General features: G+C 39.9%; 1 protein-coding gene across 1 annotated transcript; it reads right to left on the reverse strand.

Annotated features, from left to right (window-relative positions):
• Positions 1-17743: 17743 nt before the first annotated feature.
• Positions 17744-50257, reverse strand: LY86 (lymphocyte antigen 86). The gene is made up of 5 exons (XM_089682197.1): positions 49949-50257; positions 29834-29920; positions 25705-25833; positions 23726-23778; positions 17744-21714 (listed from the first exon to the last, which is right to left on the reverse strand). Exons 1-5 carry the CDS (start codon positions 50064-50066, stop codon positions 21631-21633), a joined length of 471 nt encoding a protein of 156 aa, XP_089538323.1. The 5' UTR covers positions 50067-50257; the 3' UTR covers positions 17744-21630.
• Positions 50258-72089: the final 21832 nt, after the last annotated feature.

Raw genomic sequence — 72089 nt, forward strand, 5'->3', positions numbered from 1 at the left:
AAACACCGATCATCGGACGGGACCTCTGTACGAGGTCCCGATCATGTGATCACTGATTGGCCAATCAGTGATCACATGCAAAGTAGTAAGCAAGATGTCACTTGTGACATCATTGCTTACTATGTGTGAAATCTGTGAATGATCACAGAGGTCACATGGTACAAGGCTATTCACAAAAGCCTTGTACCATGTGACAAGCTGTGACCAATCACAGCTCACTCTGTATTTCTCAATGAGTGCAGGAATGCACACAGAGAGAAAGAGAAATGATTGCTTTTACATCCTATATGGGTGTAAAAGCAATCAGTGTAAAAAAAAAAAAAAAAAATCTTTATCACACCTCACAAGTAGTACAGTGTCACCATGGTGACACTGTACTGCTAGGGTGACAGTATGTAAAAAAAAAAAAAAATAAATAAAAAATAATAATATAAAAAAATAAAATAAAAATGTAAAAAAAAAGTTAAAAATTATAATTTTTGCTTATAAACTAATTTGGATTTTTTTTTCTTTTTACTAAAAAGATAACGGAATAAATTTTGGCTAAGATTTATGATGAAATATTATTTATTTGCAAATTTTTATAAAAAAAACACTTTTTTTAAAAATTTTTGGACATTTCATTTACATAGCAAAAAAAATACAAATCCCAGTGGTGAATAAATACCACCAAAATAAAGCTTTATCTATCTAAAAAAAATGGTAAAAATTCATTTGGGTACAGTGTTGCATGACCGCGCAATTGTCATTCAAAGTGTGATAGCGCTAAAAGCTGAAAATTGCCCTGGTCAGGAAGGGGGTAAACGTGTCCGGTCTGGAAGTGGTTAATTAACTAATTATGATCAGTAGAACAATATACACTGGGTAACTTCTATGTTATATTTAGACTAACACAAATTTCCACAGATTATTTTATGGTACAACTTGACTACATTTCCATAACTTCAGTATTAAAAACCTAAACACTTCAGAACCTGAAATGATCCAGTAAATCTTTCCATTATTTATAGACTTGCTCTGGGCTGTATCATAACTTGTTTAGAACTAAACGTGCGTTTTGTTTCTTTACTATGAGTTTTTGTTGACACTTGTTACAGATGTACTGTATATGAATCTCTGAATGGACATACTGTTAGTAACAAATGTCAATGAATGTCAACAAACCCCCCCAAAAATATAATGAAATTATTGAATATATTTGTTTAATTCAGAATTTGTCACATGATATGATAGTAATTCGGTCCATGGGGAAATCAATTACATTTTCAAATTTGTTCGATATTTCAGATTTGGATAAAGAATGGATCCGAATTTCATTCCATTTGTTAATTTGGATGCACATGATGCCAATCGATATTGTCCAATCGGCTCATGCCATTTCTCTTGGTAGGTTGGACTAGTATCCAAAAATATAGAATCCGTCCAATTCAAATCCATCCAATTCAATTAATGTGTTGAATATATAGCAATCTTCTGGAGAAACTGCAACATTTTTCGAATCCACCCGGACCAACGAATATACGAAACGAATGCTGAAGATACAAAACGAATTTCGAAAACAAATCAGTTCAACCTAACAAATATGATAAAACAACATTTTTCATTGAACTATTCAATGAACAAAATGAAAACGTCCAGAATACACATGTCTGTTCAGACCTTACAAACAACAATCTTTACATTTACTAGCAACTGTATACAAGGTAGTGTAAGAGCCCACCAACACAATTGCAAATTTCTGGGAAAAAATTCACACTATGGTTTTTATTGTTGTTTCCCCATTGTGGAAATGTCCTCTTTCATTTATCACAGTGACACTGGGTATCACTCAAGCAGAGAATAATAGGAAATCCATCCCATAGAGTCACAGACAGCAGAAAAAACGGATACAGGATCTAGCCCTTGCCCAATATATCCAAAACAAAAAAGAAAAAATATATCTGGTATTCCACTTAATACATTACCAGTATAATGACCTGCATTTTGTGTTTCTAGGTTCTTGAACTTTTCATAAGCCCCATCATACCATAATTTAGGTTGGGGCTGGTAGTAGCAATACAACAAGCCACAAAGACTCAAATGCATCATGAAGTAATGTTATCCCAGCTTATTCAGGCACTTGGTTGGAAGAAAGAAGTGTCTATGCAGACTTATTGGAGAGGAGAGCACAACACATCATTATTTTGTATTTTGACAGATTTGACATATCAATTCAAAATAGGTGTACACTGGTGACCACAAGTGGAACAGGTCTCCATGGGACAAAAAATGGCCAATATCAGTGGTCAGTTGGCTGCCATCAGCCATCATCTGTAGGAAAACGATAATCAATATTAAACCTTCACACCAATCCTGCTTTCTCAAGGCATATATTTATACACAAATACAAAAATCAGAAATTTTTTTTTTTTACCAAAATCCGTGATATACTGTGAATGTGTGGAGAGCTTCAAATAAATATTTCTGTAGGAAGAAGAATGCCTTGATGTCAGTGGCTAGCAGTGGAAAAACCCATTGGTGATAGTTAAATGTGAAAAAAATGCATTATTATTGTTAAATATCGCGACACTTATATTATTTAAGTGTCTGCCTTAGGCATTTGAGGTAAAGTGTTCTAGTGCCAGGCTGATTTAAAACAGTGTGACTTTTATTTAATTCACACTTGGCATCAACATAAAATTAATACAAAAGATAAAATACAGAGTAAAATATAACAAAAGTTGTAGATTATGGAAAAAAGAAATTAGCTTTAAAATATCTGATCTCTTGCCTGTTCTGTGACAAGTGTTTCAGTCTTGGCAGGGAAGACAACATGTGTATCAAGGCTTTTTAGGCCTTAAGAAAACAAAAATGTCAGTGCGTGTCAGCTGTATAATGTATGGATGTGTGTCTGTGAGTGTGTGTCCCTCTATCTCTAAGGCACATCTTATATATATTTTACCAGACCAACCCACTAAACAGTTATTTCCTAATTCAGTGTGAGCTAAATAAGTAAATCCTTTTTTGTACATCTTCTATACTTATAACTCTTAGGGGTTTATTTACTAAAGCTGGAGAGTCCAATATCAGACTCACTTCTGCATAGAAACCAATCAGCTTCCAGGTTTCATTGCCAAAGCTTCATTGAACAAGCTGAGGTTAGAAGCTGATTGGTTTCTATGCAGAAGGGAGTCTGATTTTGGACTCTCCAGCTTTAGTAAATAAACCCCTTAGTGTCCATATTTGTAAACCTTCTATACTTACAACTCTTAGTGTGACATTATCTTCAAACCTCTTAGATGACAGAAATATATGATACTGTTACGTGATATACAATAGCTTCACATATCTTTAGAAAGGACAATGATCACATAAATGCATAGATATAACCAACAATAATTGATACTAAACTTATCACACACTATTCCTAACTAATAAATTAATTATATGAGATAATTATCCAACTAACTATATTATAGATTAGACATGATTTTCCTTATAAAAGACATATTCTTTCTTTTCTCCTTTTGCATATCTTATTACATTCCAATTGCTTATTCTTAAAAGAAGCTTATGACCTGCTGACCTCTTAGACATGAATATACCATGGTTCATCTTTAACACCTGTTTTTCAAAGCCTTCATACACACGCAAAGTTAAAATTGTACTAGCTCAATGACTTTAGTTGTCATTTAGAGGAGACACTGATATGAAAAGATACAGACGTCTGTTTTATACTGAATTAATTTCCTACAATTATTATTATTATATAGGATTTATATAGCGCCAACAGTTTTCTTTGTGGTTTACAATATAACGGGAGACAATACCGTAACAATACAGTTCAATACAAGAGGGTTAGGAAGGCCCTGCTCCTTGGAGCCTACAATCTAAGAGATTTAGGCCCTGTTTACAATATCACAAGGTATTTGTGTTACCCACTTTGATGCAATGTGGTGCCCCAATGCACCTTGCCCGTGGACATTTGTTGCAGAATACCATAACACGTGGTAGCTTACTAATGTGTATTGTAGTATGCCACATTACAAAAAAAATAGTGCTTATGTCTTTTTTGGTGCATTAGGCAGCTGGTTTAAATAAATGGGCTGCCTTAATACAATGTGTGCTAACACAGTGAAACAGTGTGAACCTAATCTTAATGAAGGGGGGTGAAAAAAAAATTAAAAATGCATTGCTATCAGTGGAATAAAAAAAAAAGATCCAGAGAAAGTCCTGCTGAATCTGAGATGGTTGGGGTGTAAGCATTATATAAGAGTAGCTGCTGTCTAATTGTTAGTTTAGGTAGAAAGACACAAAAATGTAAATTGTACAATCAAAATGTATGGAGTCATGGCATTGACAATCATAGAATTCCTTTATTTATAACACACAAGTCTATTTGTTAAGGGAACATGAGATTAGCATTGTCTATCAACATTGACATCGACTAATCAGAAGTCATACTGCACAAATAATTTGAACACAAACTCTGTTTAGGTCTCTTTTATTCTTTTGATATAACAGTTTAACTAAAGTCCCCTATGCCTCCAATATATCAACAAAATACAAATATCAAGAGGTGGAGACGCTGGTGCAAATTGCTGCACAGATTGAAAAATAATAAAAACTTGGCTGAGACCCCACTACTCAAAAATAATCTGAAAGAGAAGAAAAAATGGGTTTTTATTATTTTGGAGTGTGTGCATTAGTTAAACGGTTAGTATATTTTAATCAATCAGGAGACAGTATTTCCTAAATCCATGGATTTACCAAATATTTCCTCAAATTACTATTCTGCTGATACTATGTCAAAGTCCAGAGATCTATTTATTATAGTTTAAAGTTTAACTTCATTTGTGTAAACAAGTTAACAAAAATCAATCCTTCCCAGGTCAGTTATAATGCAAGGATTACAGCACACCTAACTGCAGAGTGCTACCCACTGATGGTCGTATTGAAACTCACAAAAGGATTCCACCAATTTTCTATTTACTGTAGCCATGGCATAACTGTGAATGACCCCAGTGTTGTCATAGGAGAAAAAGACTGCTAGAAACATACTGTACATGGGCCAATAGCATGAGAAGTAAATAATATTTTTTGAGAGAATGTACACAAGGTAACCATGTTTTAATTTTAGATTAAACAAGACTGGCAATATGTATGCACTAAATTCTGGAAAAAATTGTGTACCATTTAATCTTTAACCTGATCCCCGAAAACATACCAGTTAACTAAACCCCCCCTACCCTTATCAATATTTCTTAACCCTGATGTTAATAATCCTTACCCTTACCCATTAATCTGTTTAACATAACCATTTGTTACCCATTTACATTAGATTTACTGTGACCAGGCGGCAGCTGCAGGCTCAACTAAGAAAATAAACGTTGCAGGCTTGCTTCTAGGTTTGGGTAGCACATATGCACGGGCCCCCTGCTGACCCACACATTGTCGGCAACTGTCAGCCAATGAATTATGGATGGGACCTGCTGATCGCCTGTGTCTAATCACAGTACAGTCCTGTGTTTACAAACTTCCTCCCCAGCCTGTTCCCCCCTTAGTAAAAGCAGCACATATTGCACACATTACACTTGTTAGGCACACAGTTAGCCCCTTGATTGACCTCGATGTTAACCCCTTGTCAGTCAGTCTCATTAATATAGTGACAGTATACAGTATTATATCTGATCACTGTATTAGTGTCACTATTGATGTCAGTGTCAGTTAGTGTATCTCCCAGCAAGTGTGTGTTAGTGCCAGATTGCCCACCACACCATCTCAATCCCACTATAAGTCGTTGATCACCGCCATTATCAGTATAGTGTCATAGATGTTTAAATTACAGTATATACTGTATACCATAGTTTGTAGATACTATAGCTTTCACACAAACCAATTAGTATACACTTATTGGGATTTTTTTTTTTACCAAAGATGTGTAGCAGAATACATGTTGGCCTAAATTTATGAAGAAATTTAACGCTTTTTATTTTTTTATTGGATATGTTTTATACAGTAAGAGAAAGCATGAAATATATTTGTTTGCTAAATTTCCAGTCTTTTTTCATTTATATAATAAAAAAATAAAAAACCCAGCAGTGAACAAATACCACCAAAAGAAAGCTCTATTTGCATGAACTAAAATTATATATATTTTATTTGGGTACAGTGTTGTATGACTGAGCAATTGCCAGTTAAAGTAGCGCAGTACTGAATTGCAAAACAAATACCCTGGTCGTAAAGGAGGTAAAACCTTCCAGAGGTCAAGTGGTTAACCTAATACTTCATCTTAACAAGCCACTAAATCCTAGTCTTCACCTACAACCTTAACCCCTTACTCATGACTCCTAACTTAACATTAACACTCACCCTAAATCTTAGCTTAAGTCATAACCTGAACCATGCTACGTACTACAAATTTTAACTTTAACTAACCCCTAAACCCCAAGCTTAACTATAACTTTTACATTAACCCCAAAAACCTAGAAATTTAACTTATATAATGCTAACTAACCCCCAAATCCAAGTTTTATCCCAAAATATTAAAAACAAAACTCTTATCTTTAATGTTACTCTTACTCTTTACTTAAAGTTATGATATTAGGGGCTAAAATATGCTCGCATCATCCACTGTTCCTCCTTCAGCTGAGAGAAGGAATGACAAGTTTCCCTGGGACCCCCCGGAAGTGATGACACAAAGTTCATATTGGGTTTGAATTTAATGGTAGTAAGGAGCACTGCTGCTGGAGGAGAAGGAGATACAAGATTCTAAGTCTGCTGCGGGGGAAAAGGAGTTTCACCAGGGGAATCCTAATTCTATTTGTCCCATTTAGAGGACACAAGCGTGGTGTGACCAAAGCATTGTATAATGTGAGGTCAAAAAGCTCCAGGTGAGAGCACAACCTGGGTGTTGGTGGAGGAACACTGGTTTATGCTTCATGAAGATATAAAGTGGTGAAAGAGTAAAGGAGTATCAAGGTATATGGGACACTATTTTGCACATGATTTTTTTCCCAATTCATGTATATTTATGAATTTTTAGGTTTGTTATTAGGATTGTAAGAGGTGTCTATTATTAGGAATGTGCTGCACTAATTTGTTTGTTTTGATTTTGAGACACATTGATGAGTGTGTGAAGGGTGTACTTTAATTGAAGAGTTGGTTTTTTCACATTGTTTTACTATATTCCAATAGCTTTTTTACTGAATAATTTTTCAGATAACAAGTAATATAAATGAACAATGTCCTGTCAAAATATGTAGATTATAGAACACTGCAAATAACAAATTTTGTCAGACATAAAATATTTAACAGAAGACTAAGAACTCTGAAGCATAGCTATTGGATAATCCAGACCAGGGTCCACAACCTTTATCTGCCATATATAGGGGACTGACACAGTAGTAGAGAAAGGGAAGAGGAAGGGAACTGGGAAGGGAACCAGGAGGGGGGAAGTTAGGAAGTGTAGTGGCAGGGAAAGGGAAAGAACCATTGTTCAAGGACCTGAAATTACACACAGAGTAATTGTCATTTGAGGCAGGACCAATGTTGCAACACAAATAGGGATTGGGCATAATCCACCCAAGCAGACAGAAGAGAGAATGATGAAGAGTAGAAAAAAGAGAATAAAGAAAGCGAAGGAGAGAGCAAAGGAGAGGGTCAAAATGAGGGACATTAAGGCACAGAAATATATTGAATCCATGGGTCCCATGTTTTGTCAAATTTTCTAGTATTACTGTGTAGAATACAGGTGAGCTTGTCATTAATCATAATCCAGTTAATTTTATTCCTTACATAGTCAAGCAGGATAACTCGACTGAAGAGGGTAAGTGGATCCCTAAAAAAGGGGAATAATTACTAATTACTTGCCCATTGAAAGTCATAAGTAGTTCTGAGCTGCTGTTCCACAGAAATGGATAAGGAAACATTGAGGGCTCTGATTTTTTGGGAGTTTAGGAAAAGCCCGGAAAGAGCAGAGAATTGGCACAGCAGAGACAGTAAGTTAGGTACGGTTATCAAAGGGGAGGTAATATACATAAGAACGTCATCAGCAAATAGGGCACATTTATGTTCCTGTTGTTCACAACGGATGCCATGGATTTTGGTATGGGAGCGGATTGCCATAGCTAAGGTTTCGATCACGAATGCAAAAAGAAATGGGGAAAGTGGACAACCCTGTCTAGTGCCACGTCGAATTGGGAACATAGAGGATCTGTAACCTCTAATGGAAACTTGAGCCAAGGGAGTATCATATAATGAGTGCAATAAGGCAAGAAATGTAGGACCAAATCCAAAGGCTCGTAAGGTAATAAACAAATATTCCCGTGTTAGGCTATCAAAAGCCTTATGAAGGTCCAAAGAGAGAAGCAAAAGTTCCCTTAAAAGTGGCGCATCCCAATTAGAGCAAACAACTGAGATCAGAGTAACAGACTGGCAAATCTGGTTCAGTGTTTGAGGACCAGTGATGAAACCCTTATGGATATATTGTGCCAAAAACGAGTTAAGGCGCAAAACCAGAGGTTTCATTAGGATTTTCAGGTCACAATTAATTAACGAAATAGGGTAATAATTGTGAACATCAGTAGAGTCTTTATTGGGTTTGGGAATGACACTAATATATGCTTAGTTCTCATCTAAAGGAACCACTCCCTCTTCTCTTAAACAATTAAAATAAAGAGTCATATAGAGGAGAAGATGTTCAGAAAAACTTGTTCCATTAGCTCTCTATGGGATTCAGTGAGGGATGGAAGAAGCAAAGTCTCCAGAAAGGATCAAATTGAGGAAGGCTCAACTGACCATATAGGGTAGCATAAAAGTCATTAAATTCTCGAAGGATCTTCTGAGGATCTTGTGTGATATGACCCCCCGTGAGCCGAAGTTTGGGAAGCTCCGAGTGAGTATATTTAGGGGTAAGCTTATGCGCTAAAAGGGAACCTGGTTTGTCCCGCCACGTGAAGAATTTATGATTCATTCAACGCAGTTGCTTTTCTGCTTTTGTGGTGAGACAGCGGTTAGTTCTAAACGGGCTTGCTCTACGTTAAATAACAGGTCGGAGTTTGGGGCAGTTTTATGTTGCGTGACTAAGGACTTGTATTCTTTAGATTTGGCAGAGATCAACTCTTCGCAAGATTTTTTAATTCTGGAGGACAATTGGATAAAGAGACCTCTAACAGAGGCTTTATGGGCTGCGCATTTAATAGCAGGAGTCATATCTTTTGCTTTATTAATTGTAAAGTAAGACTTCAAATGTTCCCTCACTTCCAAACAGTAGGACTCGTTGCTAAGTAGGGACTCATTTAGTTGCCAGTGTGGCTTGGCCAGTTTGACTGTCAATTTAGAAAGCGTCACTATCACAGGATAGTGGTCTGACCAGGGCGTCGATATAATTTTGGCTGAGTGTAGTTTAGATAGCATTTCCGAGGGGAGAAAAATATGGTCTATATGAGAAAAATGATTATGAGCTCTAGAGAAATGGGAGTAATCTCTAGAGGTGGGGTTGGCTTCCCTCCACACGTCAATTGAATCATGGCGATAAAAAAGTTGTGCGAACTCGCGACTTTGTTTGGGAAGGGATTTAAGTTTGACTACATGAGATTAATCGAGCATATGATCTAATGCTAGATTTTAATCCCCCGCCAAAATAACATGGCCTTCCAAATCAGCAAATAGAGATTTAAATCTGGCTTGGGAAAAAGGCCACCTCATTCGTGTTAGGGGCATAGTAAATAAGAAAAGTTACTAGATTACCCCCTAATTGTCCCTTAACTGAAAGGAATCACCCTCCCTTGTTCCTTATCACTTTAGTTTCGGTGAATGATAGCCGTCTGAAAAGACAAAGCACTACCCCTCGTTTTTTTTTAGCGGCGTTAGTGAAAAAAGAAACCGGAAAATCTCTATGGATATACCTAGTTGTGAAAGAAGGAGCAAAATGTGTTTCCTGTAAAAAAACAATATCAGCTCCCAGGGACTTATAGTGAGAAAATATTTTGAGTCGCTTAGAAGGGGAGCCTTCTAAGCGACTCAAGCAATTGGACCTTGTCAGTATGGTGTCTTAAGGTAGACATGGAAAGCAAGTGATATGGATATGATATGGAATTAGACAAACTCATGCACCAGTACGGGATATCGAGTATCCAAGAGCTTCTCGGGAATCCTGGGTTGACCCTCAAATGAAGATAGTAAAGGAGATTAGGAGCGTAAAGGAAGCAGAAAAAGAGAAGCAAGAGACGCCGAGGCCGGGGGATGGCCCGCATCCAACTAATTGGCTAAACAGTAATATGTAACGTAAGATAATAAAATAACAAATATCCTAGAGACAAGGTCAATAGACAGAAGAATCTCCACAAGGCGAAACAATGGGGAAAATCTTTCCAGTACGGAGAGTGCATAGTGTTGGGACCACTGAGAGGCCTCAAGGCACCCGATGTGGGGTTGCAGATTTCGTCCTGGGGGCGGAGGACCAACAGGGTGAGAGCAGAGGGGGCGGTCCATTAGCTTTGGACTGGTTCCATGAGGAGGGGCTAAGGGAAATAAAGCCCAAGTTCAGCAAAATTTTTTGCCCATCAAGACATGTGGAAAAGGAATAGGATTTGTCGTTACAGATGAATTGTAGGCAAAACGAGTAGTTCCATCCGTAGTTGATGTCCCTCTGGATTAGGGGCGAAATTAGTGGTTTGAAGGCCCTCTGTATTTGGATGGTTGCTTGAGAGATGTCTGCAAAGGCTTAAATTTCGTAACCATCAACCGCCAAATCTGGATGCTCTCTAGTGTATTGCATCACTGCCTCCTTAACCCTGAAGAAGTGGGGCTTTACAATTACATCCCAAGGAGGTCCATCCGGCTTTAAAGGGACTAAAGCCCTATGGATACGATTTTTTTCCAGATGGATTTCGTCAATAGCCAGCACCGCAGTTTGTATAAGGGAACGGGCAATGGAGGCAATATCTTTTACCGCTTCAGGTAGCCCTCTAATACGGAAGTTTTTACCACCTAGCACAATTCTCAAGATCATCTATTTTGTTGTAAGCTTCATCTAGGAGATCTTGCAGGTAAGAAATCATGTTAGAATTTTGAGTCACTCTGTGAACTGTATCATCAGCTTTAGATTCAATATACTCAAGTTGATTTCCCAGCTCCCTGAAATGGTGGTAGCTTTATCTAGTTCCCTCCATAATAAATCAGCAAAACGGGCGAGGAGTATAGAATCCCCTTAATAATGCGGGGGCGCAGGTGGGAAAACAGGACAGTCCGCTGGACCATCATGTGCTGGATCCTGGCTACTGGTTTGGCTAATGAAAATGTCCGCCATTTGTCTATCCAGCAGGGAAGAAGCCTGAGAATCATGGTCTGGGGATAGGGTTGTGGCTTGTGAAGGGGATCTGGCAGGGCTAGGGAGGGAGCCAAGGGGTGCAGGATGAACCAGGGAGCTGTCACTCTGAGTGCCAGGGCTGGAGGAAGAGGGCTTGGCCTTCTGTGGCTGTTGTTGTGTTCCCTCCATAGCTGGGGAGGCCCAGGAGCCGTCGCTGGACGCCATCTTGCCTCCCCTTCCTGCTCCCCTTGCAGCAGCACAGGATCCACCTGTGGACTTTCCGGCCAGTTGGGTGGGCAAGAGAGGAACCTCCGCCCTCTCAGCAGTTGGCCCATGCTTTTTCCATAAAACACCAAAAAAATCTATTCTGTCACTTCCATATTTTGTGCAGTAATACTTTTTATTTCTTTTCATTTTTTTTGTTTCACAAATTCTATATTTCTTCTGGCCACTTTTTTGGATTGGGAGGAAGTAGGGCAAGTTATTGCCTATTGGGTCTGGAATGCACTCTTTCCATTTCTTCACTCTGGAGTAGGTCTGTGCTGTAAGGGTATAACCTGACTGGTATACTGTATGATGGATGTAATAAACTTCTTCCAATAGTTTATGATTCTTGTTGCCTGCCTTTTTGTAAATGACATAAGAATTAGACAGTCACTTGTAAAAGGTATGTTCTCACTCTTTTGTATAGGGCCCGTATTTTTTCTTACAGTTATGGGGCAAACATTTAATAAGAAAAATGAACAGCCTTCATGTATTTTGTCTACTGTGCAATTGCTACAAGTTTTTCTGTGACTTCTTTCCCATGATCCCTTACTGAAACACTATGTGAATTGTACTTAAAGTGGAGCTTTGGGTTCCCCCAAAAAAAATTTAAAGTCAGTAGGCACAAAGATTGTAGCTGCTGACTTTTAACATACGGGAACTTAGCTGTCCCAGACCAGTGATGTTGTCACCTGAGCTAAAACTTCAATCAGCTTTGGTGCTGGCGTCGGCATCTTCATTAAGGGAAACCGGAAATGAACCCTCTAGATCCCCCCTTTAGAAAGAGGTATCTGTTGTTTTGGTCAAGTTGCTGGGCAAAATGTTTCCATGCCACTGTCCTGGAAAGTAGGATACTTACCCCCTTTTAATCTTAGACTGAGAGTTTGTGTTGTGGTACACCAAGGGGAATAAATAATTCGAGAACCTTGCACAGTTATTAGTCTGAAAGTGTATTTTCTATAAGAAGGCAATCTGAGACCTGAGGCACCAAAGTTCTCTCAGGACCATGGAGCATTTTTCAGGACTATTAAGCCCATGCAAGTGACAAATTTGCAAGAAGGCATCTGAAAGAAACCAGTGAGAGCAGCTAGTAGAAAGAGCCATAAGGCAAAGCTAGCCTTCAGAGGTTAAACAGGGCAGGGTGCACCAGGATTGGTGGAAGGAGGTGAGAAAATAGATGAAAAAACAGGCAACTGAGGGGATGGCAAGGAGACATCCTTACTAATTATTTACAAAAATCCCACTAACTTGGGGCTCTAAACAAGTTCGTCAGCCTTTCCAAAACCCCTACTCTAACGCAATGAGGCCTCAGAGGAGACCAAAGGCCTAAGTGGGGGAGTGTTAAGCAGGTGCATAGGGAAGTGTTTCCCCCCATTAGGTAGGTTAGAACAGTGAACATCTGTGAAAAAAACTATTCAAACAGTAAGGTTTGAACTATGCCCTGTGCAAGAGCAGAAAGGATCAAACACCCTAATAACAAAGACCTTAAAATTGTCAATTAAGGTGAGCGTAGGCTACCCGAAGGAGCTGGCGAACAGGGTCCATGGGTCCCTGCCAAACAACCATCGAACCGGGGGTCCCATCCTCACCCCCAATGTCATGCAATGTCATGGAGGACGTTGGGCGATGAAACGCGTAGGGATGGGCTTTTGAAGGTGACGTCCCTACGTGTTATGGGTGAGCTTCTGCAATTGGAGTGACCGGAGTCTACCCGTTTTTTACACATGCTGATTATACTAGTGTCGGTGATGTCACTGAGAAATGTGAGTGTGATGTGAAGTTTTTAAATGGAATAAAGTGTTTTAAATGATTTTACGCTATAGAGTTCCCTCTTTCTTTCCTTCCATATGGTTTCATGTATATGAATGAAGAACGCTCAGCCAAATAGGAGTTATAGGAGTTATACTGACATCTCTGCAGATCATTGCTCCCAGAGCCAATGCGCTGTAGGTGGTTTATGATTGGCCAGCCTGGAGCTCTGGTGAGTTTATTCAATTCATTTGGTGGTGGAGGAGCACAGTGTGGTGGTGAACACTTTAGGAAACACAAGAATCAAATATATGAATTGCAGGACCTTTTTTTATCACAAATTGTTTATGGAGTATTAAAATAAATATATATAGTTTTTTGCACATATATTTTCTGCACACTATTATGTGATATATATATATATATATCTTTTCCACAAATTTACACATCAACGATATATGTTTTTTGATGGAGGTGTTCTATAATTTGTTCTAATAATTAGAATATGTGTACTTTTTGATATATATAACAATTGTTTAGTGGTTGTTTGCATTTAGCACTTTTTTTTGCACTTTAGCATTTTTTTTACGGTTTGCATACCTATATAAGCTTGGTATATTGAGAAAAGTATACTATCAGGGTGTTAGGGAGCGTTGTTTAATTCCTTTTATTCAGTTATATTGCTTTGGGTTTCCAGAGAGAAAACAGCTGCTTCCCCCTTTTTTTCCTTTATTTTGGGGTTAGCATCATATATATGTCCAGTGGTGCAGTCTATAGAAGTAATTTTTGAAAAAATTAAAATTACAAAATGTCAAGGCAGGGCAAAATAACACACAGCAGGATGACAAGGGTCTGTCACCGGACCATCAACATGCTCATAGCCCCCACTTCAATGATTCGTGGTGCACAGGATGGACAGCCTCTAGGAAAGCTAGAGTCACTGGAATAGCCATGGGACAGTGGGCAGCCACCATGCCCGGGCAGTGCGCCACCAAGAAGGTCAAGGTTAAACCATGTCAACACCCAGTACAAGGTCCTGGGGTTCCGGGGGAGGGGGGACCAGAGGTATGGTAGCGATACAGCCAGCTTCAAACTGAAGAGGCAGCTCAGCGCTCAGGGTAAATGCCCGGATTCCCACTCAGAATGGGTGGAGCCTTAGATCATGACCACCCTCAGCCATTTCCCCCACCCCAGGAGCGCATCCCTGAAAGAAGGTGCCCAGTCCTAGTGGTGAGGTCTAGTATAGGGACATCAAACTCCCAGGATCTGGAAAAGAGCAGAGCATCTTACTGACCTGGAGAACAACATACACTCATCTGGAGACGCACAAAATACGATATTTCCACTTAACCATAGTGTAACTTGGAAACTTATTCAGTTTACTCAGGAGTACACAAGGGTAAGAAAGGGAATATTTGAAGTATAATAGGGGGTTAATAGTTAAAAATCCTAGCTATGGAGAGGACAAGAAGGAATGAGTTAATTAGGGCTTCTTTGGGAAAAAATAAAATGAAGTATGGTAAAATAAGGTTTGGTTATGGGATTGATAAAAAAAACTATTGTATCAATTTTGTGACGCTCTTGCTCATTTACAACTCTTCTGCATACAGATTGCAGTTTGTGAGGGAGATGACGTGATTTGCACAGTATGTATCCTTTGTAAATAGTTACACAGGTTGTTTTAATTATATGTTCCTTCCAGATTATCTTCTATATGTCAATTTCTGTCTGTTTTTGATTAATTTATATACACCTTTTTTCAAATTAACTAATATATTTTGGCTCGGGTCCAGGAGAACTCTCTGCTCATGAGGGGGATCTCTGATCACGCCCCTATGTTGCTTTGCTTACATCTCTCTACCTTCCCATAGGCTTTGGAGGTTATCCCCTTTTTGGATTACTAATTCTGATGTAGAGACTCCTATGGGCAAAGCAATTGTTCAATATTGGCTATTTAACTTGATTCTGCCTCAGTTGCAACAGTCTAGGATGCCTTCTGGGCCTTCTCCAGCGGCCAGTATAGTGGTCTCATAAAAAGCTTGCAAACTCTACAGAGGTTGAAGTTGAGTAATGCTGAGCAAGCTGCCCAGGAGCTAGAAACCCAATATGCATCCAGTTATGACCTTCAAGTGTATTATGACCTGCAGTTGGCCACTAAAGAGTTTCTCTTGTTGCGCACCACTAGATCAAGGAAAATTATGTTAGCTCAGAAACAGTGTATATTTGAGCAGGGTGAGCTGAAGGGGAGACTTTTAGTGTGGTTGTCCAGGGAGCAGACTCTTATGACCAACATAGCCTGCATAAAGAATCTGAACAGTACAGTACTACATGACCCGACCCTGTTTGAGTCAATCAGTGTTTCTCTGAATACTACTGCACTCTGTACCAGGGACGGACTGCCGGGCAGTGCCCGAGTTTCCAAATGGTCAGTCTGCCCCTGCTCTGTACTCCACCAGATCCATGCCAGCTTGACCATGACCGTATCAACGTGCTTCAATATTTGGATGCAATTGATGTCCCTGTGCTTTCTGAAGCTTAGAGAGATGATTTGGAGAGACCGATAGCCCTGGATGAAGTCCAGTATTGCATAGTGGAGCGCAGTCTGGAAAGATTTCTGGTCCCGATGGCCTCCCAGTGGAGTTCTATGAAATGTATGTCAAATCCCTGGCCCCACATCTTCACTACACCTTGACTGAGACTTTGGAGATTGATTCCCCCTCTGCCTCTATGTCAAAAGCTTTTATTGTAGTCATCCATAAGCCAGGAAAAAACCCAACCTTATGCACCTCATACCACCCATATCCCTTCTTAACTCTGAAGCAGGGGCGGACTGACAACTCATGGGGCCCCCGGGCAATAGGGGATCATGGGGCCCCTGTGTCCTGGCCCAAACTCAAAAAAAGCCTATTAAAAAGGTGCCAGGGGCATCTCATGGGGCCCTCTACTGACCCCAGGCCCTTGGGCAGTGCCCGAGTTTCCAAATGGTCAGTCCGCCCCTGCTCTGAAGCAAACATTTTGCCAAAATCCTAGCAAGACAACTAGGGGATATCATTTCTCTGGCAAAGGCACTGACAGTAGTCCTAAGTCTCTCCTGCTGTATTCCGTACTCTGGCCATACACTGAGCGAATTTCAACAGGATCCTGATGAACCAATCAAAATTTGCTTGATGGGTGTCTCTGTCCGCACCCACCCAACATTCATCGATTCAAAAATTGAAGGACTTGAGAAAAAAAATTGGCAATGAATGGCAGCTAAATCCAGTTACAGCCATTGTTTGGATATTGGTTATTGGAACACAATAGCCAGCATTGCAGATGTGTCAATCCGTGCCGCAAAGCGTAGATAGAGGAATCTGATTTTTTTCATTGAGCCTGCAGTCTGAATGAAAAAAAATCTATCAGTGTATGGCATGTGGTATTTTCCTATATTCCAATTGCCTTTAGTATTTAAAGTGATTCTAAAGGCATTTTTTTTAAAATAACCAACATGTAATACTTACCTGGTCTGTGCAATGGTTTTGCACAGAACAGCCCCGATCCTCTTCTTCTGGGGTCCCCCCACTGGTGCTCCTGGCCCCTCCCTCCTGCTGAGTGGCAATAAAACCTGGAAGCTGACTGGCACCAGATTTTGCATTCTCCAGCTTTAGTAAATAACCCCCATAGTGTACCCAGCTTTACTCTACTTGCTAGGGAGCCTGACTGCAAACAAGGAACAAATGCGTTTAGTGGGGTTGTAGTGGACTATTATCTACTTTGTAAAGTATAATAAACATGAAAGAACTCAAGTAAAAAAGTAATTCCAAGTAATTTTTTCACCTGTGGAGAAATACAACTCTTTTGTTGAAAACTACTCTTTCAAAGTAAAGTTATACAACAGAATATTTTTTATCAAGTTTTCCATTTTGTATGTAATGACAATCAAATTCAGATTTTTTTACTGAGAAAGAGTGACAAAACAGCAGCACGAACATGATTTTTCTAAGAAAATCAGAAATAGAAAAGGTAAAATTTATACCAGTGCCAGTCCATTGTGTTTGAGTCACTCTTTCCTAGTGAACGTTACTTTTCCCCTAAGAGATACCACAGCTTCTGGCAGTTTTAGCAATTTACCACCATGAGAAAACTGATCATTTGCTCTATATTTTTAATACAGCTACTCAGGCGTCAATATATAAAACATTTAATTGCATCAGACGCTGGCTATGTGACTAAATGAGACGCTAACATATTTGTTTACCAAAGAAAATATTTATTACATTATTGAAAATAAATCAAGAGGTGTGCTTTATATACGGGCGGCTGTTTAACCCTTATGCTGCCATTTTGTGCACAAATATTAAATGCACATTTATATGTGAAAACGTACTAAAACACCAAAACTTTATACATGTTTTTTGAAAGCAGAGGATCCATAGAATAAAATGAGGATAATAACACAACTGTTTGTCAACTCTTTATTTTCAGTAAAAAAGATATTTAAATTATTTTATTGCACACATGCACAATAAAATCTCAATATAAAAGATGAGACTGAGTTGAGTAAATAGATATAAAAGATGTCAAGACTTAACCTCCCTGGCGGTATGATTATTTCCGATTTTTGGTGCTGAAAGTGGTACCATTTTTTTTTGCATGGAAATATGTAGTTTTTTTATTGTAGGCTGTAATTTTTAGGAATAACTCACTGAAATCTGTCCGAACAAGAGTCTAGTAAACATTCCGGATATGATAAAACACGAAATCATAAATTATAATTTAATTAATAATCATAAAAAATAATAATATAATAATAATAAATTTAATTCAATAATATAATCAAACCAAAAACACTGAAATTTGAAATACAGAGGCAAATTCGCACATCAATGAGCAAAGTCGCAAAATTGTTTTTAGTGTCTGATGACGAATTTCCCCACAAATCATTATCGCTCAATTTTGCAAGTGGTTCTAATTTACTATCGCTGTTCTCTAGCTGGTCTAAAACTGCTTTTGACATAAAGGGACACTTTTTGGACGCCATGGACTTTTCTAAGTTTCCAGGCAGAAAGAACAGTCAGAATGTAGGCAGGGCACAGGACAAAGCAGTAGGGATAAAAATATATGTGAAATGCATTGAAACAGCAATGTTTTACTATATAATAATCATTTTTAAAAAAATGAAATTTTTTAAAAATGTCAAATTTTCCCGACGTCACAGGGACCGGAACACGGAAGCCGGATGCCGACATCGGCCCGGAGGAGATAGCCGGGGATGCTGCAGGGGACATATCGCGGGAGCGAAGGACAAGGTAAGCGCCGCAGGGACTCCCTGAGCAACGCCGCATGGTAAGCCCGAGTGTAGCTCGGGGTTACCGCTTGTGGTACTGAAATTTTACCCCGAGCTACACTCGGGAATACCGCCAGGGAGGTTACATTTGCGTGCGGCCACGAAAAAGTGACAAACCAAGATACCCCAACTTTCCCCAAAGGTGACCCTAGAATTATTCCTTTCACTCTGGCATGCATGGAATCACCTAGTATAGATACAGTAATTTAAAGTGCTTCTAAAGGCTCAAGCTTTTTTACCTTTATGCATTCTATGCATGAATTTAAAAAGCCTTCTCTGTGCAGCAGCCCCCCCTAATACTCATTTAAGTCTCCTTTCAATCCAGTGATGTGCTCCTCACTGGCTCCCACTGTTGTCAATCACAGCCAGTGAGCCAATGAGAAGAGAGAGGGGGTGGGCCGAACCCCTGTTCCGTGTGTGAATGGACACACAGAGCAGCGGTTGCCCCCATAGCATGCTGCTTGCTGTGTGGGCACCTGACTGGAGTGAGGGGCCAGGAGTGCCGGTGGGGGAACCAGGAAGAGGAGGATTTGGGCTGCTCTGTGCAAAACCACTGCACACAGCAGGTAAGTATAGACATGCTTGTTATTTAAAAAGAAGCCTTTAGAATCACTTTAATTGTTTCTTTGCACACATCACAATGTTATATTTCCTACACTTCTTACATCTAACTGTACTTATTATGTGGAGTGATAAATTATGGACTCATGAGAGCAAGTACCAGCAATATAGCCACAGCAATTCTGACGTATGCAAAATCATTCAAGTAATTTATTATCGTGACTTGCAACGTGGTCATATCTGATTATCATAAATAGGAATTATAAAAAGTCTTGAATTCCAGGTTTATGTAATCATCAAGGTTATTTACCAGTATCACTTGTGACATATTTTGCTATTTATTTATTATGTATTGCATTGTCAGGATGAATTTTTGCAACATTCATGAATTCTCCGCTTTATGCATTTGATTGTAAGTTTTTTATTCGACTTTGTAAGTAAAGTAGAATAAAATGTATGGTTGTAAGTTTTTTTTTCTAGGTAAATAGAATAAAATGTACTGGAATATTTGGAATACTGTCACAGTTACCAACGTGTTGTCTTCCAACTTGTGGGAGGCATAGCACTTTTCAGAATGGGTGCTTGGTGCCGAATGACGGGTAGAGTGCTCAGACTCCAGACTCCAAAAACAATGGAAGGAAGGGCGCACCAGCCTAGTGCATTACCTGAGTATAAAACTTTAATAGAAACAACAAAATATACTCACAAACAATTATGTAACAAAAACATTATAAACTCAAAGCGACCAGGTCAACTCCAAAACCTTGAGAAGTCCCTCAGATGGCTGACGAGTTTCAAGGGACAGTTCCCTCTTCCTCAGAGCCATTGTTTTTGCAGTTTACATTTTGGTTCCCCCAGATCTTAGAGGGCAGCAAGGCCTGTGCGGGAGATGGATGCCTAAAGATCTGTATAGTTCACATCATCCCACAACTCATGAGCGCAGGGGACTTTCTCTGTATTTTCCTTCTACAGAGGCACCTCATGTACCTGTGATGTCACAAGCAGGACTGCAGGAGAACTATGAACACTTTTTCGTTCCTTACTCCGTGACTAGCACCAGTTTTGAAGGAGAAGCTATACTGTAAGTCTACTTTCTTGCTCTACACTCAACATTGCCACCACTAGTAGCGATGGAGGGATCACCGCAGTTGGCTTTGCAGTGATCACACAAACTGATGTTGGAACCTCTATACCAGAAATATAAATTTAAACTAATAATGGAGAATAAAAACAATAATGGAATATAATTTTGGTAACTACTGGAGTTGTTGTACTAAATCATGAAAATGCTCACTTTAGGCCCAGTGAAGTTTTGTTCTCTTCTAATCATGTACAGGGGAATTTAATAAATCAGAAATTTTACTTGCACATACATTTATGATTGCATTGTTTAGAACTTCACTGATGTAAGTGAACATTTTTCATCTTTAGGAAATCAACCTAATATTTCCTTTCAGACCAAATATAAAATGTAGACCCATCTTCCACCCCTCCTCTGCTTTTTCACCCATAGTGGCTGCCTTGAACAGCTCGCGCACCTCATTATAAGGCAAGCATACCCCCAGATCAGCACTCAATAAACTGAATTTTGGTTGGCTGCTCTGGGATATTGAATCAAGGACAAAAAGCACGTAATATTCTTTGAGTGGTTTTGTCCTACAATTGATTTTCTTGGTGCAGTTGTTTAGCAAGGATGCTGATCCATCTGTCAGACATACAAATATCAGCTGCAAGGAAAACCTACAAATTTGAACTAAATAGAACAGTTAATTCACACTAAAGAAAGCCTTTACCGTGAAAATTTGGAGGCTGTCATTGCCATAATGACTAGTTTTATTGTCATTATGCTAATCCATCAATTTCAATCCTTTCTATACCACTGACTCACAATAAAACATTAGTTTCATGAATGTCAGAAGCATTTGTGCAAGTTGAACGAAACTTCCCTATATTTTTCTAATAGAATATTTCCTGTATCTAAGCTCCAATCCAGTGATTATGCATTATAATTTTCTGAAATACTGTACCTCATTGAGAAAATATACCAGATTTTGGCCACTAGATGGGGCTGATGATACAGGAATGAATGTATTAGAAAAAATATGGGGAAATTTTGCTCAGCTTGCATGAATGCTTATGGCGTTCGTCCAACTAAAGTTTTATAAAATAAAACCCTATGCAATAACCCAAAAAATGTATGTAGATCTGGAGTTCTGACTTCACTTTGACTTTGCTTTGCGCATTCTTGTACCTAGTCAGTGATTCAAGTACTGAGGTCAGAGAAAACCAGGCGACAAGCCTTTTTTCAGAAAGTAAGAAAAGGTATCCCCTGAATTTTCTGAGTACAGTTTTCCCGTGAGAAGGTGCCATGCATTATTATTTTTTTAACACTAATAAGAGTGAATAAAACAAGTAAGATGCTAATATTATGCGAAATCCATTACATTATATTTATTGCAAAATCTGCACATGCCATTATGAAGTTATCTTCATTGACCATCATTATGGATATGTTGAAATGCCCCTAAGGAATAAAAACAATAGATGTAACTATCAAACACATAAAACACAAATGGTTTACATTTCAGCTTTTTATTTTTGACATATAGTGACATGTTAAAGTGCAGATTACTTGATTACTGAGTGGTTTTAAACCCTTACATATGCCCAGTGAAGTGACTTTCCTCAGGTGACACACAGATAAAAAAAAAACCTCCTGCATAAGTTTTACCTGTCTATCTGCAGTCTTCTCTTCCCCTACTCAAAGTCCAGAATTTATAAAGCTTATCTGAGCTTTAGGAAAGCAGGGGGCAGGGACCTGAAGTTAAACTCTACAGAGCTCAGTGAGGAGAGTCCTGAGATCTAAATGGAGGGAAGAGACACCCCCCCACTACACAGAACACAGGAACACAGATGAGGCTGTCAATCTGCTGGAGGTCTCTCCCCAATCACCATTTTTCTCTTGGTGTCAGGAAGTGATTCATGCTGACAGCAGAGGAACAAAGCAGCAGACAGAAATGACACTTAGTGCTCTTAATGTAGACAAGTTCATGCTATAGAGGGATACAGTATGCTTTGTTCATATTTCATGCCTGAGGTTTACAATCACTTTAAAGTGTATGTCAAGCCAAAATCTATTTTCCTAATTTTGATTATGACATGGAAGGGCTAGAACCCCGTACATTCTTACTGCTATCCTGGGCTTTATTAGAGAGAAACAGGACGGGGAGGGAAGTGAGGGAAAATCTGCAACAGGGACACAGACATAAATAAAAACTGACAGTGGCTCTAACCTTCCACTACTTTATTAAATAAAAGCATTTTCATTTCTGTCAGGTAAGGTAATGTGCAACACTTTTTATATAATAAAAATAATAAATGCAAGTGAAGCTCTGTTTTGCTCTAGAAGTCAGAATTGGAGACTCGGCTTTAGTTAAAAGTGTTAAACCCATTTAAATCTTCTGCAACATAAGGCTGTAAATATACTGTATATAAGAAATATGTATTGTATGCTCTTGTGTATCTGGGTATATTGAAAATGTATTCTTTCTTGTTTACCTCAGAGCTGTTTTTTTTAATTTAATTAAATCTACTTTTTTTTGCATTTCCAGTAGCTATGCTTATTCTTATCTTGTATGTTTTGAAATTGACTAAATTCTTGATGGGGAAATGTCATATTTCCTCATTAAAATTTGTTCACAATATCTAAGAATGGATTCTAAGCCTGGTTACCTTGGCTGACTTCATACCAAAGGAATGTCATTATAAACGGACCAAGTCCTTAAAAGGTCATGTTGCTTTCAAGGAGGGGGGGGGTCATTTCCCAACACACTAGTCTGGTATATAATAGCCAAAACCTGCAATAATCAGTCTTGTCTCAGGGCTGCCTAAAAGCACATGCCTGATTCTGATCATCTGTGCCGAGCTGCAATCAAAGCTGGCGGGACTCCTATACAAAAAGGCATCTATAGCTATGTGTTCTTTTTTATTTGTGTGATCGGTCTTTGCACATCTCAAATAAAATCCCAAAAGCATAAATTATCACTTAAGCATGATAAAACAATTCTATTCACCTGATTTAGTGGTGATAAAAAAAATATTTATTTGGTAAACATTCATTTGATTACAAGGCCCCCTATAGGGAGCATGGCTGAGGTCCAGTACTTACCAATAACCTTCAGCCTCTAAAAAGATTGATGATTACCAATCATTTGCTTGGGGACCAGGCCCTTCTTTCCTTTTTAGCTGTTATAGGGCAAACAGAGAGACTGACGCTTGTAGTTTGAGTCTTTCTCTCTTTCCCTCACTGTGGTCACTGACAGTAAGCTCAAAAAGGAAAGGAGGTGCTGCAGGGTGGGCAGGTTTGCAACTTTTTGTGATAGGGACAGTTGAAAAAACCATCAGAGGATCCCCTTTCCCATCTCCAAAGCATTGAAAAGCACCTTGTATAATTTGCCTGTATGTCATGGCCATGTTTGTAAGGTTTGCCACTGAATGGCAGGACTGACTATCGGGTGATTACATGAAAGACTTACTTTTAGTATTGTTGGAACGTCAAACCTCGCTGGATGATGATACGATATAAAATCTATAAAGACAATAAAAAAGAAAATTTAGTGTATGAAGTTTGGTATGTTAAAATTATACAAATAGATGCCTAAAAGAATGCTCAAAGTGACAGACTCCCTAAACGACTGACCTTCTTGGATCCCCTGCTCAGTTGCTTAATTGGAACCGCCATAAAATATTTCTCACTTCCAAGTATAGGAGAACATGGGATCTCCTTCCATAGTGCAATACCTGTAATTCCTGAATAAGCAATTGTTAGGCCTGAATACTGTCACATGAAGGAGGGAGTGACATAATCAATCCTATGCATGCGCCCACACCATCTGAGATAGAGCTTACAAAGAGTATTTGTGGCAGTGGTGAGTAAGGAGTGGTGAGGGAGCAGTGCAAAGCTGAACATAAGTGGGTCAAGGGTGGGCATTTAAAATACTCTGTCACTTTGCTCTGAATGGAGTCCTTTTAGATCTCCTTTATTTCTTTCATCAACATTTTATTTAGAATGACATAATAATAGATGTATCAGATAAATCAGATGAATGTCCTGTCTCATTTCGTTTTTTTTCCTTCTTTGTGCTAACTACCTCCTTTAATACCTCATCGTTTTTCAAACATTTTTTTGTAATTCACTAAAAAAAATTTGTAAAATACGGCATGCGTTATTTCATCGAAATTTGCAGCGTTTAGCTCATGAAACCAGTCGGTATTTTATCACATGATATCATATGCACTGGGATGGGTACAGCGGAGAAGGATTAGAACTCCTGTCAGTTTTTATTGCTGTCTGTGCTCCTGTTAGAGAGGTTCACTCTCTCTTTTTCTAATGTTTCTCCTTATCATTGAATTTAATTCAGCTTGTTAAATGAAGCTTTGACAATACGCCCTGGTTCACACTGGATTCAACTTTGAAAGTGTGCGACTTCACTTGACATCACACGATTTCAAAGCCGCATGTTAGGGTGATTTCAGGTGTGACTTGGATGACATCTGTCCAACTTCATGCACAGATGTCTATGCAAGTCACAGCTGAAGTCACAAAAAAATAGTGTAGGAACCTTTTCCAATTTGACTTGGGAATTATAAAATCAAATGATGGGGCGTTCATTTGTGAAAGGTGGCACTCTGGCTATGGCCTTGTGGAAAAAGATGAAGACACAAACTGCTGAACCTGCATTTAATTAGGTATCTGAGAATTTAAAAAACATCATTAGATGAAATATAGCTTTCCCTTGATGCTTTTATTTTTAAGATAGACACTTAGGGGCAGCATTATTTTATTATTTATTTATTATTGGTACTTATATAGCACCCTCACTTTACACAGTGCTTTACATACACACACATATATATATATATATATATATATATATGTAGTATATTCACAAATGTTTTCATACAAGATTCACACTACTTTCTTCAAAGATTCAATGTACTAAAAAAGGTGAATCTTGGCTAAAAGCTGTGATAAATAGACCCCCTTAGTTCCAGGCAGGGGCGGACTGACCATTTGGAAAGTCGGGCACTGCCTGAGGGCCCGGGGTCAGTAGGGGGCCCCATGAGATGCCCCTGGTACCTTTTTCATAGACTTTTTTGAGTTTGGGCAAGGACACAGGGGCCCCATGATCCCCTATTGCTCGGGGGCCCCATGAGTTGCCAGTCCGCCCCTGGTTCCAGGTGTATGCTTTTCAATGATAAATTAGGATACCTGATACAGTTAACTATCCCTTGGATATACCGTATATCAAGTGGTACATTAACATTACAGGTATGAGGTGTTATGGAAGGGGAATAGTTGTGTAAGGAACCGTTGAACCATCAGGGCAGGAATTGGTGAAAAAGTTGCCTATCCTAGTTGCTTTTATTTTGACAATTATTAGTTACGCTGTCCTCAAGCATGCCTGAAGCTCTAAGATAAGTCCCAGTCCAAAGGCAGACTGTTACATCTTACCTCCTTTTTTCTTCCCACAGAAAGAATATGCTTGGAAAGTTCTCTCACAAACTATTATTTCTTGAGATAGAAGTTTGTGTCCATTGTAAAAAGCCATTAAACGAAAGAGAAGGAAATTGATATCATGCCCTGAAAATAAAAACATCAGATGTAACGTTTGCATCATAAATTACTTTACTAAAAGATTTTATTGGAAACACAGAACTATAGTACGAGCCCAAAAGCTCCAAACGATTTATATTACATTAGATCAAGTGGCATGTAGACAGCAAGAGATCAAATATCATAGCCAGGAATGCATAATAGATGCTCACAGCACCACAAACTGCAAGAATGGAGTTACAATGCTTATAAAAGAACAAAGATAGTCCATTTAGTATACATTCAAGGGGGAAGGGGGGGGGGTACGCCACAAAATAGTTGCTATTAGGTAATATAGATTGAAAGCACAATGAGGGGCACTACCCACATAGCTTCCAAACACAGGAATATGTGTTAAAAAAAAGGAAAGAAAAGAAAGTAAAGGGGATAGGATAAAGAGAGGGGAAGGAAAAAAGGGGCAAAAGAATAGGAAAAAAGGGGGGAAGACAGAAAAGACAGTTACAGGTCAGGGTGGAAAAAAAAGGCTAGAAACAGGGAATAGGGGGAAGTAAAGAAAAAGCATAGAAACAAAGGAAAAGGGGGATTGGGGCAACCTTGTGGCTGCCAAGGTTGGCTAGTGGGGATGTGTTGATAAAAAAGAGAATAGGACTTCTCTAAAGGCATGGTGTGTGCCACAGAGCCTCAATGTTGGAGGAGGTTTGATGTAAGTTGTGAAGGCGGGGAATAAGTGAGCCATGGCCAATAGTTCAAGAGAAATTTGTCTTCAGTATCATTCAGTTTAAGAGTCAATTTTTCATTATTGAAAGTGCCCTGTAGGCAACTCTTGACTTCTTCGAAAATTAAAGGATGGGGATGCCCATGCCATGGTGATAGCTTGATGGGCTATAGCTAAAATATACAGTATGTGATATGACTGTGACAAGAGATATTATAAATAGGTTTATGAAGGAAAGCCTTTACAATGTTCACTATTAAAATGGTTGTTTTGCAAGCATTCTCTTCTCCGACAACAGGGAAAAACAGCAATTACAAAAGAAGGTTCTAAGCCTTTCCCACTCTATCCATAAGCATAAAGTGATTTTGGGCTGGAGCTACTTGAAATCGAATCTATCTGTATTAATTGTAAATCTGCATATACATGCAAGCATGGTCTATCTGAAAATTAAAATACACCTCTGCTACTGTGGGTAAAGAACTTCTGTGAATATACATAGGGGCCACTAAAGGACCACAAATAATGTTTAGTAATGCAACAGGAAACAGTCAGAGGCTGGAGGCATGATACAGATGATGGTCAGAGGTCACCAACATGCTACAGTCATGGTTGGAAACCAGGAACATGCTGAAGGAGACTGTCAGAGACTGAGGACATGATAGAGAACACTACCATTACAGTCTCTGTAAGAGACAACACATTTTGTAGCCCTCCTAAAAGTTGCTGGGACCATATTAGCTATTCCTTTCAGCAAAATCTATTGTAAAAGGTCAGAGAAAAATACACAAAACAGAAAAAAAAAATGGACAGCAAAAACAGATGGACAGAAAAAAAAGTAGGAAAGTGTGAAGAAATAAATCAAATTATTTAATGATAAACCAGTTTAATAAATATTTTCTGTCATTGTCCCTCTGAAGGAACATAGGCAAAAAACACTTGGGTTGATTTACTAAAAATGGAGAGTGAAAAATTCAGTGCAGCTCTGCATGGTAGCCAATCGGCTTCTAACTTCAGCTTGTTCAATTAAGCTTTCAGAAAAAAAAAACTGGAAGCTGATTGGTTTCTATACAGAGCTGCACCAGATTTTTCACTCTCCAGTTTTAGTAAATCAACCCCACTGACTACTGGCTGCGAGGGCTGCACACTAATAGCTGCCAAATGGCTGAAGTTTGGGTGCCAGGGCTGTTGACCATGAAATGATTTGTCCAATAATAAAGGGGTGAACTATCCCAGATTATTTTCATACATGTAAGAGTTAGACCATCTGCCATCTGTTTATTGCTGTCTGTGACTTCACTTGTCAGATTTCTCTTGAATGTTTATCGCTTTGACACTAGGACATGAAGTGAGGGGAACAGATGACACTGGGACACGAAGGTGCAGACAGCAATACAAATTTCAAAGTGCACCATCTCCAACTCCTGATAAACTAGGCACTGGTATTATATAGGTATTATGAACATGCCAGCCAACATAGACGCCCTATTTCCCACATGCAGGATTGAGTATTGACAGTTCTCTAAAAGCACCCACACAGACCATTTACTAGTTTTGCAGTTAGTATAACAATCCAGGAACAAAAGTTTACAGTACAGGACAAGAAAATAGAAAATTGACAGCAGAAAAAGACAGAGTGGTCCATCAAATCTGCCTTTTTTTTTTTTTTTTTTGTTAACTTTTCTATCTGAGTATAGATCTGAGTATAGATCTTGCCATCTGAATACATGTACATATGAATTCTGTACTCTGAATTTAAAATTCATGTTTTCAGTCCCACAAATCATAGCAGACTGGGGCAAGGTTTAAATGTCTACTGAACCTCCCTTGTCCTGCTCTAACCAACTATTGTAGTATTACATTACTATTGAAGGCACTACATAGCAGTGTGACTTCCCTTACAGTTGTTTTGCAAATCGTTGCTCTTTTTGCAACAAAATCTGATTGTGTTTGCCCAGCTTGTCCCTAATTGCTGATGAAGAGATCATTGAAAGATGGAATTGTATTGTGTTTGATTGCTAGTTTTTTTTTTTATCCATACTTAACAAAGGCAGGACATTGCATTATTACAGGCTGAACATCATAAAAGTTAACTTCTAAACATCAAAAATCAGAAACAGGTAAACTGCTACAGAGTTTGTACACTTATGAGTCTTCTTTAACGTGCAAATGCATAATTCCTAAGAATGCAAGAAATACCTGTTATACTATAAAAATGCATGTTTATTTAAATATATATATATATATATATATATATATATATATATATACAGTATATATAAATCTAAAATGGCAATTAGATTTAAACTGCTGTGTGTGTCCCCACTGGAAAGATATACCTTCTCCATTTGTCCAAGTGTCACTTAACAGAAAATGAAAATACACATTTTTACATTATGTCACCAGAACAGAGGTGAGGAGAAATCTTCAAGTCACCTGTTCCAAAGACAAATGTCTAAGAGGGGAATTTCCTTCACTTTGGTGAGATTTCCTTTTACTCCCTACTGTGCTTTCAGTACAGGAAGTAAAGGGAATACTACCCAATGGGAGTACTCAGCAGCCAGACTCCTCCACCTTACCAACCGCTCCGCTTCTGCCACCCCCCTCTGTCATTCCCTCCACGGGCTCCCGATTGCCCAATGCATTAAATTCAAACTACAAACACAGACATACAAAGCCATTCATAATGCTGCCCCAAACTACCTCACTGACCTGATACCCAAATACCACCCAACCCGTAATCTTCGCTCCTCACAAGACATCCTACTTTCTAGCTCCCTGGTCTCCTCCTCCCACACCCGACTGCAGGACTTCTCCAGGACTTCTCCCATCCTCTGGAACTCACTACCCCAATCCATCAGACTGTCACCTACCCTCCTCACCTTTAGGCGCACCCTGAAAACCCATCTCTTCAGGGAAGCCTACCCCACCCTCACTTAACAGCCGATCTCCTCCACTCCTCCTACCACTACATCCCCCACAGCCACTTCCTCCTGTAACACTATCCCCTCCCTCCTAGATTGTAAGCTCCAAGGATCAGGGCCCTCGAACCCCTTGTGTATTGTTTTGTTACTGTATTGTCTCATGTTCTGTCCCCCATTTTAATGTACAGTGCTGAGCAAACATTTTTGGTGCTATACAAATACTGTATAATAATAATATTTATAATAATGGGAGAAAGACAGCAAAAAGAGGAAAAAAACGCCTGAGGTTTTAACCTCTACTTACTTTATCCAAAACTAAACAAGTTTTGTCTTTATATATTTTTTAATTATTATGATACGGGATAGTGAATATATAACCTGATATACTTACTTAAAATCACTGCAACCGTTATGTTCATGTGCTCATGCAGATTTCTAGTACACGGATTAATGCTGAGTCCTGCATCTTGCAAGGGATCTGTTTAAAGATAAATAATAGCTTGATTATACAACACAATGAGCTTCAAGTACCAAATGAAATTGATATAAGATTTGTCTTTTTTGGTATCAACCACCAATTAAGTTCAATTTCTTCTGGATAATGACAGTGATATTTTGCAAGATCTGAATCAGATTGGTGGTTGTGGTGAAATAATGACAATGTTTATTGCTGGCACTTTGATAAGTGAGGCCCAATATAATTAAGGAGATCATTCTTTCAACATTTTTTTAGGCACTCTGGAAGGAGGTTGCAATCACTGTACTTCGACAAAGGTCCCTTTTGAGAGTCAACCATACAGCAATATCATAAAAGTGATAAGTAACAAAGTTATTGTGATAATAAAAGAAGCAAGAGTTGACAAGCATAAATGTTTCACATTAAGCCACTATGCCTTTTCGTCTGAAATCTTTAATAAGCTATAGTATTACACACAAACCCAGTGAGCTTTGCACCAAGATCCTATGAGCCCCAGATTCTTTCACAGAAAATAGTAGAAAAAAAGTAGAAGAATTAAAAAAAAATAAAGGTAAAAGGTAAGTAAGAAGAAGCATTTTAGTATATGGACAAAGCTGATATGTTTTCTTTTTATAATTAACTGTATTACTGACTTTTGTTAATAACTGCTCAGAAATTTTGCTTAAAAGCAAAATCAATTACAAATCTTAAAGCACAACCAAATGGCTTTAGAACAATCAAGAACATCCAGTCTAGCCGGCATGTAAATAATCCAGAATTAAATGGCAAGCTCGAGAGAGATGTGTAATGTTTTTGGAAATGTCTTTTCATGTATTAATGAAACATTAATCAAATCATGAAACTCAGTCAGGATGATTTTTGAAAAAAAATCAGTACCAGGATATTAGTGTCCATTGTTTCCCAATATTGAGATTTTGGTGTACTTCTCACTTTGCCCCCCACTTATCTTTTGTAAGCATGCGCCAAACTGACCAAGGTTTGGCAAACTTCAAAGAAGTTTGGAAGCCAAACCCGAACCCTATTGCAATCAATGGGAGCCGAATCTGTCAAATAAAAAAAAAACAGAAACATTTTGCTGTTAAAAAAAATGCCAGTTTGGGTTAATAGGCCAGGGTGTTGAGAAAAAAAACATGGGGTGAGCTATCCTGGTGAATAGGTGGGTGGGGGGGCTTATCAGAATTTTAAAGCGACTTTAATAATAAGGGGGCCCTAGATACTGCCCCCCAACGTGAATGAGTTTGGGGTACATAAAACTCCTATTCATTTACAAAAAAAAAAAGAACTACAACCTAGAAATAAAAGACACCAAAACAACCCAAGTCTTTTATTGAGAAATAAAAATCCCCAAAAAAGTCTTTTGTTGTTAATCCATTGTCGATCATTATGCCTTACATGCACTGACTTACTGGAAAAAAATAATAATGTGCACATGACTGATCCCAATGGTACCCATAGCCGAATGACTACCATGGCCATATATGGTCAATGTCATTGTCCAAATATGGCCGGTGTCACTGCTATCCTTGCACCTTTGCTTAAGTGGCAGGAGTTCCTGGTGACATCAATGGTTCCTAGGGATGCAAAAACCCAAGACTTCCTTAGATACCACTGACAGCGGGAAGCTGTCATATATAGAACAGGTAGAATTATTGCTTCTTTATATGATTTTTAGCTCCCCATAAACAGGGGATAGAACAAATGTTTAGACAAATGCCTGAACAGGCAAACTTCAGTATGAAACACTTGCTCATCCCTAGTCTTTAGTCCCCTAATTGGAATAGTTTTTCAGGGGAACTGGTTTTCTTTTGTTTTTACAAGGAAGAGCTAGGGTCTGATTGAGTTCTCTTGAGATTTGGACATCCACCTTTGAGATAGTGAAGTTATATATACTGTATAGTGTCAATGTGGGACAGCTGTGTGGGAAGTTTAAGGTAGAGACTGCCTGGAGTTTGCATGTACTCCCTGTGCTTGTGTGGTTTTCCTCCGGGTACTCCGGTTTCTTCCCACATTCCAAAGACATGCTGGTATGTTAATTGGCCCTAATATGTCTGTGTATGAATGTGAGTTAGGGATCTTAGATTGTAAGCTCCTTGAGGGTTAGGGACTGATGTGAATGTATAATATACTGCATATGCGTAATGCTCTGTGTAAATTATGGGCACAATATAAGTACCTGTAATAAATAAAAATAAAATAAAATAGAGACCCATTTGTGAGGGAAAATAGGTTTAGCAATAGAGACAAAATGAGGAGGGACAGTTTAGGGACCCTACTGGATATTCTTGGAGACCACCTATTGTCCAGGGTAAGTACACTTGCCAGTGTTCCAACTAATTGGTCATTTCTTTGCACTGGTCTGTTAGGACAGCATTTCTTTGGGAAGGTCACCTCATAGAAGTTTTACTGGTACACGTTTAAGGAAGCACTTCTTCACAGACTTCGGTATCTAACACCTGTGTTTACTGATCTGCCTTGCAAAAGTATGGGATTAAAAAAAAAAAATAAGCAATCATACTCACCTAGGTGGATGTAGTATCGGTCCGATGCTGCATCTGTCCCCCACCTCCTGTAAGACTGAGAACTGAATGATCAAAGACGACCATTCATCGCTCCATTCTCGGTCTTCAGTGAGCAGAGAACAATGACTATTAGTCTCCAGTTCTTTGCTCTGCCCCTCCAGCACTCACTGGAGCGCTGGGCTGTGCAGGGGGTGGGAACGCCTGGCTCAGGATTTCAATGGTGCACCCAGGCATCTGGGTGGATCCCGATATTCACCAACAGATGAATATGAGTAGCAGGAGTGCAGAACTAAGTGCACTCCTGTTACCCACAAGAGAAGTACAGCCAAAAGAGCGTTGTCCCTACTGTACAGTTTTTGAGTAAATCTGTGAATTTCTTACTATGTTTGGGTAAATTGTTTAGGAAATAAGGAAAAAACTGGATAAAAAAAAAAATCAGAGGTCAGATCTGCAACAGGCTCAGACCAGTATAGCCTCACCCTGAGTTGTCATTGCAAATAAACTCTTTAAGATTTCAGTTACATTAAATTTAGGCTAGAAAATGTTCCCTTGAGCTGAGGTATAAAGCTTTTTACATCTCCTTATTTATGTCTATTGACACCTTTCAGACTGAAGGTTTGCTAAGAATGAAACATGTCCAAAGGATAGTTTATATTTCTGTCGAATTCACTAAAATACAAACACTACTGAAGGTATAGAAATCAAAATCAAAATCAATATTATGCAAAATCTGTAAAGTGTCTCATACTTACTTGCCAAATAATATCCCTTGTGCATTCCTCTCAGGAAGTAGTACTTTTATCTATATGTTCAGAATAACGGATAATAGGAAGGAGGGTGGAGGGAGCACTTGACACTTGCAGGTTTCTACTGAAAACATACACTATATTGTCAAAAGCATTTTGACACCCCTAGAAATCTCTGGATTCAGGTGTTCCAATCACCTCCATGGCCACAGGTGTAAAAAATCAAGCACCTAGATTGCTTCTACAAACATTTGTGAAAGAATGGGTCACTCTCAGGAGTTCAGTGAATTCAAGCATGGTACTGTGATAGGTTGCCATCTGTGCAATAAGTCCATTCATGAAATTTCCTTGCTACTAAATATTCCACAGTCAACTGTTAGTGGTATTATAATAAAGTGGTAGGAACTGGGAACAACAGCAAGTCAGCTACAAAGTGGTAGGCCACGTAAAATGACAGAGCAGGGTCAGCGCATGCTGAAGCGCACAGTGAGCAGAAGTCACCAGCTGTCTGCAGAGTCAATAGCTAAAGAAATCCAAACTTCATGTGGTCTTTAGATTAGCACAACAACATTGCATAGAGAGCTTCATGGAATGGGTTTCCATGGCCGAGCAGCTGCACCCAAGCCTTACATCACCACGTGCAATTCAAAGAGTCTCAACGCTTCTCTGCCTGGCAATCCGATGGACGTGGCTGGGTTTGGCAGAACATTACTTGCCTGACTGCTTTGTGCCAAGTGTAAAGTTTGGTGGAGGGGGGATTATGGTGTGGGGTTTTTTTTTTACAGGGCTTGGGCTTAGCCCCTTAGTTCCAGTGAAGGGAACTCTTAGGGAATCAGCATATAAAGTTCATGTGTGTGTAAAGGCAGGCATCCCATTACTTTTGGAAATATAGTGTAGTCCTAAACTTGTGTATGTCTTTCTAAACCTTCGCGGTTGCAGGTTATCAGATTTTCAAAGTCACCCTACTGACCATGCTTTGGGTCAAGAGTGTGTAACATGGAGAGTAGAGGTCCGGAGTAAGTAACATAGAATACTGAATTTATTAATATGTAACACAGAGTGTGGAGGTCATTAGTACAGCCTTTCACAACATTATTACCATGGAGGAACCCTGAAAGAATTTTCAGATCTCAGGGAACTCCTACCTCAGTCAAATATAAATTTAATAATAAATAACAAAAAAAATAGGATGCAAAGCAATAGTATTTGGCACCAAAGGTGGATCATTTTTCAGCATCTCTTTCTTTATGTGATAAAACAACTTTCAGAAACAATTGCATAAGGAAAATGAAAAATAAAAATAATGTCCTGCAAAGGAATACAGACTGCTTTATATTAGTGGTCAGTGGAGAAATGCCTTATTCCACTGGTGGAGAGTTTGACTATTGGTGATCAGTGGTAGAAGTGTCCCCTTATAGCTATGTAGTGTGAGGAGAATAATTCCTTTTACATTGGGAATCAGTGAAAAAAAAAATGAACCATTTATTGAGGGTCAGTAAAAATAATGTACTTTATATTGTGGGTTAATGAAAAGAATGCACCATTTATTCGGAGTCAATGGAAAGAATACACAATTTATTGGGGGCAGTGGAGAAAATGCATCATTTGTGGGCTCAGTGGGAGATGGTCAGTAAGATGAAAATTCCCCCTATACAGTATATGTGGTCAGTGGGAAGAATGCCCATCTTACAAAGATCATTACTGTTATGCCATTGGCTCTGTCAAGACACGTTGGCACTGGAACTATGCAGGCACCATCCTATGTAAAGTGAATTTGCTACTACTCAAGCAACTAATATCAACCTCTGGAGGAACTCTGTTGAGAATGGCTTCATTAGTATGTAACAGATTTCAGAGGTGAGAAGTATATGGCAGAGTTCAGTAATATCTAATTCAGAATACAGAAGTCAGTAGTATGTAATGCAGAGTTGAGAGGGCAGGAGTAAGTAATGAAGAATGCAGAGGTCAGTATTATGTAATGCAGAATTCAAATGTCAGGAGTAATTAACCCAGAATTCAGAGGTAGTAGTATGTAATGTAGAGGTCAGTAGTATGTAAGGCATAGTTCAGAGGTAAGGACTAAGTAATGCACAGTTCAGAGGTCAGTAGTATGTAACACAGAATGCAGAGCACGATAGTATGTAACACAGAGTTCAGAGATCTGGAGTAAGCAGCACAGAGTGCAGAGGTCAGTAGTATGTAACACAGTTCAGATTTCATGAGCAAGTAATGCAGAATGCAGAGGTCAGTAGTATGTAACACAGAGTTATGAGGTCAGTAGTATGTAATGTAGTGTTCAGAGGCCAGTAGTATGTAACCCAGAATAAAGAGGTCAGTAGTATGTAACAGTTCAGATTTCAGGAGAAAGTAATGCAGAACGCAGAGGTCAGTAATATGCAACAGAAAATTCTAAGGCCAGAGATAAGTAACCCAAAGTTGAGAGGTCAGTACTATGTAACACAGAGATCAGAAATCAGTAGTATGTAACACAGAATGCAATATTCAGTAGTATGTAATGCAGAATTCAGAGGTCAGTAGCATGTAACACAGAGTTCAAAAGCAAGGAGTAAATAACCCAGAGTCCAGAAATTAGTAGTATGTAAAGTAGAGTTCAGAGGTCAGTAGTTTGTACGGTATAGTTTAGGGGTTGGGAGTTAGACTCCATTCGCATGGGCATTTATCCATACTGTGAATCCCAGTGGAAAAAAGTCTACACACTTTGTGTGTCCAGCCATGATCACTGCAGCTAAACTATGGCCATGTGAACACTCACAAATAACTGTGGCCACTGACAGCTTGTCATTGCACTGTAAGAGCTTGGTGACCACTGCTATTTGCACAAATCTGTCAATCCCATCCACAGAAATCCGAACAGTAGATCCTTGTCACTGGCATTTGCAGCATGGCTAAATGCCTGTGCGAATGGAGATTAAGCTGCACAGAGTGCAAGGGTCGGGAGAAAATAATGCGGCATGCAGAGGTCAGGCGTAATCAAAGAAAGCCACACCTCCATTATTTTTTTTTCTCTTCAAATCCCAAAAGCCTTACTGCCACTTGAAGAGATATACAGCAAATTGTTTCATGTATACCTGTTAATACACCTGAGATCTCTCGCAGCTTCACTGTTCTATTATACAACTTCTATACAATATCGGGCACCTTGAACATATTCTTCCATGCAAGCACTATCTTGCAGTCTGTGCCACCACAATAACTGTACCACACAACCTTTATACTTCAGAGATATCCCCCGCCAGTCATTCAGTGAATGGGAGAAGGTGAGAGGTGTACCCTAACTGCTGAATATGTCTTTGCCTGGCTATGCTTGTACAACATACGTGCAACATTTTAATTATTTTTATATAAGTCAGAATGAGGTGTCTAAACTTCATATACATTATTTTCCCAAAATGATTTGCCAAATATAGTCATGTAGTATATAAGGTTGAAAAAAAACATAGGTCCGTCTAGTCCAACCTATGCTTGTGTGTCTGTAGGTGGGGCCAGGGGCTGGGGTACCCAGTTGTAAGGGAGTACACAGATACAGACTAAGTTGTAATCTAAAATCGTTTATTGGGTGATATGATTAACAAGGTTAAGTCTTGGTAATGAAACGCGTTGGTGCATGGCATATCGGTAACCAGAAGCGGTCTGCAGTCTGTGCTGTCTTGGTGAAGTACACAGAGCGGCTGGCTTTTTGCTCTGTACAGCGATGCAGTGCTTCTAGCTCAGTGGGATTACCTAGATCAGGGGTAGGCAACTTGCGGCTCTCTAGCTGTTATGGAACTTTATGGAAACTTACATTTCCCATGAGGCATTGCAAAGATTACAAAACTGACAGTTACAGCTATGACTTGCAGAGGCATGATGGAACTTGTAGTCCTGCAACAGCTGGAGAGCCGCAGGTTGCCGACCCCTGACCTAGATGCAGGGAGTGTTGTTGTTACCTAGTGGCTTGTTTAACCGCTTGCCGTGTTTTTACTGCGGCAGGGCGGCACCTGTGCGCACAGCGGCGTCTTTTAACATCGCTGTGCAAAACAGGTAGGGGCCACGCGAGGAGCGTGCCCATCATACCCATCCCGCCAATCGTGGCAGTGGGTGTCCGTCACCGGCTCCCGGTGGGTCATTTCCTGCCGGGGGCTGGCGATTACAAGTAATCACTGACAGATAGCATGGCTGCAGTGTTTACATTGCAGCTCTGCTATCTGTCAGTTCAGAGCACGCTGAACCTGAAAGAAGACTTTATGACTTTATCTCTCGGGATCAGCGTGTTCCTGTGAAGCACACACCCCCACCCACTAGTAAACACTCCTCTCACACAGTTAACCCTTTCATTACCTAATAAAAGTTCACCCCTTCCTCCCCAGTGCCATTAGTACAGTGCCAGTGTTTTTTTTTTTTGCACTGATCACTGTATTGGTGTCACTGGGGATGTCAGTGACCCCCAGTCAGTTCCCCCCCAGTGTCAAAATGTCCGCCGCAGTCCCACCATAAGTCGCTGATCACTGTCATAAATCGCTGAAGACCGCCAAGTCACTGATTGCCGCCTTTATTTTAGTATAATAAAAAAAAATCCCAGTATCTTTCCCGCCATTTGTAAACGCTATACCTTTCACGTAAACCAATTAATTTACACGTATTGGGATTTTTTTTAGCAAAGACATGTCGCAGAATACATTTTGGCAGAAATTTATGACTAAATTTGATTTTTACATTATTTTTACTAGACATGTTTTATAGCAAAAAGTCCAAAATATTGTTTTTTTCTCAAAATTGTCAGACTTTTTTTATAGCGCAAAAAATAAAAAACACACAGGCGATCAAATACCACCGAAAGAAAGCTCAATTTGTGGGAAAAAAGGATGTAAATTTAATTTATGTACCGTATTGCATGACCGCACAATTGTCCGTTAAACTAGCGCAGCGCTGTATAGCAGAAAAATGGCGTAAATTGCAGTATCTATACCATAGTTTGTAGACACTATAACTTTCACACAAAGCAATCAATATACACTTATTGGGATTTTTTTTTACCAAAAACATGTAGCAGAATACATTTTGGCCTAAATTTAAAACTAACTTTGAGTTTACTATATATTTTTTATAGCTGAAAGTAAGAAATATCGTTTTTCTTCAACATTTTTGGTCTATTTTTGTTCAGCGTGAAAAATAAAAAGCGCACAAGTGATCAAATACCACCGAAAGAAAGCTCTATTTGTGTGAAAAAAAAGGACGTAAATTTTGTTTGGGTGCAGCATTGCATGACCGCGCAAGAGTACCCAAACTAGCCACATCCCCACTGCCCTATAGCAGAAATACTGCTATAGGGCGGCAGGGGTGCGCGGTCACGGCTGTCAATCACTGGGTCCTGGATGGTAATTATTCACCACCGCCCGGTGATTTACAACGATCACCGACGAGGAGGAGGACTGTTTTGTTTACTAACAGTCCTCCTGCCTGTCAGCTCGGGCACACTGCTCTGGATGGCTGTGCACAGCACAGCCATCCAGAGCAGTGTGATTACAGTGAATCACACACACACAGCCCCTAGTAAAACACTCCCTGCACACAGTTAATCCTTTGATCGCCCCTCGTGTTAACCCCTTCCTGCCCCGTGCCATTAGTACAGTGTCAGTGCTTTTTTTAGGATGTCAGTGACACCAAGTCAGTTCGCCCCAGTGTCAGAATGCTCGCCGCAGTCCCACAGTTCTGCTGTAGGTTTCTGATTGCCACCATTACTAGTAAAAATAAAAAAAAAAATCCCAGTATATATATATATATATACCGCCATTTGTAAACGCTATAACTTTTACATAAACCAATAAATAAATAAATTTACACGTATTGGGATTTTTTTTTAGCAAAGAAATGTTGCAAAATACATTTTTGCCTAAATTTATGACGAAATTTGATTTTTTCATTTTTTTACTGGACATGTTTAATAGCAAAAAGTCAAAAATATTGTTTTTTTTCAAACTCTTTCAAAATTGTCAGTCTTTTTTTTTTATAGCGCAAAAAATAAAAAACACATAGGCGATTAAATACCACCAAAAGAAAGCTCAATTTGTGGGGAAAAAGGACGTAAATGTATTTTGGGTGCAGCGTTGCATGACCGCGCAATTGTCAGTTAATGTAACGCAGCGTCGTAATGCAAAAAATGGCCTGGTCAGGAACGGGGGTAAATCCTCAGGAGGGCAAGTTACATAGTTACATAGTTAGTCTGGCTGAAAAAAAGACAAAAGTCCATCCAGTTCAACCATTAAAACAAGAAAAAAAAAAGTTATAATCCTACACCCACAGTTGATCTAGAGGAAGGCACAAAAACCCAGCAAAGCATAATCCAATTTGCTCATGCAGGGAAAAAAATACCTTCTTGATCCACGAGAGGAAATCAGATATTCCCTGGATCAACTTTACCTATAAATGTTAGTATCCAGTTATATTCTGTGTATCCAAGAAAGAATCCAGGCCTTTTTTAAAGCAATCCACTGAGCTGGCCAGAACCAACTCTTGAGGGAGTCTATTCCACATTTTCACAGCTCTCACTGTGAAGAAACCTTTCTGTGTTTGGAGATTACATTTCTTTTCCTCCAGACATAAAGAGTGACCCCTTGTCCTCTCTGATGACCTCAGGGTGAATAACTCTACACCGAGTTCACTATATGAACCACTGATGTATTTATACATGTTGATCATATCCCCCCTTAATCTCCTCTTCTCAAGAGAGAATAAATTCAGTTCCTCTAATCTTTACTTGTAGCTGATCTCCTCCATGCCTCGTATCAGTTTGATTGCCCTTCTCTGTACTTTCTCCTGTTCCCCAATGTTCTTTTAGTGAATTGGTGCCCAAAACTGAACTGCATATACCAGATGAGGTCTTACTAAGGATTTGTACAGAGGTAATATGATCTCTCTCTCTCTGGAGTCTATACCTCTATTAATACAAGAAAGGATTTTGCTTGCTTTAGAAACCGCAGCTTGGCATTGCATGCCATTATTAAGCTTGTGATCTACCAGAACCCCCAGATCCTTCTCCACCATTGATTCCCCCAGTTGTACTCCCCCTAGTATGTATGATGCATGCATATTCTTAGCCCCCAAGTGCATAACATTACATTTATCAACATTAAACACATAGTTGCCCAATTAAACAGTGCATTGAGGTCGGCTTGTAAGTTGAAGACATCCTGTAAGGACGTTATTCCACTGCACAGCTTGGTGTCATCTGCAAAGACTGAATTTTTCCAGACCCTATATCATTTATAAATATATTAAGTAAGGGTCCCAACCTTGGGGTACACCACTGACAACCCTAGACCATTCAGAGTATGAATCATTAACCAATACTCTCTGAATACATTCTTTTAACTAGTTTTCTATCCATTTACATACAGATTTTTCCAAGCCCATAGACTTTACCTTACACATTAGCCGTGGGTGGGGAACTGTGTCAAACGGTTTTGCAAAATCCAAGTATATCATGTCCACTGCCACCCCTCTGTCCAAGGTTTTGCTCACCTCCTCATAAAAAGAAATCAGATTTGTTTGTCAACTTCTGTCTTTCATGAATCCATGTTGTCTGTTGCCTAAAATATTTTTTTCCAGCAAGAACTCATCTATGTGGTCTTTTATTAAACTCTCCAGTATCTTTCCAACTATCAAAGTTAAACTAACAGGTCTATAATTACTTGGTAAAGATTTTGACCCCTTTTTAAATATAGGCACCATATTGGCCTTACGCCAAACCAGTGGTACTATGCCAGTCATTAACGAGTCCCTAAAAATGAGAAACAATGGCTTTGAAATGACAGAGCTCAATTCTTTAAGGACCCGTGGGTGTATGCCATCCGGTCCATATGCTTTATGCACCTTTATTCTGTCTAAATATATTTCTAAATGTGGATCATCTGGAGCTGTGTCAATAAAGTCCTTTGTTCCTACCTCTGAAGAAGTGCGTGCGCACGAAACGCGTCAGGTGGGACCCAGGACGCCGTTGACACTAAGCCGCCGGCGCCACGAGGAGGCCCGGCGGCCATCTTTGTTATCAAGGGGTCAGTGTGTTTCATCCATATCTGCCTATACCCTGTTCATTGTGCACAGATGTTTTATAAATAAAGCCATATCTACTATCTACTACACTATGAGTACTCCCCTGTGTCTCCTGTGAGGAGCTTCTTGCCTTTTCACAGCCCCTCAGGATCTTCTAGGACGGGGGAGACTTTTCTCAGATTGGCATCCTTCTGACCTGCTGGACCACACTTTCACCACATGAGGACGCAGGACATCTACCTTTCCCGGCTATTCTTCTGACCAGATCCGAGTGGAGAAGGCGATCTCATAGGATTTATACACACATGCGTTTTAATTTACGCTTTCTGGTTAGTGTAAATTTCCACCATTTGCACTAGGAATCACGGAGCACTCCTTTCACCGGACTGTGTTTATCACTCTTAAGCGCTGCATTTATATATTTATGTATTGTGGGACTTCTTATGCGTTTTCCTATATGTTCAGCTGCTGCCACCAGTATTGAGCGCTTACTGTTTATTCTATTCTACGTTTTTATATATAGCCCAAATCCGGCTCCCCCCACCCCCACCCAAAAAAAGTCCCATTCCCCTGCTTTTAGATAATTTATGTTTGTCCTAAAAAATTACTTATTAGTAATTGCTTGCTGGTCTCTCTTGTTTAATATTGTTACCTTCCCTCCCTTGACATTATGATGCTGGTCCTAGGACCCAGTGAGGACCCAGGTGATAGCCAATTGGCAGTGCCCCCATCACAGGATAGGCAATGCAAGAAGGACCCTCTTGAACTGCTGCATAGAAAACCCTTTTCAAATGGTTACAAATCTACAACAACATTAAACAATGCACCTTACCTTTTGTGTACCTGATTTTTTGTCAGTGACCTCAGTTCTATAAGTGGATTTATCATATGGACCCTTTTTTCTCTAATAAAAGTTCCTTGTCAGGCTCCACTCCATGAAATTTTGCATAGGCTTAGAAATGCATTGTAGAACACTTATGACATACAGGCGTACCTCGGTTTATGAATTTAATGCGTTCTGCAGGACTTTTTTCGTATTGCAAAAAATTCGTAAACCGAAATGCAGTTTCCCATAGGAATGCAATTAAAACTAATTAATCCATTCCGGAGGTCAGAAAAAAAGTAAAAAAAAAAGTCTTTTATCTGTTCAAAACTCTTTATAACGTGCACTTTAAAGGCATAGTACTGTAAAGGGACATGATTGAAAATGCATTGAAAACCAATTAATCCGTTCGTATTGCGAAAAAAACTCATAAACCAAGACATTATTTTCAATTTTCAATCGTAAGCCAAAAATTATGTTAACCGAGGCGTTTGTAAACCGAGGTATTAGTATTATTATAATACAGGATTTATATAGCGACAACAGTTTGCTCAGCGCTTTACAATATAACGGGAGACAATACAGCAACAATACAGTTCAATACAAGAGGGATAGGAGGGCCCTGCTCCTTGGAGCTTACAAGGAGGGAGGGGCTAGTGGTACAAAAGGTAGTAACTGTGGGGGATGGACTGGTTAGAAGAGTAGAAGATTCCATTATTAGCTGAGGGCAGGATAGGCTTCCCTGAAGAGATAGGTTTTCAGAGATCGCCTAAAAGTGAGCAAGTAGGCGATAGTCTGATAAATTGGGGTAGAGAGTTTCAGAGGATGGGGGAAGCTCTGGAGAAGTCCTGGAGATGAGCATGGGAGGAGGAGACAAGGGAGCTAGAGAGCAGGAGGTCTTTTGAGGAACGGAGAGGACGGTTTGGGTGATATTTGGAGACAAGATTGCTGATGTAATTTGGGGCAGCGCTATAAATGGCTTTATACGTTATTGTTAGTGTTTTGAATTTTATCCGTTGGGCAACTGGGAGCCAGTGGATGGATTGGCAGAGAGGGGTGGAGGACACTGAATGGAGGCCAGTGGAGGGATTGGCAGAGAGGGGTGGCAGATACAGAACGGTTAGTAAGGTGGATAAGTCTGGCAGCAGCATTCATGGTAGACTGAAGAGGGGATAGCCTGCGATTCGGTAGTCCAATGAGGAGGGAGTTTCAATAGTCAAGACGAGATATAACAAGGGAGTGAATAAGTTGCTTAGTGGTTTCCAAGGTTAGGAACGGTCGTATCTTGGAGATGTTGCGGAGGTGAAGTCTACAAGATTTGGACAGCGATTGGATTTGGGGCTGAAAGGACAGATGGGAGTCTAGGATTACACCTAGTACCCTGGCATGAGGGGAGGGACTGATGGTTGTATTATTGGTCTTGATGCAGAAGTCAGGGGAGGGGGCACGGGTTGGAGGGAGTACTAAGAGCTCAGTTTTGGAAAGATTGAGTTTGAGGAAGTGAAGTGACATCCATGCTCAGTACAGTGGGTTTTTTTTTACGGAGATAAAATGTAGCCCATTATTTACAATGTGCCTTTGCACACAGGCGTGTAAATAAGTGCCGCGTATTGCACGCAAATACGCGCCAATGCGCACATGTGCTTAAATATGTGCAAAACAAGCGCTTGAATTTACGTAAAAAAAAGTAGATGCTCAAACATTGTTGCAGAGTGTTGCAGATCCCAGGATTTCCAAACAAAGCCTGTCTTATATTGATAAGCACCAGATTAGGTTCTTATCACCTACATTTTATTTCACGTATATTTCATTAGAGCAACACACAGCTGTGTTATTCTTATGATTTTTCACTAGCCGACTGAAAGCAGTTTATTGAACATCTAGGTGGTTTGTGTGCTGTTTTGCTAAGCTCCACATTATTATGTCCACAAGCCCTATTATGTCACAGTCTATCGGCCAAGAACCTTTGTGGAGTGATTTTCAAGCCTCCTAGGAGTTGTGTAACACAGTGCGGTGTCTGCTCCTATTTGCTGCTCAGATTAAAGTTGCAAGAACCTATGAATGTCTTTCTACCGGTATCAATTGAAACTGTTACAACCACTAAGCAGAGCTCAGAGGAAAAACGATTTTCAGTTGTTCTGCCTCCTATTATATCAGAAAACAATAGAATATAAGAATACAGTATTAGCAATCTGAAATTAAAGTGGAGCTCCATCCAAAAGGGGACGTTTTGACAGGTACCTGCGCTCCCCCAACCTTCCCCCTGCCAGGTCCCAGAAGATTGCGGGACCATACACAAAACACACCGAGCCTCAAGCATGCACACTGGGCAATTAGCTGTGAAGCTACAAGCTGTCGCAGGCAGGTGCCCACAGTTGAGATGTTGGTGCCAGGGACAGAACACCGCTAGAAAGAACACATTGCTGGATCCTGGGACAGGTGAGTGTCTGTCTATTAAAAGTCAGCAGCTACAGTAGCTGCTGATTTTTAACAAACACAAATATGACTGGAGCTCCTCTTTAACCACTTGCCCTCCAGAGGATTCAACCCCCCCCCCCCTCCTCCCCCTTCTTGACCAGGCCATTTTTTTTATTTTTTGTGATACGGCGCTGTATTACTTTAACCAGTTCCCACCCGGCCAATAGCACAAAGGCGGCCGGGGGAGCAGCTCATCCCTCCGGGTGGACGCCATATGGCGTCCTTTCAGACATGCGCAGTGCGCCTGCCCGCAGGGCCGCTCTGTGGCGTGATTTGTACCTCGAACACGGCCGATGACAGATCTGTGTACCAGCCCCGTTTCCAGTACCATATGACCTGCTGTGACCAATCACAGCAGGCCACATGACAGTTGTATACAATGGATGGCTTCCTTCCATGCCATCCATTGTATACAAGTGTGTCTAGATAGAGAGAAAACAGGTGGTGCACACACCTAGTGCATTATCCAAGGTTTATTGTAGGAGTGAAATAATAAAACATACTCACAGATGAAGCATGTATCTAAAAAGCATAGAAAAATGACAATGGCCACAGGCAGGCAAGGTGTTCTCACTGTCAGTGCGGTCAAATGGCTGACGCGTTTCGGGGACGAATCCCTTTCCTCAGAGCTGATGACCAACCTCTGATGCTGATGTATGATGAATGGAAAGTAAGAGCCTCGCTGTTGATGCCTGAGTGGGATGGTGTGGGAGTGTGCTTTATGCCTGTGGGGAAATGGCTCAAGTGTGCCTAGCTGTGACTGGTCACAGAGATCACATGCACAAGCTGGGCCAATCACAGCCCAGCTGTGTCATGTAATTAGCCGTGGCCAAATCACAGCTAAGCACAAAAAAAAAAAACCCTGAATGAATCGCTATAATTCTGGTAAATGCTTGCTTAAAAAGAAAAATACTGATCACTTCCCCAAAGTAGTACAATGTTACTATGGTAACATTATACTACTTTGGTCATCGTGAAATATGAAAAAAAATCTTAAAAACAGAGAAAAAAATTTAATAAAAAATTTAAACTAATAAAAAAATAAAAAAATTTTTTTTACCCCCTTCTTGCCCAGGCCAATTTTCAGGTTTCAGCGCTCTCACACTTTGAATGACAATTGCCTGATCATGCAACACTGTACCCAAACTAAAAATTTTTAAATTTTCTTCACACAACTAGAGCTTTCTTTTGGTGGTATTTAATCACCACTGGGGGTTTTATTTTTTGCTAAATTAACAAAAAAAAGACTGAAAATTTAGAACAAAAATCCATGTTTTTCTTTGTTTTTGTTATAAAAGTTTGCAAATATATAATTTTTCTTCATAAATTTAGACCAAGATGTATTCTGCTACATGTCTTTGGTGAAAATAACCCAAATTAGTATTTATGATTTAGTCTGTAGGAAAGTTATAGAGTTCACAAACTATGGGATATATCTGAAAATTGATCAATCCTGAAGTACTGACGGCCATTCTAATTTCTTGAGGCCAAAAAATGTCAGAACAGTACAGATATCCCCCAAATGACCCCTTTTTGCAACGTAGACAGTCCGACGTATTTCATAACAGGCATGGCGAGTTTTAAGTTGTAATTTTTTTCTCATAATTTTTCGGAAAATGAAGAAATTAAAAAAACGATTTTCACTATTTTTTTTTACATAGTCACCAGTGCAGTACAGTGTCATCATATAACTGGCATGGCTGTGATCAGGGACACTGACTGGTGACAGTACGAAAAAAAAATGTATAATTTATTATTATTTATTATTTTTTATTACATTTTTTAAAGATTTTTTTTCATATTTCACTATGACCAAAGTAGTATAATGTTACCATAGTAATATTGTACTACTTTGGGGAAGTGATCAGTATTTTTTTTTTTTTTACACAATTTGCTTATAGCAATAAATTACTTTGCTATAAGCAAGCATTTACCTGAATGAAATTGATTAATTCAGGGGTTTTTTTTGTGATTAGCTGTGATTTGGCCACAGCTAATCTCATGACACAGCTGGGCTGTGATTGGCCCAGCTTGTGCATGTGATCGCTGTGACCATTCACAGCTAGACACACTTGTATACAATGGATGGCATGGAAGCCATCCATTGTATACAACTGTCATGTGACCTGCTGTGATTGGTCACAGCAGGTCACATGGTACTGGCAACGGGGCCGGTACATGGATTGTCATCGGCTGTGTCCGAGGTACACAGCCGGTGACGGATCGTGCCGCGTCCATTGGGAGGGACGAGGTGTTTGCCTGGCCGCCATCTGGCTATAGGCCAGGCGGCAACTGGTTAAACATGTCCAGTAAAAAAATTTTAAAAATATAATTTCGCCATAAACTTAGGCCAATATGTATTCTGTTATACTAGTTATGGCGGCTATCAGCGACTTATAGCGGGACTGCGGTGGGCATTCTAACACTAGGGGGGAACTGACTTGGTGTCACTGACATCCCCAGTGACACCAATACAGTGATCAATGCTAAAAAAAGCACTGACACTGTATTATTGGCACTGGGCAGGAAGGGGTTAACATCTGGGGTGATCAAAGGGTTAACTGTGTGCTGTTTTACTATGTGTGCTGTGTGTCTGTTTCACTGTAAGCAGGGAGAGATCTGTATTGTTTACATACAGGTCTCTCCCGTGTTGGAAATCCTCGGAGATCGCTGGGTGCCGGCGAGGACCTGGTGATTGATAGCCGAGGCTACAAATGGCAGCGCAGGTAGGGCTACCCTACCCGGAGGTGCAAAATCATATATATTTATATATATATACATGATTTTGCACACCCGTGTACAGTGAAGGAAATAAGTATTTGATCCCCTGCTGATTTTGAATGTTTGCCCACTCACAAAGAAAGGATCAGTCTAAAAATCGAATGGTAGGTGTATTGTAACACTGAGAGACAGAATAGCAACAACAAATTCAAAGGAAATGCATGTGTAACAAATTATGCACTGATTTGCATGTTCCTGAGGGAAATAAGTATTTGATCCGCTATCATTCAGCAGGATTTATGGCTACCAGGTGTCTTTCATACAGGTAACAAGCTAAGATTAGAAGCAGTCTCTTAAAGGGAGTGCTGCTAATCTCATGTTGTTACCTGTATAAAAGACACCTGTCCACCATGGCAAGGACCAAAGAGCTGTCCAAGGATGTCAGGCACAAGATTGTAGACCTACACAAGGCTGGACTGGGCTACCAAACTATCGCCAGCTTGGTGAGAAGGTGACAACAGTTGGTACAATCATTCGCAAATTGAAGAAACACAAAACAACTGTCAGTCTCCCTAGGTCTTGTGCACCATGCAAGATCTCACCTCGTGGAGTGTCAATGATCATGAGAACAGTGAGGAATCATCCCAGAACTACACGTGAGGATCTTGTCAATGATCTACAGGCAGCTGGGACCACAGTCACCAAGAAAACAATTGGTAACACACTACACCGAAAGGTCCCCCTGCTCAAGAAGGCATATGTCCAGGCCCGTCTGAAGCTTGCCACTGAACATCTGAAGGATGCAGAGGAGGACCGGTTGAAAGCGTTGTGGTCAGATGAGACCAAAATCAAGCTCTTTGGCATCAACTCAACTCGCCGTGTTTGGAGGAGGAGGAATGCTGCCTATGACCCCAAGAACAGTATCCCAACTGTCAAACATGGTGGTGGAAACATTCTGCTTTGGGGGTGTTTTTCTGCTAAGGGGACAGGACAACTGCACCGCATCAATGGGATGATGGATGGGGCAATGTACCATCAAATCTTAGGTGAGAACCTTCTTCCCTCAGCCAGGGCATTGAAAATGGGTCATGGATGGGTGTTCCAGCATGACAATGACCCAAAACACATGGCCAATCAACAAAGGAGTGGCTCAAGAAGAAGCATATTAAGGTCCTGGAGTAGCTTAGCCAGTCTCCAGACCTTAATCCGATTAAAAATCTGTGCAGGGAGCTGAAAGTTCAAGTTGCCAAATGTCAGCCACCAAACATCAATGACTTGGAGAGGATCTGCCAAGAGGAGTGGGCCAAAATCCCTCCTGAGATGTGTGCAAACCTGGTGGCCAACTACAGGAAACGTCTGACCTCTGTGATTGCCAGCAAGGGATTTGCCACCAAGTACTAAGTCATGTTTTGTGAAGGGGATCAAATACTTATTTCCCTCATGAACATGCAAATCAGTGAATAATTCGTTAGACATGCATTTCTTTTGAATTTTGTTGTTGCTATTCTGTCTCTCAGTGTTACAATACACCTACCATTCGATTTTTAGACTGATAATTTATTTGTGAGTGGGCAAACCTTCAAAATCAGCAGGGGATCAAATACCCATTTCCTTCACTGTACTGGAATTTAAATTTTTTTATTTTATTTTATACTAGTAATGCTTATAGAGACTTAGTGGGACTGTGATAGTGCGGCGGGCATTCTGACACTGAGTGGGAACTGATTAATTGCCACTGATATTACCAGTGACACTAATACAGTGATCAGTGCTAATACTATACACTGTACTAATGACACTGTCTGGGAAGGGGTTAACATCTAGGGCCAATCAAAGGGTAAACGGTGTGCCTAACAATGTGTAATGTGTGTAATATGTGCTGCTTTTTGTTCGCTGCTTCCGTATACAGAGCTCTGTGTTTTTAATAAACACAGGGCTCTGTACTGTCATTCACTAAACTGATCAGCAGGTCCCAACCATAAATCATTGGCTGGGACCTGCTGACCAACATTTGGGCGGCAAGCATGCGCACCCGCTATCCGGGAATGCTGGATTATGTAGATGTATGTGATCCAGCATAGCAGGGCCGCTCTGCTGCAGTAAAAGTGCGCTAGGCGGTCTTCAGGCAGATTTTGATTATGAAAATAGGTACTGATATTTATTTTTTTATTACAATATAAAATAAATACAGTGCCATCATGCATATACATAAAGAAAAGGATTAATAAACAGTATAATAAACAGTATTTTATCACTTTACCTTTATAAAACCCTATTCTGGATGGCTCAAAGCTATGCTGTTATGTTAGATAATATGTATTTTTTCATCTAAGATAGGATTGTTAAATCAATGTACGTTTTCTTAGGTGCTGATCTTACCCTCATTTCATGTTTATAAAAACACGATATTCTAGAGCTAGCTTGCTGCCCATGAACGTAGACCACAATATTGTCAGGTTGGTTTAACATGGCTCTATCCTGTGTGTTTCATAAGCCACATAAATTGTAGATTTAATGAAAAGGCTTTTGGTCATGCTGAGCTAGCTGGCAGTGCTCTGTCATTGCATGCCCTTGGTACGTCAGGTATTGCTTGCATTATAACTTATCCCCAGCGTGACACCAAACTTATTAAAAACAATAGTCAGTACTATGCAGTGATCTTTGGAAAACCAAGGAAACCATTTTTACTCACCACAACTTTGGTAAGATATTTCAATGTCATTCAGCTTGCAGATTGTGTGTCTGGGCCATTCCTTCATTTCTCCCAGACACAGGTAACAGACTAAAAGACAGATGGCAAAAGTCTTCATTGTGCAAAACTGTTCTTTTCTTATCCCCGTCAGCTGCTTTGTGTCAGCCTCCTACTCATCTGTATGCAATTACAGGCAATCGCTGGAACTATTTTGATGTCCCCTACAAAAATCAAGAATTATAACCGTGATGAGAAAAATCAGACTTGGGTGTATGTAGAGTACGTAACAAAATGAATAAAAGGCTATAGACCAGCATGTTTTCTTGTTCCTCATTCAACACTGTTTCACTTCCTAATTCAGTACTTTCACTTTCACATCCCTTATTTACACTTTAAGAGGAAAAGTACACACTTTTCTTCTCAAGTTTGTAATGCTGAGGACTAATGTCATTCCCTTATATTAAAGTGTATGTATAGCTGTAGCAAAGTGATTCTTAAAGTGTTACTAAACCCACACCAGTAAAGTCAGTCTGTATATGCTGTAAAGCATACTTGTTATACTCACTGTGGATTCTAACGGGTTAATCCTCTGTGTTAATTAAAAATGCTGTTTGATCCTGACTTCTCTGTTCCTCCCCTTCTTTCAGTGTCTCCCTCTTATCTCCTGATAAGACATATCGCGTGGAGTCACTCTGCACATGCCCAGTTTGGTGTGTATTGATAGTTTTTTTTTCTTCTTGGGAGAGTGCATGTGATCAGCACAGGGCCAATCAGCACTGTCCAGACAGAGGTCAGGGATTCTAGAGCAAAATGAAAACTCCTCCTGCAAGCTTTAACATGTGCTCTGCTGAACACTGATATAAGTCACAAAACTGGTATATCAATATTGCTAGTAGATAATACAATTAATAATACTGTAGAAATCCAGGGTAGGTGCTAAAACCTTACAGATCCTCTATATATACACTAGGGTTCTCACATAATAAATATTATGGAATACAATTCTCATAAAGGTATATTCAATAATCAAATAAGATAAAAGTCTTTGTCAGCTTGTATAGAAATAATCTTGTCCATCCGTGTGCTCAAAGCAACAATAAATGGAATCACCAATAGTGAGGAACCATCACCTCCAGCCTATCACCTGATGAATAGGCCTACTCAGTTTTGGTCTAATCGCAGCTAATCACTGCTATTGAAGCATCCTGGTCTTCCATGACACCTCAGCAGTGCCATAGGCTGATAGCTTCCATGCCACGCCGCATTGAGGCAGTAATTGCTGCAAAAGGGGCCCAAACCAAGTACTGTGTACATATGCATGCCTATACTTTTCAGAGGTCCAATATTGTTCTATGTACAATCCTTGTTTTATTGATTGCATGTAATATTCTAATTTTCTGAGATTGTGGATTTGGGGTTTTCATGAGCTGTAAGCCATAATCATCACAATTATGACAAATCATGGCTTGAACTATCTTGCTTTGCATGTAATGAGTCTATCTCATATATTAGTTTCACCTTTTAAGTTTCAATACTGAAATAAATAAATTTTTGCACGATATTCAAATTTTTTGAGTTTCACTTGTATATATATATATATACCGCCATTTGTAAACCCTATAACTTTTACGTAAACCAATAAAGAAATAAATGTACACGTATTGGGATTTTTTTTAGCAAAGAAATGTTGCAAAATACATTTTAGCCTAAATTTATGACAAAATTTGATTTTTTAATTTTTTTTACTGGACATGTCTAATAGCAAAAAATCAAAAATTTTGTTTTTTTTCAAACTTCTCAAAATTGTCAGTCTTTTTTTTTTATAGCGCAAAAAATAAAAAAACGCATGGGCGATTAAATACCACCAAAAGAAAGCTGAATTTGTGGGAAAAAAGGACGTAAATGTAATTTGGGTGCAGCGTTGCATGACCGAGCAATTGTCAGTTAAAGTAACGCAGCGTCGTAATGCAAAAAATGGCCTGGTCAGGAAGGGGGGTGAATCCTCAGGAGGGCAAGTTACATAGTTAGTCTGGCTGAAAAAAAGACAAAAGTCCATCCAGTTCAACCATTAAAACTAGAAAAAAAAAGTTATAATCCTACACCCACAGTTGATCCAGAGGAAGGCAAAAAAAACCCAGCAAAGCATAATCCAATTTGCACTTGCAGGGAAAAAAATTCCTTCCTTTTTCAGTTGCATTACTGAAATAAATTAACTTTTGCACGATATTCAAATTTTTCGAGTTTCACCTGTATTTACTCCCACTTTAAGCTTGTTTAGTTATGCTTTAAAAATTAAATATTGAAGCTAATTGGTTGCCATGCACAGCTGCTCCAGATGCTGGCTGCTCCTGTCTAAATCCCCCTCATTGTTTTTGTGCTACATTCGTATGTACATGTACGTGGAGCAGGGCTTTTAGAATTTTTTTGCCTGCTTTTTTTTTATTCAAGTGGAATTCCTGCCTAAACCTAACTTTGTTTAAAAAATGCCCCTCCCCCTACTGCTACCTATATTGCCAAAGCTGTTTAAAAAAAAAAGTGTATACATACCTATAATCATCCCATGCCAGCCCAGTTATGTCACCCTCTGTGTCAATGAGTGGCGGGAACACATGACAACATCCGGGCTGGGAATTCTGGAAGCAGTAATGCCACCATAGGCTCCCATGTCCCAGCTGTTACTGGGGCTCCCTTCTTCTCTGCAGCCATCATTGACTAACACAGGGGAGCCACAGCTGGGGATCACGACTTGACCGGAGCAAATTAAAATAGGTAAGTGCATAAAAACAAAACAATCACCGCGCAAAAGGAACCAATACAGTAGTGTAAAATGTGAGAAAACCAGCAGCACACAAAGGTACAGGGCATACCAAATAAACATATAATACAAAATATATGCCGCGCTACAAAAGTGATCAATAAGGAAAGATCAAATATGAAAGGATTGCTATTGAGATTTTGGGATTGTTTTATACTATCCGGGCATATCTCTACAAGAATGTGAGTTTCACAATTTTGAAATAAAATGTGCCTATGGATTCACACTATGTGAGCGTTCTTGCTCCTTCCTTTCTATCTTTTCTGAGCAATATCAAGTATATTTGAATCTGAGGAACATGGAATGCCTACCAGAGGGAAGCTTTTCAACATACCCTCTCCATTTAAGTGTGCTCTGACTTCTCTATTGCTGAGACTCACACTTATTGGGGTAAAAAAAATAGAGATATATAGTTGACACATATTGCAATACATGTTATGTAAATATCCCTGTTTTTTATTGCAAAGTTCGAAAGGGTATATACCAGTGTGCAGAGGGTTCCTTCAGAATTTCTAGTGTTAATATGTGGTTACACCCCTTTAGCACCTGATAGATAAATGCATGTACAAGCTATTGGGATTTGAGCACAGGTATATCTTATTTGTTGCATTGTGGGTCAGTAGCCAGACCTAAATGTAGTAGCTCTCCCCCACTTTGTATCTGTTTGCCCCATATTGGCATTGTGTCCACAGTAGCATTTGCGTAGGCACAGCAGAGTAGGACTGGCCATAGAGGGATTACTTTGAAGCAGCTGGCCAGCTTAAACATGTATTGCAATATTAAAGAAATAGCAAACCCAGATACTCCTGTACTTAGGGATGGACTCATACAGTTAGGACCACAGCACAAAATTCTTGGGATATGCATGCCTTGCTACCCTCAAAAGATCGGGGAATTCCAAATATACTGAATAGAGACAAAACAAACAGAGGGTGCACTGGCCTAGTGCATTAGCTTAAAAAATGTGTTTATTAAATGTTAAAAGTAGGTATTGTACTCACAAAATGACAATACAGTCAAAGGCACATCGTGAAGGAACAGCTCTCTCCAATCCGTACTACGTATCTGTCCGTAATGGGATCTCTGGACCTCCAACAGGCTGATGCATTTCGAGGACTTGCCTATTCCTCAAAGGGCTCTAGGCCGGTGCACCCTCTGTTTGATCATGCATTGCAATATGTGTGAACTAAAAATCTCTATTTTGTATTGCAAAATTTGCTGGAAAGGGTATATAGTAATGTGCAGAGGGTTCCTTCAGAATTTCTGACTTTTCATTGGTGTACAACTTATATGGTAAAGATGGATTGCACCTAAATGGAAGGGGGTTTGCTATGCTGGGAAAGAGGTTTATGGGAAGGCTGCAAGAGTATTTGAATTAGGATTTAAGGGGGAGGGAGAATTCAATTATAATGGGGCAGACAGGTCAGACAGGGTTAAGTCCTTATTGGTGGGTGGATTGGAGAAAGATGGGGGCTATGGCAGGTGATAAGAAGGTTCCCATGTTGCAAGCGACCATTGGAAATGGTACTATTAGTACTACAAAAAAATATGCAAAATATATGTGCAAAATGTGACAATGAATTAAAGTGTTTACCAGAAGTCTGTCAAGCAAAATAGGTGAGTTGGAACCTTTGGTGCATAAAGAGAACTATGATTTTATTGGTATTCCCAAATCATAGCTTCATTCTTAACATGACTGGGCTATTAATATTCCTGATCTATACTGGACGAGGGTGCGTTTCCCTATGCACCATCTGGCCAATTGATGAATCTAAAATATAACCTTTATTCAAATATATAAAACATGTATACTCAGCTGTAATTTTTTACACATTTTCTATATATTTGAATAAAGGTTATATTTTAGATTCATCAATTGGCCAGATGGTGCGTAGGGAAATGCACGCTTGTCCAGTATAGATTTGTTATTTGCCAAAGATGATGATTTACAATTAGGGCTTAGTTCAATAGTTTATTAATATTACTGGTTATGTTCTCTTTCAGAGATACAGGGTAAAACGGAAAGCCGGTGGTGTCTATCTCTATGTGATCTTAAAGCGATTGGGAAAAAGGACCTAGTTGATGGAGAGTGTGGTAAGGCTGAATCATTATGGAAGGAACTGCTTATGGGTGTGCATATGACAAAGTTAATAATTGGAGAAGGTTATAGGCCACCAAGTGTTAATGAGGAGGTGGAGACTCAGCTCCTTGCACAGATAGAAAGGGCTGCAATAGTTAGCACCGTGATGATAATGGGGGATTTTAACTATCCGAAAATTGACTGGAGTAGTGGCACTGCTGGAACTGTTAAAGAGCAAAAATATATAAACCTATTACAAGAGAATTTTATGGTACAGTTCATAGAGGCCCCAACTAGAAATGATGCTCTGCTGGACCTGGTAATCTTTAACCATTCAGAGTTTATTACTAATTTTCATATAAAGGAGCATCTGGGTAGCAGTGACCATAACATGATTTCACTGAATATAAGCTGTAAACAACAAGCACATACTGGAAAGATAAAAACACCTAAATTTAAGAGAACAATTTTTCCAAGGCTGAGAGCTGCTCTCCAAGACCTAAACTGGGAGGGAATATTTGTATCAAAGAACACAGAACAGAAATGTGAATTCCTCAAAATGAATTTATGTGAACACACTGCTAAATATATTTCCATGGGCAATAAGTTTAAAAGGCTAAAAATAAATCCTATGTGACTCACATCCAGAGTTATAAAAAGCTATAAATAATAAGAAAATAGCTTTTAAAAGATATAAAAATTAAGGAACACTATCATCATTTAAATAACAGAATATATCATTTAAAAACAATCAACAGATTTCAAAAGAGAGTAGGACAAACCCCCCAAAAATTCTTCAACTTTCAATTTGTAAATATTTGCAACACTCAATTTTGCAAAAACGCTTGACACAGTTCCCCACACACAACTAATGTGTAAGGTAAAGTCTACAGTATTGGAAAAAGCAGTTTGTAAATGGATAGAAAGCTGGCTGAAGACTATTTGGAGAATAGTGGTTAATGATTCATACTCTGAATTATCTAAGGTCACTAGTGGGTACCAGGTTCAGTGCTGGGACTGTTACTTTTTAATAATTTTTTTTAAATGATATAGGCTCTGGGAATAAAAGTACCTATTCAGTCTTTTCAGATGACACCAAGCTGTACAGTGGAAAAACATCATTACAGGATGTCTCCAACCTACAAGCCAATCTCAGTGCTCTGTTTAATTGGACAACTATGTGACAAATGAGGTTTAATGTTGATAAATGTAAGGTTCTGCACTTGGGGGCTAATAATATGCATGCATCATACATACTAGGGGGGTACAACTGGGGGAATCAATGGTGGAGAAGGATCTGGGGGTTCTGGTAGATCACAGTCTTAATAATGGCATGCAATGCCTAGTTGCGGTTTTTAAAGCGAGCAAAATCCTCTCTTGTATTGAAAGAGGTATAGACTTCAGAGACAGAGATATCATTTTACCCCTGTACAAATCATTAGTAACACCTCATCTGGAATATGCAGTTCTAACAAGTTCACAAAAAGATTAAGGGGGAGTGGTGCAGAGAAGGGCAACCAAACTGATAAGAGGCATGGAGAGCTCAGCTATGAGAAAAGATTAGAGGAACTTATTCTCTCTTGAGAAGAGGAGATTGGGGGGGGATGATCAAAAAGTATAAATACATAGATAGTGTCCATATAGTGAACGTGGCTTAGAATTATTCACTTGAAGGTCATAACAGAGGACAAGGGGGAACTCTTTACAGCTTGAGGAAAAGAGATTTAATCTCCAAATTTGGAAAAGCTTCTTCACAGTATAAGCGGTGAAAATGTGGAATAGACTCTCTCTAGCTAAATAGATTATTTTAGGAAAGGCCTGGATTATTTCCTAAATGCACGTCATATAACTAGATACAAATGTGTATAGGTAAAATTGGGCTTTATTGGAGGTGTTTTTGCCTTCCTCCGGCTCATTTGTGTATGTGTTTTTTTTTCTGTTGGTTGAACTGGATTGAATTTTCACAACCAGATTAAAGGATATTCAAATATTTATTAATTTTCCATTTTAATTACATTTCATCATCACAATATAAATATATATATATATATAAAATATATTCTATAATATTATATTAACCAACATTTCTACTTTATATACTCTATGCAACCTTTTCCCCCCTTCTCCACCCCCCACCCTATGTCCCCTCTGCCTATTCTATCTTTTCTCTACGACTTCTTATATCAACAAGTGGAATTTTTCTGTTGTTATCTTTATTCTTTCCTACACCTCATATATAATCTGGCTTTTTCCCAGTTCTCCCATTTCCCATGATAAACCTCCATCTTATCTTCTTGGGTATGGCACAGCCTTTCCATCTTTTTAATCTGCTCAACTCTTTCAATCCAGTCCTCTTCCTTTGGTGCCTCTATTTGCCTCCAGAACTTGGGTATCAGGGCTTTTGCAGCATTTATATAGTTCCATATCCCTGATTTTTTATATTTATTTACCGTTATATCCGTGATGTGCAAAATACATACTTCTGGGTCTAGATTTATATCTATTTCTGTCAATTTTCTTATTAAGTGGATTATTGTTGTCCAGAATATCTGGATTTTTGGGCATCCCCACCATATATGGTATATTGTACCTATTTCTCCACATCCCCTCCAACACAGCGGTGTACTCTCTCCACACATCTTATTTTCTACTACTGGTGAAATGTGCCATCTTGTCAAACACTTATAGTTCATTTCTACTTCTCTCATAGAGACGTTTTCGTGAGTTAGTCTATACATTCTCCTCTGCTTTTCCTCATCTATCACAACTCCCATATCCATTTCCCATTTTGTTAAATATGTTGGTTTCGTGTTTGTGTCTAGTTCAGTGAGTATTTTATAAATTCTAGCAGTCCCGTGTTTCCCATCACCTTGTGTTCCCAATGTCTTTTCAAACAAGTTCCAATTGTCTCTTGTCCTTAAAGGTCTTGGCAAACTTCCGACAAAACACCTCAATTGGAAATACCGCCATTCGTCTAATTTAGTGAAAATCTCTCCCTCTTTTTTTTTCAATTCGCCATATGCTCCTATTTCATCTCCCACCAAGATATCTCCCAATTGCACCTTATCTTTTTTAAACCACTTCCCTCCTATTTCTTCTCTACCTGGGGGGAAAAACTCTGTATTTTTTAGTGGAATCAGTGTAGAATTAAAAGTCCATTTCATACTTCTGTGTAAGTTATCCCAAATCTTTAAAACATTCAAAGTGTATGTATTTACATTGTCATTTAAACCCCTATACTGTGTTGGTACCCATATCATTCTTCCCAAGTCTATTCCGCTGAGTTCATTCTCTATTCTCACCCAGCTTTTTTTATTATTAAATATCCAGTCTATGGTTCTTGCCAGTATTACCGCTTTGTAATATCTTTTAAAGTCTGGGAGCCCTAAACCCCCTCTTTCTTTCCTCCTACTTAGCAGTTCGTATGACAGTCTTGGTTTTTTATTCTTCCATATGTATCTTGTTATCAATTTCTTAATTATTTTAAAGAAAATCTCTGGGAGTTTAATTGGGATCATTTGATATCTATATATGATTTTTGGTAATATTACCATTTTTACCAGATTAATACGGCCCATCCATGTCGGGGTTCCTCCCTCCAATCTTTTTAATTCATCTCTAATCTCATTTATCAGTGTAATATAGTTTAGTTTATATAGATGTTTATGTGAGGCTGTGAGTTTTACTCCTAGATATTTTATATCTCTATCTTTCCATTTAAAGGGAAATTCTTTTTGTATCCTTTCTTTTTCGTTTTTTAAGATGTTTATATTTAGAATCTCCGTTTTTGTTGGATTTATCTTTAAATTTGATAGTTCTCCGTACTCCTTTAGTGACTTCATTAAGTTTGGAAGTGTTATCCTGGGGTTTCCTACATAGAACAACAAGTCGTCTGCGAAGGCAGCAACTTTGTGTTCCGTATCTCCTATTCGGATTCCCTTTACGTCTCTATTCAGTCTTATTGTTGATAGTAGAGGTTCTAGAGATATAACATACAGCAATGGAGATAGTGGGCATCCCTGTCTTGTTCCGTTTGACATCTCAATGGGTTCTGACCTCTCCCCATTTACCCCAATGACCACCGAGGGGTATCTGTACAACTTTCCTATCCATTCTCTCATCCTAGGCCCGATTCCCAAAGCTTCCAGAGTATCCATCATGAATCTCCAATTTACCCTATCAAACGCTTTTTCAGCATCTATAGACAGTAGTACCGCCGGTTCTTTTCCCTTTTTACTCTTTTGGATTAGCATCAATGATCGTACCCCATTATCTTTTCCTTCCCTCCCTGGAACAAAGCCCACCTGATCCTCATGTATCCATCCAGGCATTAGCTCTTTCAATCTATTTGCTAGGACCTTTGCGTACAACTTAGTGTCTGTGTTCAGTAGTGAAATAGGTCTATAGCTCGAACACTGAGAGGGATCTTTTCCCTCTTTCTGAATGAGCACGAGTTGGGCTTGTAATGATTCTCTTCTTACTTCCATCTCTCCACCTAGTGCATTCATGTAGTTTTTGAGTTTTGGTGCTAAGATTTCACTAAATTTTTTATAGTATCTCACTGTATAACCATCTGGGCCTGGGCTTTTCCCCGACACTGTCCCCTTTAATGCTAGTTTTATTTCTTCCTGTGAGATATCTGCGTCTAGGGAGTTTAGTTGGTCCTCACTTAATTTTAATAACCTAGCCATTTCCAAATATTTCTTTCTTTTCTGGTTTTTCTCACTGTCTATAGTTTCTGAGCTTTCCAAGGGGCTTATATTGTACAGTTTCCTGTAATATTCTATGAAGGCTTTGGTGATATCTTTATTTGAGTGTTTCATGTTTCCTTTAGCATCTTTTATTTTTTCTATATAATTTCTATTTTTCTTTTTCCTCAGGGCTCTCATCAGATACTTTCCAGGTCTTTCTCCCCATCTATATCTCTCACTTAGAACTCTATTATATACTTTTCTCCTCTCCTCTTCTATCATTTCTTTCAGTTCTTCCTTCTGTTTTTTTAACTTCAGCTCTATTTCTTTTGTTATTCTATTCTTATGTATTTGTTCTAATTTATCTATTTCTTCTAAGAGCTCATTCATTTTCTCCCTTCTTTCTTTTTTCTTTCTAGCCCCAATCGCCATTAATATTCCTCTTATATAAGCTTTGTGAGCCTCCCACACTGTGGCTGTTGACACCTCCCCTGTCTCATTCTCCTTAAAAAAGCGTTCGATCTCCTCCCCTATTTTCTGAGCTATTTCCCTTTCCACTAAAAGTGTCTCATTCAATTTCCATCCCAGCCCTCCGTTTTTCCTTCTCCCCCATTCCATTTTCATAGTAACTGGAGCGTGGTCTGATAAAGTTATTGTCTCTATATCTACCTGGGTCAGGTGGTCGATTAATTGATGTTCTATTAATATATAATCTAATCTTGAATATCTCTTGTGCATATTTGAGAAAAAAGTATAATCTCTATCTTGCATGTGTGTAATTCTCCAGGCATCTACCAGTTGACTTATGTGTAATTCTTTTTTCAATAATTTCAGGGCCTTAGTTCCTTCTATCTTTATATGGGAGGTGGCATCCCTTTGTGGGTCCATACAAAAGTTAAAGTCCCCTGCCAGGATCAAACGTCCTTTTTTAAAGTCCATCAACTTCCTCAACACCTTTTTCAGATACTCCTCCGGTTTTTTATTAGGGCAGTAGATGTTGGCCAGTGTACACTCGATCTCCTGTAACTTGCCCCTTAAGAACAAAAATCTCCCATCTGGGTCTGTTTTTCTATCTTCCAACTCAAACCTAACGTTCTTTGCCAGGCCTATTGCTACCCCTTTTGCTCTTTTAACCGGGGAATCTGCATAGTACCATGTTGGGTATTTTTTAGACCTCAGTCTAACATTTGAGCTTATCTCAAGATGTGTCTCCTGTAAAAATATCACTGAGGCTTCTCTATGATGTAATTCTTTAAATAATCTATATCTTTTCCCGGGACAGTTCAACCCATTTATGTTATATGTTATAAACTGAATCTCTTCCATCTTCCTTAAATTTCCTCTTTTCTCCTCCATCTATATTTTTTATTTCTCTCTCCTTCTCCCTTCTCACTTGTTTTTATATCATCTTTTATTTTGCAAAGAAAACAACCTCCCTCTCCCATTTCCCACCCTGCCAACCTTCCAACCCCCTCCCTCCCCCCCGTTTCCCACCCTGCCAACCTTCCAACCCCCTCCCTCCCCCCTCCCCTCCCCCCTCTTTTTAGGCCTAACATTTGCCTACTAATCATTTATGGATTAAAAATCCACCTTTGATTTGATCCTTGGGCTAAAACTCCGTCCATGGACGACTTTCCCCTTGACTAACCTCCCCATAACCTCCCAAGCCCCACCTGGATATTATCACCGGCAGAAAAGAGAGAGAGAGAGAAAAAATGAAAAAAAAAGAAGAAAAAAATCCATAACAGAGGCAATAGAGTGGGGGTAGGTGGCGAGAGGAGAAGAAGGAGATAAAAAAAAAAAAAAAAAAAAAAAAAAAAAAAAACACACACCTCTCTCTTCCTCCATCCCTCTCGCCCCCTCCACCTCCTCCCCCTCACAAATTTCCAGTCCTCTTTTCTCTTCGTTCTACCTTCTCATCGTTCTTCTTCCCAGCCAGGGACTTCCATTCTTTGAATTTTTAAACTGTCACAAAAATTTTTCATGTCTTCTGGAAACCTAAGGTATGCTGTAGTCCCATTTTTCCATCCTATTAGGCATTCGGGAGTCCCCCATCTATATTGCACCTTTTGTTCTTTCAACCTTTTCAATAGGGGTCTCAAAGTTCTCCTTCTCCACAAAGTCTCTGGCGCCAGATCCGCATATATCTGTATGTCTCCTCCTTCATACTTAATTACTGATTTTCCCTTAGTCTTCTTCCAGATTTTTTCTTTATCCCGAAATTCATAAAATTTGACAATTATATCTCTCGGCCTTTCTTTCCCCTGGTTTCTCAAGATTTTCCCTTTTCTAAAGGTTCCTTCTATTTTAGAGCTTTCCATTTCAGAGCTGTCTGTTATAGTGTTAAATATTTTGCAAACCACCTCTTGCAAGCTTTCTCCCTTTAGGTCTTCTGAAACCCCACGTATCAAGATGTTTCTTTTCCTATCTTTATTTTCTTGTATCTCAGCCTTATATAACAGTTTTTCTTGGACTTTCCCTATATTAATTAGTTCTTTTTCAAGTTCAGAGATAGCCTGGGTCTGACCTTTAACTTTCTCCTCCGTTTCCTCAATTCTCTCCAAGAGGTGCCCCAGATCACTGCGAATGTTTACCATTTCTTGTTTTATTGTTTTCTCCAGTTCTTTAAACATTTCTGCCATTTCCTTTTTATTAGGTATTTGTAGGTCTTTTTCCGCCTCTATATTGCCTGGTATTTGCTGGTTACTAGTGTCCGGGCCCATTGATACTCTAGGGCTTCTTTCCATACTAAGGTCTGCTTCTCCTTTTTCAGATCTGCTCTGAGGTCTTTCTGGGGTTACGTTTCCTTGGGATGTATATTTTTTAATTGTGCCAGTCTGGGACCCTTTAAGCCCACTTCCTTTTACATTTTTGTTTTTCATTTTTCTCTGTGGCACTTATCCTTCTTATGGTCCTTTGTAAGTTTGTGGGTAGGGCGGGAAATTATTTCTTAAATCTTTCAAGTCTCTGCTCTGTCTCCCTGCTGGTTCTTTCTCCTTCTCTTCTCCTCCTCCTCCTCCTTCCCCCCTCTTCCCCTTCTTCTCCCCGAGCCTCTCCTCTTCTCTTTGCGTACCTCTTCCACTTTTTATACAGTCTCTAGGGGTCCCCCGTTCTTATACACACTTTTTAGAGGTCAGCATGATAGATCTTCAAAAAAATGCTATTCATAAGTGTCACTCACCCTCCTCCTATGTCTTCTTCCAGTGAGTGCCTTTTCGGTCGATTCCTCTGAGGGTCTGTTCATGGGGGGGGAACTCCCCAGGGTCTCTTCAGACTCCTTGTCCAGGTCTCAATAGTCCTCCTTTTTAGGCTCCAGGGTTTCTAGGGGGGTAGGGGGAAAGTGGGAGAGTGTGAGAGTGTATCGGCCCCCGGCAAACAGGTCAGCGCTGCTCTCTCTCCACAAAACGCCGGCCGGCCGGCTTCCCGGTCTCCCAGAGGTGCTTTGCGGCCGGTCACGTGATCGCGCCGGCCCCTCTCGTCTCCCAGCGTCCAGGGACTCTCTCCTCCTCAATCGCCAGCCGCTCCTCTCCTTTCCCTCACCCGCATCAGTCTCTCCTCCGCCGGGAGCCGTCAGACCGGGTAAGTCCCCCACCGCTAGGCTCTAACACACTCCAGGGGATAAGCTTGGAGGCCTGGGGAGGTCAGACCACGGAGCTCCGTCCACGAGCTCCTACATTGCCGCCATGTTCAGGCTCCGCCCCCCCACCAGATTAAAGGATAAGTTCAAAATAATAAATGCCCATTATTTTGCAGGTAAAAAAAAAGTGCATTTACTAATTTTTTAGCCTGGAAAGCATTGCACCAGCAATCGCCAGATCACTGGTGCCATGCAAGACTTCTGAAAACTGTCAGTGTATCTGCTTGCCTGTGTTTTCAAAAACTGACAGCTAGTACGGTGAACTTCTCCCTGTACTGCTTCATGTTCCACCCTAAAAATGGGAGAGGTGAACTTATCCTTTAACCATTTGCCCTCCTGAGGATTTATCTCCCTTTCTGACCTGGCCATTTTTTGCGTTATGGCGCTGTATTACTTTAACTGACAATTGCGCGGTCATGCAACACTGCACTCAAATTAAATTTACGTCCTTTTTTTCCTACAAATTGAGCTTTCTTTTGGTGGTATTTGATCGCCTGTGTGTTTTTTATTTTTTCCACTATAGAAAAAAAAAGAACATGTGACAGAATCAGTACATTGGAACCTGCTCTGACTCTTTAATAAAGTAATATCAGCCAGTAGGGTAGACTGGAATTCATAGCATGTGCAGGTTGCCCATAGAGATGCAAATGAGTGAGCCAAGATGAAGCCACTGCCTCTCAGTTAGGAAATTCATGTACATTCAATAAACAGCCAATGGTCTTGTACACTTAATCTTAATATAGAAGAACCAACTTTCCGATGGGGAACCATCCAGACCCAATGTAAGTAAGTCACTATAAAGCATGGTAGTCAAAGTAATCAAGGCACATATACTCCATACACTCCAAAGAGGGGTCTCTTGATAAGTATCTTAGAAACAAACTTAGTTCACATCAATCCGGCTTGTATACATGGTACAGGGCCAATTTTTGTGGCCCTGTACTCTCATTTTGTGATCTACCATGTCCGATGGACACATACTCGCGCTAGGGGGTACATGCTAGAGGGTGTGCAAGAGGGGAAGCTATTTAAAAATGTCCTTCCACCATCAGGATGCAGATGCCCAGTTCTTTATTTATAACAGCCAGATGACAAGTGGTTAAAACAGGGCTTTTTTTCAGTGGGAACACAGGGGAACGCAGTTTGGGCACCTCCAGAACTGAATGTAATAGCAAAGGATGTGGTGTGTTCTGGAGGTTCTATTGATGCTGGTTGCTGGGGGATCTATTGTCAATGGTTGGGATGTTTTTGTGTAAGGGTCTATTGTTGCTGGTGGAGATCTATTGTTGATCTATTGTTGCCAGGGGGTTTTATGGTGCTGTTAGGGATCTACTGTTGAGGGGGAGATTGCTGGCTGCTGGAGGGTCTATTCATGTTGCTGGGGTGGATCTTTTGTTACCGGGGATGGTATTTTGTTGTGGGTGGTCCATTGCTGCTGTGTGAGGAATCTATTGTTGTGTGAGGGGCCTATTGTTGCTGTGGTGAGGTCTATTGTTGCTGCAGGGAATCTATTGTTGCTAGAGTGGGATCTATTTTTGCTGGAGGGAACTATTGTTGCTGTGGTGGGATCCATTTTTGCTGGGATAGTCTATTGTTGTCTGGAGAATCTATTGTTGCTGTGGGATCTGTTGTTGTTGTGGTGGGATCCATTTTTGCTGGGATAGTCTATTGTTGTCTGTGGGATCTATTGTTGCTGGTGGGTCTATTGTTGCTGGCTGATGGGGATCTATGTTACTGCTTTTCTTGTTATCATTAACAAATTCCATACAAATGATTTAGCACCACAAAGTGATACTTGGTTCAGTTTTCTCTAAAATGGGCAGCACTGGGAGGTGGGCAGGAGGGGGAACCAAGGGACAGTGCTCAGAGGTGGCAGAGAAAATGGGGGACTCAGAAAGGGGGAGTTCCAGCATATTCTCTGAGACAAAAAGCCCTGGGTTAAAGTATTTACATATTTTTAACAAGCACGAGAAGAGCGTTAAAATAAGCTTGACCTCTCGAGTTGATTATACTGTGAAGTGAATGATCAAAAGATCACAAAAGTGCTATTAAAACCAAAATGAAAAATGTAATGCATTGCAGCTCACCAATCCATAAATGTAATGGCTGCATTACTTTTTCCTTTTTAGGCTTTTTTTCCCTTCATTTTCAGCTGGTGATCTGGTCATAAACTCACTTCATGTCTTAGAGTGTCTTCACTCTGGATGGAGGAGCAGTGGAGCCACCCTTGGGCAGCAGCATTTTCAATCTAGGGTGAATGTAGTTTTAAGCAGCCCATGCATTAATCTTTTTTTCATGCAACCAAAGAGTTAAATGAAAAAAATTACCAAATTCCTCCATCCACACACTCAATGTGGATTGGGGAACCCTTCCCGTGGGGTTATATTCTGACAGTGGGGGCTTCACTGATTGATCAGGAACAACCCTGACAGGTTGGTTGTTGTATAGAAGTTGATAGGTAGATCCACTTGTGTACAACCAGCCTGCCCATACATGAATCAAAATTTAGCTGCTCCCTGCTGAACTGGCTGAATTTCAATCCATGCATGTCCATGCGTTAGATGCACTCAGGGGCGGACTGACCATTTGGAAACTCGGGTACTGCCCGAGGGCCCGGGGTCAGTAGGGGGACCCATGAGATGCCCCTGGTACCTTTTTCATAGGCTTTTTTGAGTTTGGGCAAGGACACAGGGGCCCCATGATCCCCTATTGCCTGGGGGCCAAATGAGTTGTCAGTCCGCCCATAGATGCACTAGTAGATTTAGATGGACTTGGTTAATTAAAGCTAACTCCAGCTAACACTTTGCAAGCAGTTGCAACATTTTTTTTTTATTTTGGGATAAAGTTTTTACATAAATGAATAAAAGCTGACTATTGTAATCACCAGGGGCGGACTGACCATTTGGGAACTCGGGCACTGCCCGAGGGCCCGGGGTCAGTAGGGGGCCCCATGAGATGCCCCTGGTACGTTTTTCAGAGGCTTTTTTGAGTTTAGGCAAGGATACAGGGGCCCCATGATCCCCTATTGCCCGGGGATTATTATACAATAATTGTTTTTATCTCTATCCTAATTTATTTGCAAGAAAAGTGTACTATGCAGTAGGTTTCAACTTTTGTGTGGGTGTCTTTTCATGAAGAATTGCAGCATATAAAATTTCTGAATAAATGTTGGTGCATTTATCTGTAATTATATCTAGCCATTACACTTCAAACAAATGGTTCCATTGTTTATTCACAGACTGCAAATGCTTGATTGATTAGGCTGTCTACCCTCTAGAGGGTGCTATTCCCTAACATATAGTAGCAACCTTTAATTGAATTAAATGAAATCAATAAAAAATTGTAGGAATAGAGCACACAACATGAAATACACCTTGTGTGTTTACTATAATAGAATTTATTTAATCAATAATCCAGGGAAAGTTGATCAATAACTCTGTATTACCGAGTAGCACCTTGAATTTGTCCACAAATGTACTGTCTAAATAAAACAGTTATTGTGATAACTATGAAAACTGTCATAATATTTTTTTTTTCACAGTGAAAATTAGTTTTTCAGTTTTCGTTCTTGCTGCTGGAATATATTATATATGCTGTTTGTATCGATGTACTTAAAACACGATATTTTACGTTTCTATAACTGTCTATTATAAGCAATAGCAAGTGTATCTAGGCCTGCTTATGTGCAAAGTACTTTTATATGTTATTATTTCACTTTGCACCAGCATATTCCACAGTCCTTTATAATGAACACTAAACCATGCACACCAATGTTTAAGTCTCTAGGCTTTGGACTCTCCTACATACAGTATGCCACACCCACCAAGGCCACTATATGCTATGTTTTTTTTATAATTACCTTTTCCAAATGTTGTCAGGGCAGTCACATTATGCAATGGGCATGCGCCCTCTTTGCCTTTTTTCTAGCACTGGATGGTCCTCAATGGTGCACATACATAATAACACTGACTAAGTAGAGCCATTGGGAAAATCAATGGCACCCTGTACTCATAGTATTTCCTCAGTCTTATGAGTTTAATGATGTCCTTCTAGTAGTAAAAAGGAGTTACTGTGGAGAACAGTACAAAGAGGAGGTGAATATTGCAACATGGCTGGGAGACCTTTATTGAAAAAAAATTAGCCTTGAGTTGAACTTCAGTATTTGTTCTCCAGGGTGAATTCTGAGTATGGCACAAAATAAACACAGAGCTGATCAAATACCACAGAAAGAAAGCCCTATTTATAGCAGAAAAAGGGACCTAAATTTAATTTGGGTGCTGCGTTGCATGACCGCGCAATTGTCAGTTAAAATAACGCAGCGCCGTATCACAAAAATGACCTGGTCAGGAAAGGGAGTAAATCCTCTGGAGGGCAAGTGGTTAAAAATTTCATTTTTGTTGATTAAAAAAACTACAAAAAAACACATGCCCCCCCACCTCCCCCCCCCCCATCCCTTCCAAACCCTTTAGGCCTGGGGAGGAAGGTTAGGAGGGACAGTAAAGAATTTGAAGAAAAAAAGTGCGTGGGTTCCCATTAAAAGCCATACCAGGCCCTTTAAGCCTGGTAGAAATTTTAAGGGGAACCCCACCCCCCAAAAATGGGGTAAAAAAGCATGGGGTCCCCCTTAAAGTGCTATCAGACCCTTGATCTGAGCACAGGCCTGGCAGGGCAGGAAAGGTGGGGGACGAATGAGTGCCCCCGCGAGGCTTACCAGGCCATGTGTCCTTGGCATTGGGATGCTGTCTGCGGGCAAGGGAGCTCATTAGCATCAGAGTACCCCTTTAAACCAAGGGGCACCCTGATGCTGCCATCCCTTGTGAATGAGTAAGGGGTACTTGTGCCCCTACTCATTCACTAAAGGGTTAAATGTAAAAAAAGAGACCAGTCTTTTGAAAAAATCCTTTATTGAACAAAAGACAAAACAAAAGTTTTTGATAAGACCTTTATTTAAAAAAAAAAAAAGTTAAAAAATGGTTCCATCGTTGTATTCCATCATCAATCATGGCGTCCTATGTTGTCACAATGACAGTGACTCACTGAAATGAAAAAAAAAACAACAAGGCCCGCCAACCCTTCCGCACTTGCTACAATCTGACATTTGCTGGTCAGATGTAAACAATTGGGCGGAGCTATCAGTGATGTCACCGCTAGCTCCGCCCGGTTGTGCTGTGATTGGCAAAAGCATTGCACCTGACCTGAAAGATAACGACCTTAATTTAGACATGGTTTTTCTCACTCATTATCCAACAGTTTTACAACCTCCTCTGTGATTGTCGGGCCCCCCTCCTCAGTCTAAGCTTTTGCTCTATCTTATCTCACTACCTATCCTAGTGTTGTTACAATTGATGTGTACATTTGTTTGTGTGGTTTTTTTTTTGTTTTTTTTTCATAAATAGTACGGTGATGCTGTGGAACATTCAGTTGGTACTCACAAAAAAGATTAATGTCTCAAATGCTTCATGACCATTAAAAAAGAAGAGACAAGATTGCTTAGATGTAGGGTTGGGCTTGATGTTCGAGTCGAACTTATATTCGCCTCGAACATCAGTCATTCATGTGTTCAGCGAACACACGAACGTTAAGGGCGTTTGGCAGGCTATTCGCCTGCCATGCCCCACAATGCACTGCACCCTAACAATGCATTGTAATTGGCCAAAGCAAAACACCTGACCACAGGTCAGGTGAAATGAATTTGGCCAACTTCATACATGATGACATCACAAGGGGGTGAGGTGACCCCGCCCCCTTGTGATATCATCACAGTATTGAAGAACTGTCAGACAGCAGCAGCCAGCTTTGAGAGCAGAGCTTTTTTTCCTCCTTTATTGACTTGTCAAAGGCTGTCTACGGTCATTTTTTTCACTACACTTTTTTTTTTTGTGAATGAGTAGCGGTACCATGAACCCTATACTCATTCTTTTTACATTCAGCTGTCAGCAGGGAACCCCACTGACAGCTGAAACATTAAAGAATGTTTCCACTACTTAAATACCGTATGACTTAATAATATACGGTAACTCATGCGGTATTTTATTAGCCGTGCCATATTTTATTGCATACTCAGATATGGTAAGATACTGCTTAGTGGATTGTCCCTGTTCGAAGTTTGTGGTCGAACTTTTGCTAAGTTTGAATGTTCGACAATGAACCAAGCAGGGGGGTGTTTGGCTCATCATTACTTAGATGTTGTAGAGGTGACTTAGGTAATTACGGTGGTGTAAAATACAAAATAACATTTTGGAGTTGGCCTATATTTTGTTGAAGAAAATATACTTGTAGGCAGGTGCAGTATGGCCTTCCTGCATAGGTGGTGTTGTTGGTAGCCACCATGCAAAGAGAGTGGACGTAAGAGGGGGATTCATGTTCCTTTGCAGCTGTCATCAGAAAAATAGCTGTCTGATTGGACAATGCTACCATGGATGACCACAGAGTCCATCTTTAGTGTGGACAGTGCTTATAAAAAGCACTGTCCCCCTTCAGTTGGCATGCATTTGCAAAGTGGCTAGGACAGGGACAGGAACCTGCAGGTTAGGGACAATCTGTCTAGCACAGGGAAGAAGGGACAGAGTAGGGGCTCCTCGCCTATGCCACCATCTAGAAGCCCTTCTGCTTCCAGGTACCTTGTTGCAAGACCACCTTCCAGCCACCACCTGACAGATGTTGCCAGACATCTTATGTTTTTTTTGGATATCCTCTGCAAGACTCTCTGTAAGTGCTGCTGTGCCAGTTTGACAGTGTTACACAGACTTCGTTACCACCTTGTTGGAACTTTCAGGTTAATACACGTCAGTGCAATCCTTGGTCTTTGTGTGAATTCTCTCCTTGCCCATACAGTGTACAGTTGCAAGAAAAAGTATGTGAACCCCTTGGGATTACGTGGAGTTTTGCATGAATTGGGCATAAAATGTGCTCTGAACGTCATCTAAGTCACAACAATAGAAGAACACAGTCTGCTGAACATAATACTACACAAACATTAGATGTTGCCATGGTTTAATTGCACATAACATGTAAACATTCACAGTGCAGGGAGGAAAAAGTATGTGAGGCCCTAGCTTAATGACTTCTCCCAGAGCTAATTGGAGCCAGGAGTGAGCCAACCTTGACTCCAATCAGTGTGATGATATTGGATGTGTTGCTGACAGCTGTCCTGCCCTTAAAAAACACACACCTGTTTTGGGTTTACTGGTTTCAAGAAGCACTGTCTGATGTGAACCATACCTCGCAGAAAAGAGCTCTCAGAAGACCTACGATCAAGAATTGTTGACTTGCATGAAGCTGGAAAGGGTTACAAAAGTATCTCCAAAAGCCTTGATGTTCATGTGTCCACGGTAAGACAGACTGTCTACAAATGGAGAAAGTTTAGCACTGTTGCTACTCTCCCTAGGTGTGGTCGTCCTGTAAAAATGACTGCAAGAGCACAGCGCAGAATGCTGCATGAGGTAAAGAAGAATCCCAGAGTGTCAGCTAAAGACCTACAGAAATCTCTGGCACATGCTAACATTTTTGTTGACACATCTACAATAAGGAAAACATTAAACAAGAATGGAGTACATGGGAGGACACCACGGAGGAAGCCATTGCTGTCCAAAAAGAAGATTGCAGCACGTTTGAAGTTTGCAAAAGAGCACCTGGATGTTCCACAGCACTACTGGCAAAATATACTGTGGACAGATGAAACCAAGATTGAGTTGTTTGGGAAGAACACACAACACTATGTGTGGAGAAAAAAAGGCACAGCACACCAACATCAAAACCTCATCCCCACTGTAAAACATGGCGGAGGGAGCATCATGGTTTGGGGCTGCTTTGCTGCCTCAGGGCCTGGACGGATTGTTGTCATTGATGGGAAAATGAATTCCAGAGTTTATCAAGACATTTTGCAGGAAAACGTACGACCATCTGTCCGCCAACTGAAGCTCCGCAGAGGATGGGTGATTCAACAGGACAATGACCCAAAGCATACAAGTAATTCAACAAAACAATGGCTGCAACAGCACAGAATACGCCTTCTGGAGTGGCCCAGTCAGAGTCCTGACCTCAACCCGATTGAAATGCTGTGGCATGACCTTAAGAGAGCGATTCACACCAGATATCCCAAGAATATTGCTACACTGAAACAGTTTTGTGAAGAGGAGTGGTCCAAAATTACTCCAGATCGTTGTGCAGGTCTGATCTGCAACTACAGGAAACGTTTGGTTGAGGTTATTGCTGCCAAAGGAGGGTCAACCAGTTATTAAGTCCAAAGGTTCACATACTTTTTCCTCCCTGCACTGTGAATGCTTACATGTTATGTGCAATTAAACCATGGCAACATCTAATGTTTGTGTAGTATTATGTTCAGCAGACTGTGTTCTTCTATTGTTGTGACTTAGATGACGTTCAGAGCACATTTTATGCCCAATTCATGCAAAACTCCACGTAATCCCAAGGGGTTCACATACTTTTTCTTGCAACTGTATATAAGACATGGGTGCCAATGGCAGGAAAGTACACAGACATGATTGGCAGACTGGGCACTGGGGTAGTATAGCAGACAGGGAGTTTTATTAAAGCTTCGCAGAACCATTGAAATGCAATACAGCCAGACAAATGACAGTTTTGGAAGCTTTTGGGAGCAAAAAAGACATGGGATGGCAGACGGAATAAACCTCCAGACATAAAAAATACAAATACAACCAACTTTGGCTGAAAAATGGCCGTGGCCTTGTTTATTGTTTTTCACAGTTTTAACAAATCATAAATATAACATTTATTTCAAAACCATCAATATTTTAACTTACATAACCACATCAGCCTAGTCATTAAGCCTCGAGCTGTAATTTCATTTAAACTGTTATTTAATTAATCATTTTTTTACTAGTTCCCTTTCTGATTATTTAGAAAGGGACCCACCACATAAACCGTCCACGACGAGG

The sequence above is a fragment of the Staurois parvus genome, unplaced genomic scaffold (genome assembly GCF_062004578.1).
Source record: "Staurois parvus isolate SC_StPar_1 unplaced genomic scaffold, SC_StPar_1.0 ptg000287l, whole genome shotgun sequence".
Classification (NCBI taxonomy): Eukaryota; Metazoa; Chordata; class Amphibia; order Anura; family Ranidae; genus Staurois; species Staurois parvus.

Excerpts from the sequence above, each read along its gene's own strand:
- LY86 (XM_089682197.1), bottom strand. The coding sequence starts at position 50,066 with ATGAAGACTTTTGCCATCTGTCTTTTAGTCTGTTACCTGTGTCTGGGA. Across the intron at positions 25,834-29,833 it reads AACGGTTGCAGTGATTTTAA|GGCATGATATCAATTTCCTT; the intron begins GTAAGTATATCA and ends TTTTATTTTCAG. Across the intron at positions 21,715-23,725 it reads ACGTTCCAACAATACTAAAA|GGGCATTTCAACATATCCAT; the intron begins GTAAGTCTTTCA and ends TTTATTCCTTAG.